The sequence below is a fragment of the Eleutherodactylus coqui genome, chromosome 4 (genome assembly GCF_035609145.1).
Source record: "Eleutherodactylus coqui strain aEleCoq1 chromosome 4, aEleCoq1.hap1, whole genome shotgun sequence".
In the NCBI taxonomy this organism is placed as follows: Eukaryota; Metazoa; Chordata; class Amphibia; order Anura; family Eleutherodactylidae; genus Eleutherodactylus; species Eleutherodactylus coqui.
This window is the reverse complement of record NC_089840.1, coordinates 161,460,245-161,521,192: the sequence shown is the minus strand read 5'-3', so window position 1 is coordinate 161,521,192 and position 60,948 is coordinate 161,460,245. Positions and strand designations below refer to the sequence as shown.

At 47.7% G+C, this 60,948-nt stretch overlaps 1 long non-coding RNA gene across 1 annotated transcript; it reads right to left on the bottom strand.

Annotated features, from left to right (window-relative positions):
• Positions 1–354: 354 nt before the first annotated feature.
• LOC136625819 (uncharacterized) lies at positions 355–38,370 on the bottom strand. Its single transcript, XR_010792584.1, has 3 exons — positions 38,276–38,370; positions 37,625–37,741; positions 355–1,458 (listed from the first exon to the last, which is right to left on the bottom strand). It is a non-coding gene; the product is annotated as an uncharacterized lncRNA (long non-coding RNA).
• Positions 38,371–60,948: the final 22,578 nt, after the last annotated feature.

Sequence of the window (60,948 nt, the reverse complement as noted above, 5' to 3'; positions counted from 1 at the left end):
AGATGGCAGCTGGGGAGATGCCAGTTTAGGGTGACACATGAGTTGTGCCGTGGACGCGGGAGGCCTCCATAAACTTGAAGATCCTCAACACACAGGTCAGTAGACCAAAAATATAGGTGGTCGTAGTAGATCGAGAGTCTGAGTTAATGTATGTCAACTATATGTTTAAAGTTTAGTTTGTTATGTTTTTTTTAGTAAGTGAAAGAAAAAGAAAAAAAAGCAGGTTAGGACTAACACATACATACAAAGAAAAAAAGGATTCTAACCAATTTATGACATAACTATTTGTGTAACCTGATCTGTGCAATAAAGACATTTATAAAAAAAAAAAAAAAAAATAGCATAGACCTCCCATGTTATTCGCGTCTGTTTCCAGTAAAATTTCTGGGGAAATTATTGTGGTAGCTGTTTCAGACTATCTATGTCTGAGTTATACTTCTCCTAAAGGCACGAACAGTCGGAAAAATAGATATATATATAGATTGGTTTCATGTTGGCTTCCCCATGTCAGCAGAGTTATAAAACAGATATTTTCATATGAGCGGAAGTACCTATTGCATAACTGTAAGAACATTATATTTGTAGCAAGACAGAAAGCAAATATGTATACAGAATGTTAAATTGACAACGGTCTACTGCCAAGGCCCACCGATCCATATAGATATATATTGGGTTTCCACTACAGACCCCCCTTGAAACTATCTGTTTCACTAAACTCGCCCTGCTCCGTCCCACCCCCACCGCTGACCCTAGACTCGCATTGTGTTGTACACTGGAGCCATTGCTGTCATGGGGGTATAGGATGGTTCGTCATCATCGTATTCTGGATCCATGATGATGACGTTTGCGCTGACAGTGGGCTTTTTGTTGGACATCGTAGTGAGACAGGTGGACCAGGCAGTCATCAGGGTCGGAATACACTGTATGCAATGACAAACAGAAATTAGGATGACTATAAAGGTGACAAATATAATTAATAACTTCCTTATCAGGATAAACTCTTGTGTAGAACGTTTTGAAAACTCAGTAGAGTGGCGGTCTTTCACAACTGTCGCCTAGGCTGCAAATGCCCCTCTGATACCTAGGTGTGGGTTCTAATTCAAAGTTTGTGGGTTCATGGACATATGGAGGTCTAGGCTATCACCTGGGATCTCGAGGCATTAGATTAGGAGAGGTGCGACTTTTACTATTTCAGGTAAACACTGCATAACTTGTGTAGAACCCGCCTTCTTAACGCTACCTCGATTCATCGACAAAGAGTGCAAAATCAGGACTATCTAATTACTGGTCAACATGACTGAACCTTTGTCTCATTAGTAAGTGCATGATCATATATATCAATCTGGAAGGAAAAAGCTACAAGGTGATTATTCCCACTTCCCTTTTCCAGAGGCCGCAAGGTAACAGGACCACGGGCGTTGTAACACCGGTATGTTGCGTGGACATGAGCAGAGTGCACTGCAGATAAAATAAAGCAAAATCTTAGTGAAAACCTATCACAGTGTTCTAAATACACAATGTTTTAAAACTTATTTTTTCTATATTTTTCCCTTCTCCTGATAGGTACCTTACTGAGGAAAACAGACTAAGGTTAGCTCTTTTCAGTCAGTGCGGTCAGCTTCTTAATGGCAACTGCGTCTTTACCTGCGGGTCACGTTTTGCCTGGAATGTAGGTACAAGTCTCCCCTATCATCTTACAGACACACCCCTTTTTTGGCTAAAATCGTACCTAGTGCCATTCTATCTTGAAAAGTCATAGTCAAGGTAGGTCCTATTGGTCGACTAGTCCCTATAAGGCGTTTCTAGTATAATTTATAAACTACTGCTAATTATAATAAACATAATTAATCCAGCCAACATTTTATTTACCATAATGATCAGGAAATTTTTTTTTAAAAACTTGTCAGGTACCTCCCTTGGCTGTCTTATGACGTCAATGTACACGTGTAGGTCCAAACTACCACCAGGGGTCTCTCTTCTCGCTCTAGTATAATGTTACAATACTAGTAGTATGCACAGGTACGCACGGCGTGGGACTCCCTGATCTTCACCCACGCCAATGTCCCTCCTGGAGATAGTCCGGATGGTGAACACGTCCAGGCCGCCTACCCTGACCCTACACTACCTAGTGACAAGACTGGAAAGAGCCGTCGTACCTATGCAGGAAACAAGGGTAGACCAACATGACAGGATAACTACAGAACACAGCAGAGTTGGATCGAGATAAAGTAACTATTGGGGGTAACCTCATTATCTTCAATGCTGTCTGACATTATTTTACCTATGAAGTGTGTACCTTCGTTTACCTCATTCACTTCCGGTACCCTGTATCTGCAGATTACCTCATTCATGAGCTTCTGTGTGGTTATCTGCTCATTTACTTTAGTATCAGGGTGGGCCTCCAACCTGAAAAAGACTGGAGCAACAACAAGCACATATTCATACTCCCCAACAGGTGTGAGCTGAATGTGGTCAAATTGGCAATCTCTGAAATGGGTAGAGTGGTCAAGGCAAGTGTTATATGGCCACCTTACTTCTGTCCTGACTCGCATATGGCAAAGATCATGCTAACTGGACAAATGATGCAGCAGCTACAGAGAACCTAGGTGTCACCCATTCTTGTTCAGTGTCGACGTAATCGCTGCTTTTGATTCTGAGTACCAGTTGGGCCATCTTGGGGGACAGGGACCTCTGTAGGCAAGTTCTGTTGATTGTTCGCCATACGCTGTCCCGTTCTGTTGCTCCCGTCTTTTAGCCCATTTTGCTTTCCTTCCTCATTGACTTGTAACTGTAAAGTCCTTGACATATCAAAGTCCAAAGTCTTTATCAAAGTCCAAAGTCTTTATCAAAGTCCAAAGTCTTTATCAAAGTCCAAAGTTTTTATCAAAGTCCAAAGTCTTTATCACTGACTCATGCTGTCAGTATCTATTCTTCTTTCTTCCACGGCTTGAAGGCCGCTGCCTTTGCTGTGTTGTCGGCGAGGGTGTCATCTCTCGCTTCTCCATTGTAGAAATCGGTGTGAATTCTCCATTGCCAGGTAGTAGTAGTAGGGTTTCCATGAGACTCTGCACCGCTGCACCATTCTTAATTGGCTGTCCTACTGAGATAACAAGCTGTCTGGCCTTCCATATTGGGCCATAATCATGAGCTATGCCAAATGCATTCCAGGAGTCAGTGTAAAGAGTTGCCGTCTTACCTTCTACCACTCCACACGCCTCAGTGAGGGCCTCCGGTTCCGCTTCTTGCCCTGAGACATGCGGAGGCAGAGCTTCTGCGTTTAGGACATCTTGTTGTGTGACCTCTGCATATCTGGTTCGGAGTCATCAATCCTCACCCTGGTACCATCTACAAAGGAAACCTCAAAATATGCATCATTAACAGTGTATTCTAATAACAGTTTTTGTCAGAATTTTGTTCCACAGAATCTTAAAAAATTTTAAAAAATAGCTGATCTGCCATACTCAGATCACCTATGCCTCACCTCCCCCGTTTGAACCGGAATACCTGATTAAAAGAAGAGTAGCCGGGTTCAAGGTAGTACAACATCGGAAAGAAATATTGGGGGAGGCATGGAAAGAGCACATTGTAGCCGGATCTAATAGGCCAGAGATAAGTGCTTGGGTTGCACTTGCATGAGTATGTTCTGGATGTCATTTGGGGTGTGGACCACTAGGGGGTAGTCCAATACCAACTTAGAAGATTTGTCAACCATTGCCTGTACTGCTGCCACCGCACAAGCAGATGAGTGAGCTCCTCGAGCCACTGGATCTAACCTCATGGAGTAGTATCTCAGTGGTCGTGGTTGTCCTCTGTGCTTTTGTGTCAATACTGTCGTATGGGCGGCAGTATGAAACAAGGCCAAAAAAGGTGCGGAATTTGGCAACGGGTGTATGTACAGGTATGGCCTGGCCAGGGGAACAACCTTTCTTGCAGAACTTGGTTAGTCTTTGGAGGCCTCCAAGCCTTCTGCAAGGGAAATTAACAGTGAAATTGTGGCCGGTCGGCAGTTTTTCCAAAGCATCAGCACACAGCACCTAACATGCGTGGCTGACCCTTCACCCCCTTTTTTTTTTTTAAACTAGGGGGATACTGTTTGACCCAGGGGTGTGTATCTGGGTCTCGTATATATTATCATGGTGGATATATTCAATTTCCCTATGCCTGTCTTGTGGGTGTCCCATAATTTGTCAGGAACCGTGGAAAGCTGAGTTTGGGACAGGAGAAAAAAACAAAACTTTTTCTTCTGACTATCTATGATTCTCACCCCCTCCTTGGATAAGAGACGTGTTCTTGCATCATCTAGCTCCACCCCTCTGAATTTGGCTAATCACTTACTTCCTTATTTTCTCATTCAACGTTAGCAGTCCTCGGATACACATCACAACCAAATAAAGATAAAGTCTTATGCATCACACAATTTACATTTTACAAATTACGGGTCAATCTACCCCGTTCCTCCTGTGGATACCTGGCCTTATTGTTACCTGCTTGTTTCCCATTCTTCGGCTTCTCTGCAGCAACTTACTTCCTTTACACCTTACTCCCTGTACTTTATTTTAACGTTTATTAAATTTAACTATTCAAACCAGTTTAAACTATCTAAATTTAACTTCCTTAGGACTGCAGAATCAGTAACTTCCTCTTTTTAAAATCTCTCGCTCCCGTGAAAGCCCAGAGATAGGATTACAAGGGAGAACGTGGCTAATTTTTACTTTTACAACAGTTTTTGTCCCAGACTTCCGGCGACCGGGCAGATGCAGTCTTAGATGCCGGGCATCTCCATCTGATTGGTAATGTACTGCAATTCACCCTATTTACTGAACTGTTATACAACTCAACTGTTATATCGAACGCTGGCGTCCTTGGCATGTGTTGATACAGACGCCATTTCAGCCCGCCTTCTCTTCCTCTGACTGACATTTAGGGAAATTCTAACGTCTAATGTATAACTAATGTGTTCACAGCGGTGACCACCTAACATTGTATGTGGTTACAATTGAATTGGGGACATGGCAAACATAGATGTATTTTCTTGTGGGCATGGTGGGCTATGCAGTTTGTTACAGTTTGCATTCTTAAGAGCCCCCTCAGGATGTGAGTGGCATATAACTTTTTACATTTGTATGACGGACGTATAACAAAGATTAGATTACATAACAAAACATACGAACAGTAGTTATTGTCACAGCACATGAATTTGCTTTGCTTCTATTAAGAGTTACAGCACTTCCTCTTTTTAAATGAAGTTAGCAGCTTTTCTTTTTTTTTTCTTTCCCTAAACAATTACGGGCACAAGCCTATACTTTTAACGTTTAACAATTCAACAGCAACACAGTTTAGTAGTCTGCCTTACTAGAAGGGATCCAATAATGAACATGCAACCTACAAAGTCCAAACCCACAGCGCGCCGCTGTGTACGGTGTATTAATCTTGGCTATAACCCAGCCAATGCGTTCTCACTGTCGACAATCCCTTCTTGCAGTTGAGCAGGACTGATACTAATTCTATATGATAGACAAACAAACTATTTGTATATAACAACTCAGCAGGATTAGCTCTACACAACAGACAAGCACACTAGCTTTATATAAAAGACAGGTGGGACACACAGAAAGATTGCTTGATTAATCAATGATAACCCCTTCCATACTTTTTCCTGGAGGGTGTAAGAATTGACCTTGGTACAATGTTTGTTGCCTTTCAATTTCAATCATGGCAGCCAGATTCATGATTATAGAAGTCTTCTCAGACGCTGGGCATAATATGCCCCGCCCTAGAGTCTCTAGCCTTTCTGTCGCTACACAGTTTAATAATCTACCCTCAGAGGGATCCACTCATGAACATTCAAACGATAAACAAATTTGTGGACACACACAAATAGACAGAGCACCAGTACGGCTGGTTTTAGTCTTACTGCCCCTCGGGATCCGGTCTGGCAGTTCACTTTCTCCCGAAGCCTTTACCGACTTTACCGAAGTAGCGATACCTGTCCAGACGTTTGACAGTTCCCTGACTCTTAGGTTTTGTAACCAAACCAGACCAGAGCAGGAACACCTTAGTCAAACTACCCTCACAGGTCCCTTACTTTTAGGTTTTGTAACCAAACCTGACCCAAGTAATAGGGACGCCTGTGCAGGGTCATTCCCTCCCCTTAGGGCAGCTTATTGACCTCGCCACTCGACCAGTACTCTCAAAACAACAGGCATGTAAACATTCCTTTATATCTTATGACAGGTTCTTATCACGTGATCGAGACTTAAAGAAATACCTGTCGTGCGGTTCCAAATCTATCGGCCTTGCACGGCACATAGGCAAGCTTGGAGTTAGCCACACAGGTATAGATAACTAATTTATCTTACCGTGTTCTGATGATTTGGTGGGCCCGCTAAGTCCAAGGTTGTTTATGTCCGTGCCTTGTGTCCGAGCTCTTTGGAGCCTATCGATCACGTCCCATCTGGGGTGCCAGCTGACGTGGAATTCCTTTGTGGAATCACGGCTTACTCAATTTGGAATGTTTACACCCTTCCATATTAAATTCTGAATTGATTATATGCGCATAAGAAGTTTTCACACTGACACAGGTTCAGCATGTATAGCTTCCTCAATTCTACTTTATTGTTGGGCGCGTAGCCTGTTTTAAAAGAGTTTAACATATCCGCCCATCTGGGCAGGTCAAAGATTACATAGATACAACGTATTGTTTAATTATTGGATAAGCATCTTGCAATTCTTCCATCCTCCGGTCATCTGTGATTGGCCATCAGGTGGTGGATTAGATGAGTGGGTTGTCTTAGACCCACGTGTGGTTCCTTCGATATGATTGGTTGTTACATCATGAGTTAAAAATAGCATAGACCTTTCATGTTATTCGCGTCTGTTTCCAGTAAAATTGCTGGGGAAATTATTGCGGTAGCTGTTTCAGACTGCGGTTATCTATGTCTGAGTTATACTTCTCCTAAAGGCACGAACAGTCGGAAAAATAGATATATATATAGATTGGTTTCATGTTGGCTTCCCCATGTCAGCAGAGTTATAAAACAGATATTTTCATATGAGCGGAAGTACCTATTGCATAACTGTAAGAACATTATATTTGTAGCAAGACAGAAAGCAAATATGTATACAGAATGTTAAATTGACAACGGTCTACTGCCAAGGCCCACCGATCCATATAAATATATATTGGGTTTCCACTACAGGATAGAAATTACGGATTCCGCATGCGTCTGATCCGCGGTAATACGCAGATCAATCGCATTGGATTACACAATTCCGCTCACATTAGTGGGTTGAAATTGCGTAATCCACTCGCAGAAAAGAGAACGCAGCAGGTTCTATTTTACCGTGGCTATCCGCAGCATAGAGCCTATTGTGCTCCATGGTCGCGGATATACCCGCTGCCCATACGCAACTACGTTGTATACGGGCTGCGGGTACCCGCGTCATCGCTAAGCGAGGGTTTGGGAAATGCAAACAACAAAAAAGGTGTACTGCACATGACCGCCTGTGTGAGTAGGCAGTTATGCGCAGTACATTACGCGGCCGTACACAGGGTCACAGCCGGGCTCACAGATGAGATCCGCTGCGTGAGCACGGCGTTATTCAGACCGCTACCTGTAATACGTATTTTACAAGAAGCCCCGGGAACGTTCGCCTTCATGCAGTTCCAGGAGCAGCTTGTTGAGCGCCTTCTGTGTGAGACCACCGCACCTCCGCAAGCTTACGGAGACTCACGGAACGCCACTTTTTACACCCCATACCCACCACTTAGGTCAAGAAATGACCCCCAAAAAGCATGAGAGGAGGGGGGATACATGGTTTTATTGCCCCATGGGCCCATTTCAACCAGCCTCCGTAATTACCCCTGTCTTCGGAAATACTACACAGTTCACATTATTACTTTTATCTAAGATTTGCGAACGCCGAAAAGGGCGCGGAGTGTATGTGTGTGTGTGTGGGGGGGGGGGGATTTTTAGGGAGTCAATTTTTATTCCATACAAATAAGCAATGGGGCCTGGAATTTATTCAGTTGTGCCCTGAAATCCAACGGGTGTTCCCTCCTTTATAGGCCTTGCCATGGGTCCTGTAAGTAGATGAGGGCCACAATGGATATGTTTCTGAACACGGAACAAACGGGGGTATCCATTTGGGGGTGAATGTCTTCATTCCTATGTACCCTGTACAAAAAAAACAGTTTTTAAATTTAAAAAATTGCCAAAAAAATTGAAAATCGTAACTTTTTCCTTCTGCTTTGCTTAGATTCATTCAAATACTGTGTAGTCAAAATACGCAGTACATGCCTAGATGAATTTGCTAAGGAGTCTAGTTTTCAAAATGGGGTCATTTGTGGGGGTTCTTTATAGTTTTGGCCGCTCAATGGCTCTATAAGTGGGCAATGGGGCCTGGAATTTATTCAGTTGTACCCTGAAATCCAACGGGTATTCCTTTCATTGTAGGCCTAGCCATGGGTCCTGTAAGTCTATTAGGGCCACAATGGGTATGTTTCTGAACACGGGACCAACAGGGGTATCCATTTTGGGGTGAAAGTCTTCATTTATATGTGTGCTGTACAAAAAAAAACAGTTTTTAAATTGACGCAATAGCCCAAAAAATGAAAATCGTAATTTTTCCTACAGCTTTGCCTAGATCTATTCAAAAATTGTAGGGTTAAAATACACAGTACACCCCTAGACAAATTCGTTAAGGGGTCTATTTTTCAAAATGGGGTCATTTCTGGGGGTTCTCTATGGTTTTGGCCGCTCAAGAACTCTACAAGTGGGCAATGGGGCCTAAAAAGACTTCAAGCAAAATCTATGTTCTGAAAGCCACCGATTCATTACTCCTTACTCATTACCCATACTCCTTTCATTTTGGGCCCCGTTGTGCATGCGAACATAAGATTAGGGCCACAATGGGTATATTTCTGAAAACAGCACAAACAGGGGTATCCATTTTGGGGTGCAAGTCTTCCTTCATATGTGTGCTGTACAAAAAAAGCTGTTTTTAAAATGACAGAATTGCCAAAAAAACAAAATACCTAATTTTTTCTGTTTGCTTTGCTTGAATTTATTCCAAAACTGTGGGGTAAAATATGCAGGACATCCCTAGATAAATTCGTTAAGGAGTCTAGTTTTCAAAATGGGGTCATTTGTGGGGGTTCTCTATGGTTTTGGGCGCTCAAGAACTCTACAAGTGGGCAATGGAGCCTAAATGGACTTCAAGCAAAATCTATGTTCTAAAAGCCACTGACTACTCCTTTCATTTTGGGCTCCGTTGTGCATCCAGACATAAGATTAGGGCCACAATGGGTATGTCTCTGAACACGGGACAAACAGGGGTATCCATTTTTGGTTGCAAGTCTTCATTCATATGTGTGCTGTACAAAAAAAGCGGTTTTTAAAATGACAGAATTGCCGAAAAAACGAAAATCACAATTTTTTCCTTTTGCTTGGCTTGAATTCATTCAAAAACTGTGGGGTAAAAATATGCAGTACACCCCTAGATAAATTCCTTAAGGGGTCTACTTTTCAAAATGGGGTCATTTGTGGGGGTTTTCTATGGTTTTGGGCGCTCAAGAACTCTACATGTGTGCTATGAGGCCTAAAAGGACTTCAAGCAAAATTTCTGTTTTGAAAGACACTGACTACTCCTTTCATTTTGGGGCCCTTTGTGGACTCAGATATAATATTAGGGCCACAATGGATATATTTCTGAACACGGGAGAAATAGGGGTATCCATTTTGCGGTATAAATCCTCATTTTCATGTAAACTATAGGAAAAAAAAAATATGTCTTTAAAATGACAGATTTGCAAAAATATGAAATTTTACTTTTTCGCCTCTAAATTGAATTAATTCCTGAAAAAAAACTGTGGGGTCAAAATACTCATGACACCCCTCAGTGAATACACTAAGGGGTGTAGTTTTTAAAATGGGGTCATTTGTGGGGGTATCTATTATTCTGACACTCATGAGCCTTTCCAATCTTGGCTTGGTGTAGGAAAACAAAGTGTTCCTCAAAATGCTAAAAAGTAATGTTAAATTTGTACGTCTCCTAAATGGTTAAAAAAAAAAGAAAGTTTTTTCAATGTGTGCCCAAAATAAAGTAAACTGGTGGAAATATAAATCTTAGCAAAAATTTCTATATTATGTTTGCACATATTTAAGATATTGCAGTTGGGAATGTGAAAAAATGAAGATTTTTTTCAAAATTTTCCCAATTTTGGCGCTTTTAATAAATAAACACAAATTCTATCGGTCTATTTTTTCCGCCTAAATGAAGTACAACATGTGGCAAAAAAACAATGTCAGAATCGCTAGGATATGCAAAGCCTTTCTGGTGTTTTTCCATGTTAAAGTGACACATGTCAGATTTGCAAAATTTGGCCTGGTCATTAAGGCGCAAACAGGCTTGGTCACTAAGCGGTTAATATTCTTCTCCCTACACTGCAGTGGAGGTTGAGGGAGAAGCCATAGCTCATGATTATCGCAGACTACACGGTCTGAGCACACTATTGAAGGGACTACTTTCTGGTCTTCTTCTGCAGCAGACAAATGCTGATTTTATGTGCAGCATCTAAAAGAGAAGTAAGCGACCTGCGACTCTGTCACTGGCCTGTACTCCTCTCAGATAGGTCAGCAGAAATATATTGACAGATTCTCTTAAAAGGGACTAGATCACCAAAGTTTTCTTGTGTTAATTAAAACCAGATAGAAAAACATTTTCCTAAACTGTTTTTATTTTCTGATTGTAGAATTTTTTATTGTTCTGTCTGTACATGACTATGAGAGCAGCCAATTTGTCCGTACATGAATATAAGGGTGGTCATCTTGTCTGTACATGACTATGGGAGTGGCCATCTTGTCTGTACGTGACTATGGAGGTGGGCATCTTGTCTGTACATGACTATGGGGGCTACCATCTTGTCTGTACATGACTATGGGGTTGGCCATCTTGTCTGTACATGACTATGAGAGCAACCATCTTGTCTGTACATAAATATGGGGGCGGCCATCTTGTCTGTACATGACTATGTGGGAGCTTCTTGTCTGTACATGACTATGGGGGGGGCATCTTGTCTGTGCATGACTATGGGGTTGGCCATCTTATCTGTACATGACTATGAGAGCAGCCATCTTGTCTGCACATAAATATGGGGTTCCTCACAAAAATATAGTGGCAGCAGCACTCAGCCAAATACACCTTAAGGTGTGAGGTTTGGATCAGGTGTGCAGGTTCAACTTGTCCCAGCTCCAAAATATCATAAATATTGCATAGTATTTAAGACATTCATGTGTTATTGCATTATGATGCAATAAGATTGATGACCAATTTTGATTGTCCCTATTTGTTGGTAATCTGCAGTATTGTACGAGGGTTTGGTTACTTTCCATGGCAACCGATGGCTGCAGTATATAGATCCCTTGCTAGTGGAAAGACATCAGGCAGATTATGCGATATGCGCACTATACACTCAAATGGTTGTGGATGACATCTATAAGGTATCGCGAGAGTTACCGTAGTCCCGCGCAAGCGCAGTGCAGGTGACCCCCGCATTGGACTGATATCTAATACCTTATGTGGTAGGAGACATGAGCATTACACGCTGGCCACGACGTAGTTGAGATCCATCTAACATCGTGAGATGTATCGCACTCTCGCATCTGCGCAGTATAGAGAAACTCTTCTGTGTGTGGAGTATGATCTACGCGGTAGCCGCTCTGGGTCTCATGTTTGCTACAGGGAACCAGTGACTGCACTGTGTTGCAGGTGAGTTCCTGTCATTTTAAGACTGGAGACAAAACAACTTGATTGTTTGCTTACCTTAACAAATAAAACCCTCTACATCTTCTTACTGTAAAACGTGGGGTAGGCCACAGCTTTATTTATATTTAACTTTAAATCACTTTATATAAAATTAAGAACCCTTCCCATGCCTAGCTGTACTAACACTTTAACTGCCCCAAGGAAGTTTGGAGGCCCAAATCTCAATAGGCCTGCAAACCTTCCTTTTCCGTCTCCAGCATGGGAAACTCCCGGCCTAACCTTAGCTGTGACAACTTCCTAACCTAACAAACCTCACTCCTCTCACTTATCCCCTCTTCCCTCCAGGGCGGGTGGGAGGGTGTCTTCCATTCCTCTTCCACTGCACGCTGCCTCCTTCTATCTCTCTTCCTCCTTCTCTCCTTCTACTCCCTGCTCACATCCTGTCTAAGCTCCACCCCCTAAGCTCACCGTTAACTCTTACTATACCCAACTCTCCCCCTTTGTCTCCAGTCACCTGCCACTTGATTAAACATTTTGTGGCATACTAGACTGGAGACAAAACAACTTGATTGTTCGCTTACCTTAACAAATAAAACCCTCTACAACTTCTTGCTGTAAAACGTGGGGTAGGCCACAGCTTTATTTATATTTAACTTTAAATCACTTTTTATAAAATTAAGAACCCTTCCCATGCCTAGCTGTACTAACACTTTAACTGCCCCAAGGAAGTTTGGAGGCCCAAATCTCCATAGGCCTGCAAACCTTCCTTTTCCGTCTCCGGCATGGGAAACTCCCGGCCACGCGGGATGTGCCGTATTGCCTACGGCACTTACCGCCCCACCTCACTAACCCTACATAGCGCAGACTCAACCCCGTCTTGCAAACCTGAAAGGAAAGTGTCCAAACCTACTTCATTGAGGTGAACCCCATCCTCCCTCAAAGCTCCTCTTTCCTTGTCCTCCAGCTCCCAATGGCGCACAGCGATGCCCCCCCATCGCCTTCATGAAATTTGACATTTTTTGGTTGACCAACTTCCAGACTTTTTCGATAGCCTCCATGTTTCTCGCACCTCTCCAACAGCGTCTAGCTATAATATCCGACCACACCAGTATAGAGTCTTGGAAACAGTCACGAAATCTTAGTAAATCCTGTTTCATCAGCACAATAAGCTCGTTCATTTTGACTTTTCCTAGGTCATTCCCCCCTGCGTGTACGACCAGAATTACCTTATGGGGGGTCCACCTGCTTATGCGCATAACCACTTGCAACAACCTGTGCCATTGTAGTCCCCAGATTCCCAGCCACCTTACTTCTGTTCCGGCCAGGCCTAGATTTTTTCCCAATGGCCGTACAGCTGCCCTCTTTTCCGCCCAGTACACAAACGAGTGTCCAATTATCCATACTTTCCATGGCTTCGGGGCTGAAACGAAACAGACAACAGGAAAAACCTACCCATTCTGACTACCATATAAACCAAACTCACCATTAATCTGAGCCTTAATGGCCTATAACGCAATTAGATCTGGCCTGACATATGACTTGTAGGCTTGCGACTTCCAACTGCCTAAGCGTTTTAAGCCTTCTTCGCTCATACCATGTGCTTCTGCCGTGGTCTTCGCTCCAATTCTAAAAGAATGGGTGCCGAACTCGTTTGGGACCAAACCCGAAAATTTTAACGCCGACCGTAAAACCGCTGTGAATTGAAAACGGGTTAAAGGGGGGCCCGATGAATGGGCCAGAAACTGGCCACTGGGTTCACGCGTTACCATATACCGGCGGACCATATCCACTGGGCACCATCTGGTGCCCAATCTACTGATCGTGATCCATTCCCCTCACCCATAAATGTCCGTTTTAGACTTTCTGACACGCACTCTTAGGCTGCCGCCATAGAATATAACGTCGCTTGTTAACAGGCCTCCTTGCTTGTTTTTACTGGCAGAGACTAACTCGCCAACGCGCAATACCGCAAAAAACGCTAAGGAAAAAGCCGTTTGAAATAACGTTTCCGAACCGTCCGAACAAATGGCCTCTAAGGCCTTTAAAAGTTTCACCAGCAGCTCAAACGTAATAGGCCGCCGGTTATCCTTGCTCGTACCATCTTTTTTCCAACCGCGGATGATTTGTCTAAACACAAAATCCTTGGTGATATCATGAATGTTATGCAACCTCAATAAAAAAAGCAACTCCCGATAAGTGCTTTTTCGCTAAACCGACCGATGCCCGTTTTGACCGCAAGCCAGTTAACATATCCAGCGTGGCTGAGCGAGCTCTGTCGCCTCCTACCACCCGATTATCCGCGAATGTCAGCCACGTCGCCCAAATCGCATTGTAACTCCTTCATGTCGTGCCAGCCACTGATTTTTCTACCAGCTTTAGCAACTCTCCTCTGCCAGACTCCACAAGAAACACAAGAAAGGAGGGCAGCGTACCCCCTCGACGTCCGCTCCCGGGTGCCGCTCCCTGAACAACTCCATCTGTGAACAAAAGAGTGCATCAGCTGCGCCATTTTTGTGACCTGGGACATGTCTCGCTCTCAAATAAATATTCCTTTGAAGGCATGTAGGCACTACATGCCTCACCAAGACTAACACTGGTTGTGAACTTGACGATTGTTTGTTGATCGTATTGACTACTGCCACGTTGTCCGACCAAAAGCACAACTTACAATCCCGTAACTCGGAGCCCCATAGCTCCAGAGCGACCACCAACGGAAAAAAACTCCAGTAACGTAATGTTCCGTGTCCATTGTTTTTCACACCATAACCTTGGCCAGGGTTCCCTGCACCAATGATTTTTAAAGATAACACCGAAACCTCCTGATCCCGCCGCATCCGCAAGCACACTGAGGTCCGTGCCCGCCCAATCATCCCTCGGGCACACGACCTGCCCGTTGAATGATTGTAAAAACACCCTCCATATATGTAGGTCTGCCTTGATTCCCCGCGTTATCCTGACGAAATGGTGAGGTTCACGCACTCCCGCCATCGCCAGGGACAGCCGTCTTGAGAAGGCTCACCCTATGGCGATGACTTTACACGCAAAGTTCAGTAGACCTAACAGCACTTGGATCTGGTGCAACGTGGCCTTTTTGCAAACCGCTATCTCGCTGACCGCTCGGTGCAGCCGGTCAACCTTGTCCGCCGGAAGCCTGAAAACCATGTCGACTGTGTCAATTTCGATACCGAGGAACGTCAAACATGTGACCGGGCCCAAGGTTTTTTCTTCTGACAACGGAACGCCTGCCCGGCGCATGAGTCTACGAAAAGTGTTAAGCAACAACGCGCAATCGCCGGATGTTTGGGAACCGATGAACAAGAAATCGTCCAGATAATGTATTACTGATGAGATGCCTGTCTCGTACCTGAGCATCCTTTCTCGGAATCAGCTGAAGAACTCGAAGAAGAAACAAGAGATTGAGCATCCCATGGGTAAACACATGTCTATGAAAAAACGGTTATTAACTCTGCACCCCAGCAAATGAAAGCAATCCGGGTGGACGGGCAACAGCCGGAAAGCAGACTCGATGTCCGCCTTAGCCAAATGCGCGTTCTTGCCCGCTGATCTGACTAGCCGAATAGCACAATCAAACGACGTTTATGCAACCGCAGCTTGCTCTTTTGATATTCCGTCGTTCACTCACAAACCGTCAGGAAAGGATAGATGGTGTATTAAGCGGAACTTGCCGGTTTCTTTCTTGGGTACGAGTCCCAATGGAGACACCCGCAAATTCGCAAATGGAGGCTCTTCAAACGGGCTGGCCATTCAGCCTAGTTCTACCTCTTTGAAGAGCTTTTCGAGTACTAACTTGATGTTGTCTGTAGCGGATTTTAAATTGGGGCAAAAAAAAAAAAAAATTGATGCTGGTTGGTGCGAGAATGGGATCACGAAACCTTCCGAAAAACCTAACTTAAGGATTTTTGCTTCCTGTTTCTTGTGGTATTTGCCTAGCTACAGATCCAGGTACTGACTTTTCACTGGTGTGCGCTGCTCCACTGGCACCGCCCACTGAGGTAGCAGGTCTCTGCTTGCGGAAGCAGCGGACTGCCGCATGTTGCCCTCCGCATATGGAGCATTCATGCCTAAATTTACAGGTAGCATAGAATCTACAATGCCCTTCATTGTAGAGCCAACATGATCCGTTTGGACGCTGGGAGGCCGCAGGCGGCTGTTGACTGCCACCCACGGCTCCCCCTGGAAAGGATGATTTAGCCGGACGTTGCGCCAGTATAAGTTGGATCCACACATCTGTGGCCTTGGTAGCCCAGCTTATGTGCTCCATTCCTGATACCCGACGCCGAAAGTCCTCATCGTATCTCCACCAAGCAGAACCGCCGTGTAACTTATACGCACTGAAAATGGTGTTCATATACACCATCAACTCCGGGCCCTTGTTGGGCTGATGTTGACACACCGCATGCGACAGCATTAGAAAAGCTTGCAACCAGTTGCCAAACGTTTTGGCAATTTTCGCCTTTTTATCAGGTCCGCGTTCCGTAACGCATTCCTTATCCACCGTCACATGATCGACCGACAACAAAGACCAGATATCAACGTAAATACTTTTCTTAATCTTTTCCAACAACTCTTCGGACAAACCGACCCCTAAAAGGGGCAACCCCACAAAACAGCGAATCAGCATATTTTAAACCTTCAATCGGGTCACTTTCCGCACTCGCTGTTGAGCCAACTCTACCGCTACCCGCAGGCAGGACCGAGCCCCCTTGCGAACAGGACACTAGAAGCCCTCCTTTAGGTTCGACTTTGTTCAACAGCGATTTCAAAACTGTGACTAAATCACATTTTTCCAAGCATCTATAAATGAGGACTCACCAGCTCGACCGACCTCCGGCTGCGCCAAGGTTGTGGTCCTTGCCGTGACCCTCTTGTTACGTCCGTCATGTCCGGGCAAGGGCTGCCGGCTGGTTGCTCGCGGAGCCTCGGGCGCCTTTCCTGTGTGTGAAGTTCCAGGGTAGTTCCTCTCCGAACTCTCCTGCAAATAGTTGTGCCTCCTGCGGCGTAACACCTCCCTGTCATGGCGTGCTGTATGCTGCGCCGACCAGTTTTGTTGGCATGCTGACTGCTGTAACTCTTCAGAGCTGCTGCTCCTGCTGCCTGCAGCCGTAGCGCGCTCTCTGATGCTGCTGTTGCTGCTGTACCCTGCAGGGCCCTGCTCTAAATCTACCGGCCTGCTACTGACCTGCTGCGCACGCCTCGCTCTCTCACGCTGCCTGCGCCTTGTACCCTGTCCTTGCCGTCTGCTGTTGGTGCGTTGGGACGGGGCTTGATACTGGGAGCCCTCCTACCCAACTTGGGCGTTGAGGTAGCGGGGATTTATATAGCAACCTCGTTGGGTGTGCGCTCCCGGCGGGGGAAGTTGGCATGGGGGCGCGCTGTTAGTACGTCTCTGAGCGCTCGTGGTACCCGAATATGGGGACAGAGGTGTCATTGGGCTTAAAATAGGGGCCCTTGAGGGCCTGCTAGCGCCGGCTGTGTATGTGCGGATATTCAAATTACCGCGGCGCTGTCTATGTGTGCTGCACTCCCTTTGATGGCTATCTGACCCTGATGCTGTTAGCTCCTTATGCAACTCCGCACCCCCTGAACTAGCCCCCATGCTGCTGGCCCTACTCTCCCCGCTAGTTTCAGTGCTATACTGATCCTTCCTCCCCTCTGTACCACTTCTGCTATCTGAGCTTGCCCCCCTACCTTGCTGCCTACTCCCCCTTCTCCCTCCTCCTCTACCCCACTGCCTAGTTTTATCCTGGCGTGTGTGGCCGCCATCTTGCGACCACGTGCGGCCGACATCTTGCGGGAGCATGCTGATGCCCGCCTGCTGGAGCGCCTGACCGCCATCTTGTTGGGGCGCGCGGCCGCCATCTTGTGGGAGCGCTCGGCTATCCCGCGTGTTCACCTCTCTCCTAAGGTGCCGCTGTCTCCTTGTGTCTTTATGCAAGCTCCTGCTTGCTCTCCCCTGCCGCTCGATTGAACCGGAGCCCGGAGGGGGTGCCGCGCGGCTGCTAGTTCCCGCCGTACCACCGGCTGGTGGTGACCGCTGTAATGTCACTTGCTCTCTTCCGGCGGCTTGCTTCCTTGCTGCCGCCCTGCTGTGTCTTTGTGTCTCCTCTGGTCCCCTGGCGTAAGTCATTTGGCTCGATCTTCTGCCCCCGTGCTTTGCGACCGGGCTTGGGCTCAAGCGCGCTGGGGGCTGCTTCCTCCTCTGCGGCCGTCCCCGCGGTGCCTCGCTCCTGATGCCGACCTCAGCTCCCCGCTGCTGCGCCTCTTGATCTTCGCTTCCTTGCGCTGCTGTGCCTTCTTTGCAGCTGGACAGGATCTCCTCCAGCCATCCTGTCCCGTCCTGGCGCACCGCTTGCTGGATACTTTCCCGCAGGGCTTCCATCTCTGCCGTCCTTTCTGTGCTCCGAATCTTCACCTGCTGTCTCCTGTTGTCTCTTCTTCACTCCCGATCTTCTTTTAACTTGCGTCCTTGCTCCTGTCACTTTATCCCAAAAACTTTTCTTTCACTTTCCTTGTCTTCTGCCGCTCCGTCCTTCTTCCACTGCACGCTGCCTCCTTCTATCTCTCTTCCTCCTTCTACTCCCTGCTCACATCCTGTCTAAGCTCCACCCCCTAAGCTCACTGTTAACTCTTACTATACCCAACTCCCCCCCCCCTCCCCCTTTGTCTCCAGTCCCCTGCCACTTCATTAAACATTTTGTGGCATACTATTACATGCTAATTACTAGAGATGAGCGAGCACACTCGTCCGAGCTTGATGCTCGTTCGAGCATTAGGGTACTCGAGATGCTCGTTATTCGAGACTAGCACCACGCGGTACTCGGGTCAATTCCACTTCCTTCCCCACATGTTTAGCGCCATTTTCTAGCCAATAGACATGCGGGGAAGCCATTAGCACTTCCTCCTGTGACGTGCCAGCCCTATCCCACCCCCCTGCAGTGAGTGGCTGGTGAGATCAAGTGACCGCCCAGTACTTAAAGTGTTCCCGCCCGCGGCTCTCCTCAGATACACACTGGCAGAGGTTAGGGAGAGTGCTGCTGCTGATATAGGAAAAGAGTTAGCGTAGGTCCTGTCTTCAAGAACCCTAACGGTCCTTCTTAGGGCTACATCTGACCATGTGCATTACTGTTGTGGCTGGCTGGGAGCAGTGGTGCACAATTTATTTTTTTTAATATCGGGCTGTGCAGGCCATTTCAGCTATAGCGTTCTCAGTCTGTAGTCTATTATACAGAGTATAGGGAAACTGCTGCTGCTGATATAGGGAAAGTGTTAGCAGATGTCATGTCTTCAAGAACCCCAACGGTCCTTCTTATGGCTACATATGACCGTGCGCATTTTACTTGGGGCCTGCTGGGAGTAGAAGTACTAGTAGTGCTTCAATTTTTGTATAACGCAGCTAGGCCTGTTTGCAGCCTTTCAGGAATACTTTTTTCTGGCTGCAGTACCGTACTATACCGCTCTCACCGTGAAAGTGCACTCAAATTATTCCTAGCCTGCTGTGAACTACCCCATTTATACAGTTCTCTGTCTGCAGAGAATTAGACGCAGTGTTTGGGGCACCAGCCACTTCTATAGGGAAAGTAATATACACTATACAGTCCGTATCCTCCGTGCAAAAACACCAAAGCTCCTTCTTAGGGCTGCATCTGACCGTGTGCATTTTACTTGGGGCCTGCTGGGAGTAGTAGTAATAGTAGTGCTTCCATTTTTGTATAACGCAGCTAGGCCTGTTTGCAGCCTTTCAGTAATACTTTTTTCTGGCTGCAGTGCCGTACTATACCGCTCTCACCGTGAAAGTGCACTCCAATTATTCCTAGTCTGCTGCGAACTACCTCATTTATACCATTTTCTGTCTACAGTGAATTAGACGCAGAGTGTTGGAGCAACAGACACTTCTATAGGGAAAGTAATATACACTATACAGTACATATCCTCCATGCAAAAACCCCAAAGCTCCTTCTTAGGGCTACATCTGACCGTGTGCATTTTACTTGGGACCTGCTGGGAGTAGTAGTAATGCTTCCATTTTTGTATAACGCAGCTAGGCCTGTTTGCAACCTTTCAGTTAGATTTTTTTCGGTCTGCAGTGCCGTACTATACCGCTCTCACCAGGAAACTGCACTCAAATAATTCCTAGCCTACTGAGAACCAACTCATTTATACCGTTCTCTGTCTGCAGTAAATTAGACGCAGAGTGTTGGGGCAACAGTCACTTCTACAGGGAAAGTAATATACACTATACAGTCCGTATCCTCCGTGCAAAAACACCAAAGCTCCTTCTTAGGGCTACATCTGACCGTGTGCATTTTACTTGGGGCCTGGCTGGGAGAAGTAGTAGTGCTTCCATTTTTTCATAATGCAGCTAGGCCTGTTTGCAGCCTTGCAGTAATACTTTTTTCTGTCTGCAGTGCCGTACTATACCGCTCTCACCGTGAAAGTGCATTCCAATTACTCCTAGTCTGCTGCGAACTACCTCATTTATACGGTTCTCTGTCTGCAGTGAATTAGACGCAGAGTGTTGGGGCAACAGACACTTCTATAGGGAAAGTAATATACACTATACAGTCCGTATACTCCTGGCAAAAACCCAAAAGCTCCTTCTTAGGGCTACATCTGACCGTGTGCATTTTACTTGGGACCTGCTGGGAGTAGTAGTAATGCTTCCATTTTGTATAACGCAGCTAGGCCTGTTTGCAGTCTTTCAGTTAGACTTTTTTCGGTCTGCAGTGCCGTACAATACCGCTCTCACCAGGAAAGTGCACTCAAATAATTCCTAGCCTGCTGCTAACTACCTCATTCATACCGTTCTCTGTCTGCAGTGATGTAGACAGCGGCCTCATCACCAAACAGTACTGTAATATTACCCGGGCCACTACAAAGTATTTCAGCTCAGCCACTGTGCAGAGCGTCTCACAATACCATTGCCGTTGGTGGGGTTGAGATAGCCGCACTTACCAGCACTATCCTCTGGCTTTAAAGTCTTCTCCCACTCTACACAGCCTCTATTATCTACAAGTCTCTGTGAGCAGTAAATTACCTTTAGGTATCAGCACAAGGCAGCGGGTTACTTTTTTCAAGTCACATCATAGAGCTTCCGCTATCTGCAAGTCTCTGTGTGCGGTGAATTAAGGCCCAGTTGTCAGTGCTGTACAGTGGGGTAATTTATTTGGGCCGTGCTCTATTCTTAATCTGCCATGATGAGGAGTAGGGGTAAGGGTCAAGGACGTGGACGCGGACGTTCAAATGAGGGTGTGGGCACAGGCCGCTTTCTTGGTCCTGGTGAATCACAGTTGGCTGCTGCGGGATTAGAAGAGAAGTTTCTGGGGTCCCCAGCTTAATATCACAATTTATGGGTCCACGTGGTAGACCTGTATTACAAACAGAGCAGTGTGAGCAGGTCCTGTCATGGATGGCAGAAAATGCATCCAGCAATGTATCGACCACCCAGTCTTCTATGCAGTGCACTACTCGCGGTTTAGGGACTGCAACTCTGAATCCTCTGGCTGCTGCTCCTCCTTCCTCTCAGCCTCCTCACTCCATGAAAATGACATTCTGAGCAGGCAGACTCCCAGGAACTGTTCTCTGGTCCCTGCCTTGAGTGGGAAAAACTGGTTCTTCTCTCACCTAAGGAGTTTGTCGTGACAGATGCCCAACCTTTGGAAAGTTCCCGGAGTCCGGGTGATGAGGCTGGGGACTTCCGGCAACTGTCTCAAGAGCTTTTTGTGGGTGAGGAGGATGATGATAATGAGACACAGTTGTCTGTCAGTGAGGTAGTAGTAAGGGCAGTAAGGCCGAGGGAGGAGCGCACAAAGGATTCGGAGGAAGAGCAGCTGGACGATGAGGTGACTGACCCCACCTGGTTTGCTAAGCCTACTGAGTACAGGGCTTCAGAGGGGGAGGCAAGTGCAGCAGCAGGACAGGTTGGAAGAGGCAGTGGAGTGGCCAGGGGTAGAGGCAGGGCCAGAGGGAAGAATCCCTCAACTGTTTCCCAAACCAACCCCTCGTGGCAAGCCTCCTTGCAGAGGGCTAGGTGCTCAAAGGTTTGGTTGTTTTTCAGTGAGAGCGCGGACGACCGACGAACCGGTGTTCAACCTGTGTCGCACCAAGATCAGCTGGGGAGCCACCACTACCAGCCTCACCACCACCAGCATGCGCAGGCATATGATGGCCAAGCACCCCACAAGGTGGGACGAAGGCTGTTCACTGCCTCCGGGTCACACTACTGCCTCTTCCCCTGTGCCCCAACCTGCCACACAGATGCAATACCCCTCTCAGGACACAGGCAAGAGTGCCTCCCGGCCTGCACCCACACCCTCACGTCCACTGTCCTCCACGCCATCCAGCAATGTCTCTCAGTGCAGCGTTCAGCTGTCGCTAACACAAGCGTTGGAACGAAAGCGCAAATACACCACCATGCACCCACACGCACAAGCTTTAAATGTGCACATTGCCAAATTAATCAGCCTGGAGATGCTGCCGTACAGGCTTGTGGAAATGGAGGCTTTCAAAAACATGATGGCTGCGCGGTCCCGCGCTACTCGGTCCGAAGTCGCCACTATTTTTCCCGGTGTGCCATCCCAGCCCTACACCAGCACGTCTCCTACAACACTATACATGCCCTCACCAACGCGGTTACTGGGAAGATCCACTTAACTACGGACACGTGGATAAGTACTGGCGGGCAGGGCCACTATATCTCCCTGACTGGACATTGGGTGAATTTGGTGGAGGCTGGGACAGAGTCAGAGCCTGGGACCGCTCACGTCCTACCCGCACCCAGAATAGCGGGTCCTACCTCGGTGCTGGTATCTGCGGCGGTTTAAGCCACCTCCTCTAAACCCTCCCCCTCCGCCACCTCTACCTCTCAATTAAGAAGTGTGAGCAGCACGTCGCCAGCAGTCGGTATCGCACGGCACGGCAGGACAGCGGTGGGCAAGCATCAGCAGGCCGTGCTGAAACTAATCAGCTTAGGTACGCTGCTCCCGAACTGTTGCAGGGTCTGACAGAGCAGACCGCCCTCTGGCTTTCGCCGCTGAGGCTCCAACCGGGCATGGCTGTGTGTGACAACGGCCGTAACCTGTTGGCGACTCTGCAGCTCGTCAACCTCACACACATGCCATGTCTGGTCCACGTCTTCAATCTGGTGGCGGTTTCTGAAAAACTACCTCCACTTGCCTGACCTGCTCGGCAAGGTGCGCTGCGTCTGCGCACATTTCCGCAAGTCCACCACGTACGCTGCCACCCTGAGGATCCTGCAACATCGGTTTAATCTGCCAGAGCACCGACTGCTGTGCGACGTGCCCACACAGTGGAATTCTATGCTGCACATGTTGGCCAGGCTGTATGAGCAGCATAGAGCAATAGTGGAATACCGACTCCAACATGGGCGGCGTAGTGGTAGTCAGCCTCCCCAATTCTTTACCGAGGAGTGGACCTGGATGGCAGATATCTGCCAGGTCCTTGGAAAGTTTGAGGAGTCTACCCAGATGGTGAGCGGTGATGCTGCAATCATTAGCGTTACCATCCCGCTGCTATGCTTGCAGAGAAGTTCGCTGCAAAGCATAAAGGCCAACGCTTTGCGGTTGGAACAGGAGACGGGGGATGAGAGTATGTGGCTTGATAGCCAGACCACCCTTATGTCTATATCTCAACGCATTTTGGAGGAGGAGGAGGGGGAGGAGCAGGAGCAGGAGGAAGAGGGGGAAGAGACAGCTGGGCACACTGCAGAGGGTACCCATGCTGCTTGCTTCTCATCTGTTCAGCGTGTATGGGCTGTGGAGGAGGAAGAGGAGGAGGATCCTGAAAGTCATCTTCCTAGTGAGGACAGCCATGTCTTGCATATTGGGACCGTGACACACATGGCTGACTTCATGTTAGGCTGCCTTTCTCTTGACCCTCGCATTAGACATATTCTGGCCAACACGGATTACTGGGTGTACACCCTTCTTGACCCACGGTATAAGGAGAACCTTTCCACTCTCATTCGCGAAGAGGAACGGGGTACGAGAGTGATGCAATACCACAGGACCCTGGTGGAAAAAGTGATGCTAAACTACCCATCTGACAGCGCTAGTGGCAGAAGGTGCAGTTCCGAGAGCCAAGTAGCAGAGGTGGCGCGGAGATCAGGCAGCATGTCCAGCGCAGGCTGGGGAACACTGTCCAAGCCCTTTGCCAGCTTTATGGCTCCCCAGCAAGACTGTGTCACCACTCCCCAGTCAAGGCTGAGTTGGAGGGAGCACTGTAAAAAATGGTGAGGGAGTACCACTGGCCTCCGAGATGCCTCTGCTCCATACAACTATTGGGTGTCAAACTATTGGGTGTCAAAGCTGGACACGTGGCACAAACTTGCGCTGTACGCCCTGGAGGTACTGGCTTGCCCTGCCACTAGCGTCTTGTCAGAGAGGGTGTTTAGTGCAGCTGGGGAAATCATCACGGATAAGCGTACCCGCCTGTCAACTGCCAGTGCCTACATGCTTACACTCAAAAAGATGAACAAAGCCTGGATTTGCCCAGACTTCTCTTCTCTACCGGCGGAGAGCAGCGGAACCTAAAGATTCTTTTTGCTGCAACCGGAGAAAAAAGCATTCTCATTCACTGGAAAAAAGGGGAAATTAGCTTTGTCATTCACTGTCGGATATTAGTCCTCCTTCTCCTACTCCTGTGTAATACCATCTTTGTGCACTGACAGCATAGGCGAGCCCAAGGAACTCAAAGACTTCCCCTTGCAGTGTTGAGCTATCTGTGTGGGGACACATGGATTTCCCATTGGTATGTAACTCAGGGCACCTTGGGTCACACAAGGTGGGTGCTGGGACCAAGCCTGACCTTGGGCCCGCTCACGTACTTCCCACACAGACTATAGCGGGTCCTGGTCATGGTTTCTTGGCCTTGTGATGCCACCTCCTCCTCCTGCTTGGGGTCAAGAGATCAGCACTGGGCAACATGTATTTTCTCCCATGTTATCACAGTTATCTGAGACACTGGTTTGGGCCAAACAAGAGGAGCATTACTGCATTAATAAGAAGTTCACAGCTGTACTAGCATTGCAGTCCGCTGTATGCCCGCGATTGCTCAGGGTGTGTGCAGAGGCCTATGTCCTCGGCGCAGTGAAAGTCTGCCATGTTTGGGCACTGTGATTTCTTCATGTTTAATTCTGTCTTTGGGTTCCTTTGGCTCGCCTATGCTGTGGGTGCACAAAGACTTCCCATAACGGTGTTTTACCTGTCTGGCACAAATACACTGACTGACTTGGGTAGGGTGCAGAGTGCAGATGGCTTTCCCCTTGCGTTGTCGATTGAGGTATCTGACACCTACACAGAATGAATAGTGTGTGGACTCATGGATTTCGCATTGCTGTGTAACTCGCGGCACCTTGGGTCAGACAAGGTGTTTGCTGGGACCGAGCCTGACCCTGGGTCCACTCACATACTTCCCACACAGACTATAGCGGGTCCTGGTCATGGTTTCTTGGCCTTGTAATGCCACCTCCTCCTCCTGCTTGGGGTCATGGGATCAGCACTGGGCAACATGTATTTTCTCTCGTGTTACCACAGGTATCCGCAGCACTGGCTTGGGCCAAACAAAAGGAGCGTTACTGCATTCATGAGACGTTCACAGCTGTACTAGCATTAGAGTTCGCTTTATGATTGCCGAGGGTGTGTCCTGGGGGAAATGCAACTGCGCCAGGTTGGGCCCGTGGAACTTGTTCCTGGTTAATCCCGTCTTTGGAGCGGTGAAAGCAACCGCAACTAATTAAATGAGACGTTCACTGCTGTACTAGCATTGGAGTCCGCTTTATGCCCACGATTGCTGAGGGTGTGTGCAGAGGCCGAGGTCCTCGGCGGAGTGAAAGTCTGCTATGTTTGGGCACTGTAATTGCTTCATGTTTAATACTTTCCTTGGGTTCCTTTGGCTTGCCTATGCTGTGAGTACACAAAGACTTCCGATAGCGGTCTTTTACCTGTCTGACACTAATACACTGACTGAGTAGGGCAGAAAAGTAGGCCGAGGCCCTTCGCAGGGTGAAACTCTGCCATGTTTGGGCACTCTGATTTCCTCATGTGTAATATCATGCTTGACACAGCCTATGCTGTGAGCGCAGAATGACTTCCCATTGCGTTGCCTAACCTGTCTGGCACAAATACACTGACTGACTAGGGTAGAAATGTGGGCCGAGGTCCTTGGCAGGGTGAAACTCTGCCATTTTTGGGCACTCTGATTTCTTCTTGTGTAATACCATCTTTGTGCACCGACAGCATAGGCAAGCCCAAGGAACTCAAAGACTTTCCATCACGGTGTTCAGCTATCTAACACCTACACAGAATGAATTGTGTAGGGACACATGGATTTCCCATTGCTATGTAACTCGCGGCACCTTGGGTCACACAAGATGGAGGCTGGGACCGAGCCTGATCCTGGGCCCGCTCACGTGCTTCCCACACAGAGTATTGCTGCATTGTGCAGATGTGTAGAAGTCCCCCTTATGCCCACGTTTGCGGCTCCTGACAATTTTGCAGCGGAGGTGCCACGGGATTGGAATGATGATTGTATGTCAATTTATCATCGATTCTCAACAGCATTGTGGGCTATCGCCCCCCCTTTCAAAGAGGGTCGCTGCCTGGCCCTGCCAACCCTCTGCAGTGTGTGCCTCCAGTTCCTCCTCATCGCAGACGCACTTAGAAATAAACATAAGGGTGGTGTAGCTATGAAGCGAGCGTGTGGCATGAGGGCAGCTGAAGGCTGCGCAGGGAAACTTTTGTGTGCACCATGTAACCCAGGAGAAGAGGCAGCGGTGTCACCCGCAGGCAGTGATTGCCCTTGGTTGCAGGTAGTGTGGTGCTTAGCTAAGGTGTGCCTTGCTAATGAGTGTTTGACCGAAGTAAAAATTGTTACGGGGGTGGCGCCAGACTCTTGCCCCCATTGTGGCTTAATAGTGGGACCTGTGAGCCTCAGATGCAGCCATGAATGCTGCCCCTGCCCTTACCTATCCGTTTCTGTGGTGTTTCCATGACTTTTGGATGTTTTCTGGTGTTTCACAAGTCATGACCTATGCGGAGCATCGGTCCCATACAAAAATGCTCGAGTCGCCCATTGACTTTAATGGGGTTCGTTATTCGAAATGAGCTCTCGAGCATCGCGAAAAGTTTGAATCGAGCAACGAGCGCCCGAGCATTTTGGTGCTCGCTCATCTCTACTAATTACATGCTGCCTGTGATTGGTGTTTCTTTTGTATAAAGTCTGTGATGTCTGTATTGGGAGTCAGCTTGAAAAAGACTCCATGCGGAGTTGAAACGGTGCTGTCCCACTTTTATGGATTGAATAAAACCAACAGTTTTTGGACCATTGGTGGTGCTGCTCTTCTATGCTATTTTTGGACCATAAATATGGGGGTGGCCATCTTGTCTGTACATGACAAATGGTTGGGGGGGGGGGGCATCTTGTCTGTACAGGACTATGGGTTGGCCATCTTCTCTGAACATGAATATGGGGTGCCCATCTTGTCTCTACATGACTATGAGGTTGGCCATCTTGTCTGTACATGACTATGGGGGCCATCTTGTCTGTACATGACTATGAGAGCAGCCATCTTGTCTGTACATGACTATTAGGGCCATCTTGTCTGTACATGACTATGGGGGTGGCCATTTTGTGTGTACATAAATATGGGGGTGGCCATCTTGTGTGTACAAGACTATGAGAGCAGCAAACTTGTCTGTACATAAATATGGGGGTGGCCATCTTGTCTGTACATGACTATGGGGGTGGCCATCTTATCTGTACATAAATATGGGGGCAGCCATCTTGTCTGTACATGACTATGGGGTTGGCCATCTTGTTTGTACATGACTATAAGGGCAGCCATCTTGTCTGTACATGACTAGAAGGGGGCCATCTTGTCTGTACATGACTAGAAGGAGGCCATCTTGTCTGTACATGATTATGGGGTTCGCCATCTTGTCTGTACATGACTATGGGGTTTGCCATCTTGTCTGTACATAAATATGGGGTTGGCTATCTTGTCTGTACATAAATATGGGGTTGGCCATCTTGTCTGTACATAAATATGGGGTTGGCCATCTTGTCTGTACATGACTATGGGGTTGGCCATCTTGTCTGTACATGACTATAGGGTTGGCCATTTTGTCTGTATATGACTATGAGAGCTGCCATCTTGTCTCTCCATAAATATGGGGTTCACTATCTTGTCTGTACATGACTATGTGGGCGGCTATCTTGTCTGTACATGACTAGGGGAGTGGCCATCTTGTCTTTATGACTATGAAAGCAGCCATCTTGTCTGTACATGACTATATGAGTGTCCATGTCTTCTGTACATAACTGTGAGAGCGGCCATCTTGTCTGTACATGACTATCGGGATGGGCATCTTTTTAGTACATGACTATGAGAGCCGCCATCTTGTCTGTACATAAATAGGGGGGCAGACATCTTGTCTGTACATAACTACGGGGGGGGGGGGGGGGGAGGGCATCTTGTCTGCACATGACCATGGGGGTGGCCACCTTTTTTTTTGTACATGACTATAAGAGCCACCATCTTGTCTAAACTTGACTATGAGAGCGGGCCATCTTGTCTGTAGATGACTATGGGGTTGGACATGACTATGGGGTTGAATGATGCAGTTATACAGCGCAGTTCGACAGAGCAGGAGACAGGTAACATGCATAACTGTCCAAAGCCTGTAGGGAAATATTCTCCTCTCTGCACTAATCTCCTTCACTATCCTCTTTTCAAGCCTTCACTCTTTCTTCCAACGCCCAGCCCCAACACACTCCATCCACATCAGCCCCTCCCTCCTCTCCTCACCTATGTATGGCTCCCATGCACTGTTCAACTTCATAAGACGCCTTCAACCCCCCAATACTGCAAAGAAACACCTTAGCCACCCACACAAATCCCCTAGCCATTTGCTTACCCTTGCTACTCTGCTACTCCTAGCTGCAGGGGACATCTCCCCCAACCCAGGCCCACCCCGTTCTGTTCTCTACCAAATTGCCCCCCCCTGCCCCATTCAAATGCGCCCTATGGAACTCCCAATCTGCGTGTAACAAACTCCCAACTATCCATGACCTTTTCACCAGTAAACGCTTGAACTTGCTCGCCCTCACGGAAACCTGGATACAGCAGTCCGATTCTACCTCCCCTGCTGCATTATCCTATGATGGCCTGCAGTTCTCCCACACCCCCAGATCAGATGACAGACGCGGTGGAGGAGTAGGCATCATCCTCTCCCAAAACTGTACCTTCCAGGTCATTCCCTCAGCTCCCTCGCTTACCTTCCACTCCTTCGAAGTCCACACCCTGCGACTCTTCCGCCCAATGCCTCTGCGTGTCGCAGTTATTTACCGCCCCCCAGGTCCTGCCCGCCTGTTCCTAGACCACTTTGCTGCCTGGCTCCCCCACTTCCTATCCTGTGAAATCCCAACCCTCATCCTTGGTGATTTCAACATTCCTACTAACAACTCTAGCTCCTCATCTGCCTCCCGGCTTTTAACACTTACCTCCTCCTTTGGCCTATCACTAATCTCTGACTCCCCCACTCATAGAGATGGTAACACTCTCGACTTAGTTTTCCTCCGTCTCTGCTCTGCTTCTCACTTTACTAACTCCCCCCTTCCACTCTCAGATCACAACCTTCTCTCTTTCTCCATCAGGCACCCTAGCATCTCTCCTGACCCTCCTATCTATCGCACCTCTAGGAACCTCCAGGCTATCCGCACTAAACAGTTTGCCGAAACTGTTCAGTCCTCCCTATCGCCTATCTCTCGCCTCCCGTGCCCTAACCTGGCAGCCGAATATTACCACACCACCCTCAGCCGTGCCTTGGATGAAGTGGCACCGCCTGTGACGCGAGCTGTCAAACGCAGACCACGGCAACCCTGGCTCACGTCCCAAACGCGCTTCATCCGGCGGTGTTCTAGGTGCGCCGAGCGGCTGTGGAGAAAGTCAAAGCTGCCGGCAGACTTCCTCCACTTCAAATTCATGCTTAAAACGTATAACCTAGCCCTTCACCATGCCAAACAAGTTTATTTCACCTCCCTTGTCTCCTCACTATCCCACAACTCTAAACAACTCTTTGAGACCTTTCACTCCCTCCTCAGCCCCAAGGAACAGGCCCCAGCGACAGACCTGACTGCCGGAGAACTAGCTGCCTATTTCAAAGAAAAGATCGACCACATTCGAAAAGAAATCTCTGAAAGCGGCATGGTTAGCCCTGATCCCAGTTTCATCAGCACTGCATCCAGCACCTACTCACTATCTACGCTAGAACCAACGACAGAGGAAGAAGTCTCCAGGCTCCTTTCCGCTGCCCGCCCCACCACCTGCGATAGCGACCCTCTCCCCTCTCACCTCCTCTGCTCCCTTTCCCCAGCTCTCATTACTCACCTTACCACAATCTGCAACCTCTCCCTAACCTCTGGCACTTTTCCCTCCTCATTCAAACACTCCATTATATCCCCTCTGTTTAAAAAACCAACCCTTGACCCGACTAATGCTGCCAACTACCGACCCGTCTCAAACCTCCCCTTTATCTCTAAATTACTGGAACGCCTGGTCTACTCCCGCCTTACTCGCTTTCTCTCTGACAACTCGCTCCTCGACCCCCTCCAGTCTGGTTTTCGCTCTCTACACTCGACCAAAACTGCCCTTACAAAAGTAACAAATGACCTGATGACTGCAAAGTCGAGAGGTGATTACTCCCTACTAATCCTCCTTGACCTGTCTGCTGCATTTGACACTGTCGACCATAATCTCCTTCTCACTATGCTCCGCTCTATTGGTCTAAAGGATACTGCTCTCTCCTGGTTCTCTTCCTACCTCTCTGACCGCTCTTTCAGTGTTTCCTTTGCTGGTTCTATCTCTGCTCCACTTCCTCTCGCTGTCGGGGTACCCCAGGGTTCGGTCCTTGGTCCCCTTCTTTTCTCTATCTATACTGCCCCAATTGGACAAACCATCCACAGATTTGGCCTCCAATACCATCTCTACGCTGACGACACCCAACTATACACCTCCTCTCGTGAGATCTCTGGACCATTCCTCCAAAATATCACCGACTGTCTGTCCGCTGTCTCTAACACTATGTCCTCCCTTTTTCTCAAACTAAACCTCTCTAAAACTGACCTCCTTGTCTTTCCACCTTCTAACCGACCTCCCCTCAACATCTCCATTCCAGTGTCTGGCACCATTATAACCCCCAGACAGCATGCCCGATGCCTTGGGGTCACACTGGACTCTGACCTCTCCTTTGCCCCCCATATCCAATCTCTGGCCCAAACATGCCACATGCACCTCAGAAATATTGCTAAAATACGTCCGTTCCTCACCACGGACACGCTAAAGACGCTAGTGGTTGCGCTCATCCACTCCCGGCTTGACTACTGCAACTCGCTACTCATTGGCCTCCCCCGCACTAGACTCTCTCCACTCCAATCCATATTAAATGCAGCAGCTAGACTCATTTTTCCATCCAGTCGTTATTCAGACGCCTCTGCATTATGCCAGTCGCTGCATCGGCTGCCCATCCACTGCAGAACTAAATTTAAACTGCTATACCTCACTCACAAAGCTCTGCATGGCCCTGCGCCACCATACATCGCCTCCCTATTGTCAGTATACCACCCAGCGCGCTTACTCCGATCAGATAACACACTCAGACTAAACACCCCTGTAATACGAACCTCTCATGCCCGCCTGCAGGACTTCACTAGAGCAGCACCCATCCTCTGGAATGCTCTACCCCAAGGCATCCGGACAATTCCCGATGCACGAAATTTCAGACGTGCCTTAAAAACGCACCTCTTCAGGGAAGCATACCAAATCCCCTGACCTAGTCCCTCGCCCCTCCCTATGGTGCTCCACCCTGTTTGCCTCCTGATAAATGATGTGTACATAAAATTTCCTACTGCCTGTTTCCCCACCCCCTGCACCTCCTGTACCACCCTCAACCCATTTGTGTCTAACCCAATGTAGCTCACATTGTAATTGTTGCAATTGTTGTATTGTTTTGCATTTATCCATGCCTGAAAGCGCTGCGGAATAAGTTGGCGCTATACAAATAAAGATTATTATTATTATCTTTTTTGTACATGACTATGAAAGTGGCCATCTTGTCTGTAGATAATTATGGGGGGCAGACATCTTGTCTGTACATAACTATGAGAGCTGACATCTTGTCTGTACATAAATATGAGGGTGGCCATCTTGTCTGTACATGACTATGGGGGGGCTTCTTGTCTGTGCATGACTATGGGGTTGGGCATCTTGTCTGTACATGACTATGAGAGCAGCCATCTTGTCTATACATAAATATGGGGCCGACCATCTTGTCTGTACATGACTAGAAGGGTGCCATCTTGTCTGTACATGACTAGAAGGGGGCCATCTTGTCTGTATATGACTATGGGGTTCTCCATCTTGTCTGTACATGACTAGGGGGTTCTCCATCTTGTCTGTACATGACTATGGGGTTGGGCCATCTTGTCTGTACATAAATATGGGGTTGGCCATCTTGTCTGTACATGCTTATGGGGTTAGCCATCTTGCCTGTACATGACTATGGGGTTGGCCATTTTGTCTGTACATGACTATGAGAGCGGCCATCTTGTCTCTCCATAATTATGGGGTTTACTATCTTGTCTGTACATGACTATGTGGGCGGCTATCTTGTCTGTACATGAATAGGGGAGTGCCCATCTTGTCTGTACATAACTACGGGGGGGGGGGGGGGCGTCTTGTCTGTACATGACCATGGGGGTGGCAACCTTTTTTTTGTACATAACTATGAGAGCGGCTATCGTGTCTAAGCTTGACTATGAGAGCGGGCCATCTTCTCTGTAGATGACCATGGGGGTTGACATCTTTTTTGTACATGACTATGAAAGTGGCCATCTTGTCTGTAGATAATTATTGGGGGAAGACATCTTGTCTGTACATAAATATGGGTGTGGCCATCTTGTCTGTACATAAATATGAGGGGTGCCATATTGTCTGTACATGACTATGGGGGGGGGGGGCTCTTGTCTGTGCATGACTATGGGGTTGGCCATCTTGTCTGTACATGACTATGAGAGCAGCTCTCTTGTCTGTATATAAATATGGGGGCGACCATCTTGTCTGTACATGACTAGAGTGGGGCCATTTTGTCTGTACATGACTATGGGGGTGCCATCTTGTCTGTACATGACTATGGGGGTGCCAGCTTGTCTGTACATGACTATGGGGTTGGCTATCTTGTCTGTACATGACTATGAGATCGGCCATCTTGTCTGTACATAAATCAGGGGGCAGCCATCTTGTCTGTACATAAATAAGGGGGCGGCCATCTTGTCTGTGCATAAATAGGGGAGTGACCATTTTGTCTGTACATGACTACGGCGGGGGGTATCTGGTATGTACATAACTATGGGGGTGGCCATCTTATCTGTACATGACCATAGGGGTGGGCATCTTTTTTGTACATGACTATGATAGCGGCCATCTTGTCTGTAAATAAATATGGGGGCGGCCATCTTGTCGGTACATAAATATGGGGGTGGCCATCTTGTCTGTACATAAATATGGGATGGCAATCTTGTCCGTACATAAATATGGGGGTGGCCATCTTGTCTGTACATGACTAGAGTGGGGCCATTTTGTCTGTACATGACTATGGTGGGGCCATCTTGTAGGTACATGACTAGAGGGGGGGTCATCTTGTCTGTACATGACTATGGGGGGGGGCATCTTGTATGTACATGACTAGAGAGGGGCCATCTTGTCTGTACATGACTATAGGGGTTGGCTATTTTGTCTGTACATGACTATGAGATCGGCCATCTTGTCTGTACATAAATCAGGGGGCGGCCATCTTGTCTGTACATAAATAAGGGGGCAGCCATCTTGTCTGTGCATAAATAGGGGGTGGCAATCTTGTCTGTACATGACTGTGGGGGGGCATCTTGTCTGTACATAACAATGGGGGTGGCCATCTTGTCTGTACATGACCATAGGGGTGGACATCTTCATCTTTTTTGTACATGACTATGGGGGGCCCTCTTGTCTGTACATGACTATGGAGTGGCCATCTTGTCTGTACATGACTATGGGCGCAACCATCTTGTCTGTGCATGACTATGGGAGCGGCCATCCTTTCTGTACATGACTATGAGAGCAGCCATCTTGTCTGTACATAAAAATGGGGGCGACCATCTTGTCTGTACATGACTAGAGGGGGGCCATCTTGTCTGTACATGACTATGTGGGCAGCCATTTTGTCTATACATGACTTAGAGAGCGGCCATCTTGTCTCTCCATGAATATGGGGTTCACCATCTTGTCTGTACATGACTTTGGGAGTGGCCATCTTGTCTGTATGACTATGAAAGCAACCATCTTTTCTCTACATGACTATAGGGTTGGCCATATTGTCTGTACATGACTATGGGGGCACCTTCTTGTCTGTACATGACTATGGAGTGGCCATCTTGTCTGTACATGACTATGGAGTGGCCATCTTGTCTGTACATGACTATGGGGCCGACCATCTTTTCTGTACATGACTATGAGAGCAGCCATCTTGTCTGTACATAACTATGGGGGCGACCATCTTGTCTGTACATGACTAGAGGGGAGGGGGGGGCCTTCTTGTCTGTTCATGACTATGGAGTGGCCATCTTGTCTGTACATGACTATGGGGGCAACCATCTTCTCTGTACATGACTAGAGTGGGGCCATTTTGTCTGTACATGACTATGGTGGGGCCATCTTGTAGGTACATGACTAGAGGGGGGTCATCCTGTCTGTACATGGCTATGGGGGGGCCATCTTGTATGTACATGACTAGAGAGGGGCCATCTTGTCTGTACATGACTATGGGGTTGGCTATCTTGTCTGTACATGACTACGAGATCGGCCATCTGGTCTGTACATAAATAAGGGGGCAGCCATCTTGTCTGTGCATAAATAGGGGGGCAATCTTGTCTGTACATGACTATGGGGGGGCATCTTGTCTGTACATAACAATGGGGGTGGCCATCTTGTCTGTACATGACCATAGGGGTGGACATCTTCATCTTTTTTGTACATGACTATGGGGGCCCCTCTTGTCTGTACATGACTATGGAGTGGCCATCTTGTCTGTACATGACTATGGGGGCAACCATCTTGTCTGTACATGACTATGGGGGCAGCATTCTTGTCTGTAGAAGACTATGAGAGTAGCCATCTTGTCTGTACATAAATATGGGGGTGACCATCTTGTCTGTACATAACTATGGGGTTGGCTATCTCGTCTGTACATGACTTTGAGAGCGGCCATCTTGTCTCTCCATAATTATGGGGTTCACCATCTTGTCAGTACATGACTAAGGGAGTGGCCATCTTGTCTGTATGACTATGAAAGCAACCATCCTGTCTGTACATGACTATGGGGTTGGCCATATTGTCTGTACATGACTATGTGGGTGTCCATTTCTTCGGTACATAACTATGAGAGCGGCCATCTTGGCTATACCTGACTTTTAGGGTGGACATCTTTTTTGTACATGACTATGAGAGTGTAGTAGACATGATGATTAGTTAGCGTAAAATGTCTATTGATTTGTATAAACTAGATGTATTACTCAGCTGTATTGATTTAACTATGTAGAGGCTAATGGCTGCATAATCTCATTATGGTAATTGCTGGACAATGGCATGGTGAAAGATGTGTTCTATAACTTTAGCCTAATATAAAGCTCTGCTGCAGCCTCTTAAAGGGTTAAAGTCACATTCCTATACTGAAGAAATGTATCCATTTTGGGCGTCTTCCCAGCCCTCCCCTACCCTCACCTTCTGAAACAAAGAAACTACTTTTGCCTAACCACATGTTGGAAGGACAAAGACTAGCTCATACACTGGACTTGAGAGAGGTGTGGGGAGGGGAGAGTTACTGATGTAATGTGTTATACGCCCATAAAGGGCAGGTATTATGTGTTTCAATAAACCTGAGGCTCTGAGCATTGTACGCCTAGATCCAGTTTAGACCTGAGACTTACAACTTGTGTCTGACTTCATTGTTATAAGGCATGCACATGCCATACTATACAATTAGGAAGCTACAGAATACCCTGAAACCTGCTGGAGAAAAATACAATCCAGTACAAGAGAGGCCATCTTGTCTGTATATGATTATGGGGTTCACCATCTTGTCTGTACATGACTATGGGAGTGGCCATCTTGTCTGTATGACTATGAAAGCAACCATCTTGTCTGTACATGACTATGGGGTTAGCCATATTGTCTGTACATGACTATGAGGTTGGCCATTTTGTCTGTATATGACTATGAGAGCGGCCATCTTGTCTCTCCATAATTATGGGATTAACTATCTTGTCTGTACATGACTATGAGAGTAGCCATCTTGTCTGTACATAAATATGGGGGTGCCCACCTTGTCTGTACATGACTACGGGGGGGGGTCTGTACATGACCATGAGAGTGGCCATCTTGTCTAAACTTGACTATGGGAGCGGGCCATCTTGTTTGAACATGACCATTGGGGTGGACATCTTTTTTTTACATGAATATGAGAGCAGCCATCATGTCTGTACATCACTACGGGGGGCAGCCATCTTGTCTGTACATAACTATGGGTGTGGCCATCTTGTCTGTACATGACTACAGGGGCGGCCATCTTGTGTGTACATGACCATGGGGGTGGCCATCTTTTTTGTACTTGACAATGAGAGCGGCCATCTTGTCTACATAACTACGGGGGGGGGGGGGGGGGAGGGCGGCCTTCTGGTCTGTACATGACTATGGGGGCAGCTATGTTTTCCTGAACTACATTTAATAGCATTTAGAAGATATGCTTTACGGCAGTCTCTTTGGCCATTGGCCATTGACTTTTATGGGAGACTGTACTAAGCATGCTCTGTGACCTGTGCATGGGTCATTTTTCATGAAGGGGGCATAGATAGTCACAGCTTATACCTATTGTAAATAGTCCTGTGTTACCTATATATAGGTGTAATCCTGCCTGTGATGTCAGTGAGATGACTGCTCTAAAGCTCTCTACAGTTAAGGAAGCGTTAGACTAGTATTAGTTCAAGGTTCTGTGGTCCCTGTGCAGTGAGGAGGAAGAGGGGGAGTGCTGTGCCATCACCTATTGTGAATGGTGGGTCCTGTGTTATCTACATATCGGTGTCATCTCTCAATGTAATCCTTTCTGATGTCAGTGAGATGACTTATGCCAAACTCTCTAAAAATCCGGAAGTGTCAGACTAGTATTAGGCTCTGTGGTCATTGTGCAGGGAGGGGGAGAAGGTGAGCTGTGACATCACCTATTGCGAATGGTCCTGTGTTACCTACATATAGATGTAATGCTGTTTATTATGTCAGTAAGATGACTGATGCAAAGCTCTAAACAGATCAGCAAGTGTTCGGCCAGTATTAGACTCTGTGGTTAGTGTGCAGGGAGGGGGAGGAGGTGAGCTGTGAAATCACCTATTTTGAATGGCGTATCACATGTCACCTACATATAGGTGTAATCCTGTTTGTGATGTCGGTGAGTTGACCGCTATAAAGCTCTCTACAGATCAGGAAGTGTCAGACTAGTATTATGCTCTATGATCAGTGTGCAGGGAGGAGGAGGAAGTAAGCTGTGAGGAGGAGGTGGTGAGGAATTGTAAATTATAGGTCCCGTGTTATCTACATATAGGTGTAATTCTGTCTGTGAAGTCAGTGAGATGACTGCTGTAAAGCTCTCTATAGATCAGGAAGTGTCACAGTAGTATTAGGCTCTGGTCAGGGTGAAAAATGCAGGGATGCAAGATTTAAAAAAGTACAGATTTTGACCTTTACCACAAACTCTCAGCTGTAGTTGGCATCACTGGGTCTACAGCTGCATGGAGTGGTCAGCAGACACCACTGGATCAGCAGTCTTCAGAGTTCCACCACTTGGTAATATACTGATCTATTCTGGAAGATAAAATACAAAGATGCAGTATTTTGGAGCCTCCAAAACAAATCTGGTCGACATGCTGGAAGCTGCTCAGTTAGATTCAAGGTGTGTACATGGGCAAGTAAGTTACGGGGGACAAAAGTATCTAATAAGTCTAGCAAGTTGCACAAAATGTATCATGCTGTGTGCAAAAAATGGTAGGATTCTTCCTACCTTGTTGACTTCTAAACACTGTACAAGCAAACAAAGATACCATTGATAAATTTACTGTAATGTCCCAGAAACTCTGCATTTTTATACACCACCCACAGAACACTTGTGAAAGCACCACATTCACCTTTAGAAGCTGTTTTAGGGGTTAAAATGTTATGCAAAAAAGTATCTGAAACCGAGAAATCACCCCATTCAGATTTATGGAAGAGATTTCAATTTGTGTGAATTTCTGCAATAGCTCTGCACCTGTAAGCATCTTTTCTTGACTGCAGCCCCCACATGTCAGGTCATTGCAGCTACATCACTATATTAATGAATTTTTTATATTCTTCTATTACCTGCTAGAAGGAAGGCTTGCAGCCCATGCAATGCTTTCTCTGGGCTCTGCTGCTCTGCAGACAAGTCTCCTTGGCGTTTCTTCTGCTCAGTTGCTAGAAACATTGTTGCTAAGAAGAATGTAAACAAACTTGCTCTAGAATCCCGAAGCCCAGTGAATTGCTGTGACAATCCTCATCCTTTCTTCCTGCCAGAGCTAAAGTAGACCACCACATGCTCAAAAACCCTCGCCACAGAACAACGAATTTGCGCACGAATGAGGAAAGAGCAGGTACATTTGCACATATTACTGCACTTTTGCGCATGCCGGACCAGTTTACGCACGCGTGCAACACACTTTTTCCGTGGTTTACATGTTAATTAGCCTAATGAGGTGCAGATCTGTACATTTCCTCGCATTTTGCGCAGTGTTTCATGCTTGCATATTTCCGTACCTCCCATAGACCTCTATCAGGGCCTTGGTGTGAAAATATGCAGAAAAAAAAAAGCATGTCCTACATTTTTTTGCGCACACAAAACTCCCCTCACAAAACATGCTCTACGGATGAACCTATTGTAGTCAATAAGCTCTGTTCTCTGTGTTTTGTGCGTGCAGATTTTGTACATGTAAAACCACTGCAAACACGGTCATGTGAAGAAGCCCTTATAGGGTGGTTTTACACATTGTATTTTGCAGCATTTTCTCCTGGCTTTTCCAGTGATTACTTGTTATCTTTTTTTAACATCTGCAGCCAAATTTTAGTTTTATGCCTGTGTGAAGAAAGAAAGAAAATTAATTTACATACTATGGGCTCAATCACATAGATATATGAGTACAACGCTGCGAGTCTCACAGCATTGTACTTATCGCAGGCCCTACTCTCTGCCGGCCGAGGAGCCGGCAGAGATTGCGTACGGGCTGCGGTAGGCACTGTGTATACCTAGGATTATGACATCATGGACATGCAAATGCTGGCCTCGGCTGAAAGGATAAACATCATCACATACTATTGTACAAATTATTTTTCAAATACAAAATTATCTACATAGGAAAATTAGTCTGATTAGGGGAGGTCTCACTACTGAGACCGCACTAGAGATGAGCAAGCACCGAAATGCTCAGGTGCTCAGTACTTGAGTCAAACTTTTCGTAATTCTCGAGGGCTCGTTTCGAGTAACAAACCCCATTGAAGTCAATGGGGGACTCGAGCATTTTTGTATGGGACCGATGCTCCGCATAGGGGATTATGTGTGAAACACCGGAAAACCTCAGAAAGTCATGGAAATCCCACAGAAATGGATAGGGAACGGCAGGTGCAGCATGCATTGCTGCATCTGAGGCTCCCAGGTCCCACTATTAAGTCAAAATGGGGGCAAGAGCCTGGCGGTCACCTCCCTAACAATTTACTTGGGACGGACCATAAGCAGCAAGGCATACGCGCTGTCACATCTTAGCTAAAGCACCACACTAGCTGCAACCAAGGACAATCACTGCCTGCGGGTGACCCTGCTGCCTCTTCTCCTGGGTTACATTCTCGCATTGCTGTCCAACCCCCCGCATGACCCTGCATCCACAGCACACACCAAATTTTCCCTGCACAGTGTTCAGCTGGCCTCATGCCACAAGCTCGCTTCATAGCCACACCACCCTCATGTCGATTTATAAGTGCGTCTGCGATGAGGAGGAACCAGAGAAACACACTGCAGAGGGTTGGCAGGGCCAGGCAGCAACCCTCTAGAAAGTGTGGGCGATAGCCCGCGATACTGATGAGAATTGATGATAAATTAACGTAAGATCATCATTCCAATCCCGTGCCACCTCGATCACAAAATTGTCAGGAGCCGCAAGCGTGGGCATAAAGGAGACTCAGGTGCTAGCACTTCTACACATCTCCACAATGCAGAAGCGCATACTATCACCAAAGATTGGTTTGAAGCAGGAGATGTTGCAAAAGTAGCCACCACAGGTATACAGTGACCCTGTGATGTAGTAGACATGATAATTAATTAGTATAAAATGTCTATCGATTTGCACTAGACGTATTATGTGTGTTTTGTGACTTCAGCCTAATGTGAAACTCTGCTGCATAAGGAAAGAGTTGAATCACAGTGTTATATGTTATTGCTTGAGTGTTTTCCCAGTCCTCCCCATCCCCCACACAGAATCTTCTTGAACAAAGAGATATGTACTTTCAGTTTCAGATTCGAGCACATGTTTGTGAGACAAAGACTTGCTTATACATTGGACTTGAGAGAAGGTGGGCAGGAAGGAGGGGGGATTCTATATGATCCGACAAATGAGAATCCTATATGTTACTGATGTAACCTGTTGCCCGCCCATGTTATGCTTTACAATAAAAGGTCCTGTCTGGCTGTTTCTGGGCAGAGAGCCATTTTGGATATGAGGCTGATAGCTTGTGTCTAATTTGCTCCACGATGTATGCACACGATACAATTCGGAAGCGACAAAATACCCCGAAGCCTGCTGGAGAAAACCGTAATCCAGATCAGTGTCGTCCTTGGGTGGGCGAGTGGATCTGTGAGGTCACAGCCTGGAACATACAGAGATCGGCAGATGGCACGCAGAACTCAGGGGCCCGAAAATCTACAGAACACGGTAAGATTGCTTTATGTAAATCTACCGATGTGATCTGGGTTCTGACTGCTAAATCTGCCTGTATCTGATCCAGACTGGACCTTCACTGAAAGACAGGTCTGTCCACTCGAAAAATCACCATGTTACCTATCTAGGGGTGTTTTGTATGCTGTGACTGTTGTGTCTGAGACGGTTAAACACTGTGTATACAAGACCAAGAGATAAATTCTGTGAGGGTTAATGTGTCAGGAGGGCGGACTCGGCTGTTTAAGTCTGAGGGAGCACGCTGGAGACACTTACTCCTAGGTAAACTAGTGTGAGGTTAGGAAGATTTATGATACGCATATTTACCTTATGATTGAGCGTGTTATGTTCTCATATGTGAAAAGGTATATACGCGGGAATATAGCCGTGCTTTGTGACGGCTGACTCCAGAAACTCTTGGTCATTGAAAATAATCGTCAGTCTCTGTGTATAGCTAAAATGTCCTGTCCAGACGGATTACTAGTAGAGGTTGGTTGTTATAAAGGTAGATGAGATATATACCTTGAGCCGTTGTGGTTATTCTCCAGTAATCCCCTCTGTTTGGTATTATAGAAAGAATGTGCAGTTGTTTATTATTGGGGGGAGGGCTGCTGATAAGAGAGTGAACTGAAAGCTTTTTCCAATTAACCCTTCCGTTCCTTTTGTCTTGTAGAATTAATGTGCATTGTAATCTGAGTGGGAAAGAGAGGTTATATTGGAAGGATTTGAAGAAAGCAGATTTTACAAGAGAAACACTACTGTGTCCAGAAACTTCGGATAGGATAGAATGAGAAGGTTAGGCATAGATGCAGGTTGTTTAGAGAATAGAGTTGAGCAGAGTGAGCAAGTACAAAGGTCATAGAGCTTGTGATTTGGTTGCTGAAGGGAAGGGAGCAGAATTTACTGAACAATGGGAAAGGACCAGGAAAAGTAGCAGAAAGAAATGTCAGGTCATGGACAGATAAGCAGAAATGAATATGGTAAGATAGACTGTAGAAAGTTTTCAGAAGATGAGCAGGAAGCCTAGCAGAAAGAAAGGTGTTTTTAGATTGCTAGGAGGAGGTATAACGTAGTTAAGAGATTGAAGAGGGGAAAGCATGTAGGGGGTATGTGTATTGCTTATGAACAATGTAATGTCTTTGTGTTGACTATAGCCCCTCCCTGTAATGGCGGCCGCGCTTGCAATGTTTACAACTCCACATAGTGTGACTCTGCAGCACTTCCCCCCATGTGCTCACTTTCAGGGTGTGTGATGTTACTTCCGGTCCCTCCCCATCCGGGACAGGACCTGGCCCCGCCCCTTCCTCCTCCAGCGGCCATTTTGCCTCACCTGGAAGTGCTGCTGCCCCTGGCCCCGCCCCTTCTTCCGGCAGCCATTTTGCCTCACCTGGGAGATTTGTAGCTCCGCCCCTTTCTGCCTCTGGTGGCCATTTTGCTGCACTTGGGAGGCCTATATTCCCCAATGCCACTGTATCCAGTGCTAACATCATGATTGTCTCTAGTAAGGTTTTGTTTGACCGGCCTTTGTTACACTCCAAGATGTGGCCACTTTGGATGTGTGATAAGTTCAGGGAAACAAACCTTTGTGAAGATGCAGCTTGGGACATAGTAGACGACTAAGCTGGTTTATAGCGCATGGAAGATTGGAGTTGATGCATGGGGGGCAGAGACCAGGAATACATGACAGGGGACGCTCTCTCATGTTCCCAGGGGCTCTGTTTTCCACTGCCCGCTTCTCCAATGGATGCTGAGACAGATGATGTTATGGAAGGCTCCTACAGATGGAATAATTTCCCTATAGTCACCCAGCAAACTTCTTCACGCAATTTGATGAAGTAATTTTACTTTTTATGTGAAGAAAGAGGGACTGAATTGCCCAGAGTAGGATGTTAATTCATCCGTATTCTTTAGTTTTTCCTTAAGTCTTTTGTATATTCTAGTGTCAGTCTACACTGAAGCTATAATTATATTCCGACAGGAGTGTAAAAGCTAAATGTTGGACGTTCCCTGAAATACTATTACACTGGGTGACGTAAAATTTTACTTGTGTTGCGCCCCCTTGTGTTAAAAAATGCTAACTGCGACCTGAAAGGAAAATAAATTTTTTTGTAAGGAGATTTTCGCTCAGACTTCGCTGCATACAATGTCACCTTGACCTACAAAGTGCTTGTTTTTGTGGCTCTTGGTTTACTAGTTTGAACGCAATTACTCTTTTTTCCATTGAGTATTCCGGTTCAAAAGGGGGGAGGCATAGGTGATCTGGGTCATAGATGATCTAGGTGTTGTAGATCAGCTATTGGGTTTAAAAAAAATAAATAAATGAAATAAGATAAAAAGGAAATAAATGATTTTGTGCTACAAGGTTCCGAGCCATGTGAAATAGAACATCAGCACGATTATCTAGTACTAATACAGTAAGAAACTGCAGGTATGCAAACAGTTACCAGAACCTCTGTTGATAATGCATATGTTGAGCTTTTTGCAGATGGTACCAGGGTGAGGATTGATGACTCTACATCGGATATGCAGTGGTCACACAACAAGATGTCCTAGAAGCAGAAGCTCTGCCTCCGCATGTCACAGTACAAGAAGCGGAATTGAAGGCCCTCACTGAGGCGTGTAGAGTGGCGAGAGGTAAGACGGCAACCCTTTTACACTGACTCCTGGTATGCATTTGGCATAGCTCATGATTACGGCCCAATATGGAAGGCCAGACAGTTTTTTACCTTAGCAGGGCAACCAATTGAGAATGGTGCAGCGGTACAGAGTCGCATGGAGGTCCTACTTCTACCTGACAAAGTTATGAGTTCGCACCGATTCCTACACTGGAGAGGCGAGAGACGACACCCTCGCTGACAGCATAGCAAAGGCAGCAGCCCTCAAGCCGTGGAAGAAAGAAGAAAAGATACTGACGGCATGAGTCAGTGGTAAAAACTTTGGACATTGACAAAAATTTGGACTTTGATATGCTAAAGACTTTTACAGTTACAAGACAGCAAGGAAGGAAAGAATAAATGGACTAATATGGGAGCAGCAGAAACAGGACAGCGTGTGGTGAACAGTCAACAGCACTTGCCCACCACAGTTCCTGTATCCCATGATGGCCCAGCTGATGGACGGAAAGACCCACCTAGTAAAGCAGTAATGACGACGACGCTTGAAAGAGGATGGGCGACTTCTAGGTTCTCTGTAGCTGCTGCATCATTTGTCCGGTTTAGCATGATCTATGCCATGGGTGAGACAGGGCAGAAGTAAATTTGCCACATCACACTTGCCTAGACCACTCTACCCATTTCAGGGATTGCAAATTGACTACGTTCAGTTCCCACTTGTTGGGAAGTATGAATACGTGCTTGTTGTTGTTGATGTCTTTGCAGGTTGGAGGCTGACCCTGTTACCAAGGCAAACAAGTAGGTAACCGCAAAGAAGCTCATGAACGAGGTAAACTGTGAATATGGGGTACCAGAAGTGATTCAGAGTCAGACAGAGGTATAAACTTCACAGGTGAATGTAACATGTCATGTCTATTCTGGTGTATCCCAGGCCTTTTACATACTCTACCATCTTTAGAGTAGTGGAAAGGTGGAGAGACGTAGTGGCACGCTAAAAAGTAAGATACTTAAAAATGACGCCACTTTGGAAAGGCTATCATCCAATAGCCTTATACAGTGTTAGATATGAACCCAGGGGGGATTATACATTATCTCCCTATGAGATTGTTTGGGCTAGCCCCAAGGCTAGGTCGTTACTATCCTCAGTGGTTACAATTACAATCTGATGTGTTGACTGAGTATGTGATTTCCGTTGTTAAAGAACTAACCAAAGCCTATGCACAGGTGTTCTCTTCCAGACTCAGAGGCAGACACTGGGACACATATCTTGCAGCCTGGGGATTGGGTGTGCGTCAAGAAGTTCCCCAGGAAGCACCCTCTTGAGCCCCAATTTGATGGCGCCTACCAGGTGATTCTGACTACTGCCACCGCTGTGAAACTAGCCAAAAGACTTACATGGATCCATGCTTCATACTGTAAGAAAGCTTCAGATCCGGGAGACCAGTCTTAGTTGTGCCGAGGACATTACTCTGGTTAGGGCTAGTGAGAGAGGAGGGTGGCAACTGGAATCCTTAGTCGGAAGAATATGAGGGTATGGTTACCTTCTAGTATAACCCGTCCAATGCTCAAGTAGCCGCATATTCCTTCGACTATTGTACTGTGGTCCCGTGTCTAGGCGCAAGATCCCACTGCAGGCCAGATTTAGCTCAGTCCAGCTGGTTATATGACTTACATACCCGGGGATACAATATGTTTGCGCCACTGATAACGTCTGGGGAGAAGACTGCCGTTATTGGGGATTAGTGGGATGTAACACAGGAATAGACTGGTCCTATAAACCGCGAAGTGCCTTAAATAAGAAAGATAAGAGCGGGAAATCCCTGATTAGTCGTATAACCCTCCTTGAAAATAATAAGCTCTCTCACGCTGCCTGCGCCTTGTACCCTGTCCTTGCCGTCTGCTGTTGGTGCGTTGGGACGGGGCTTGATACTGGGAGCCCTCCTACCCAACTTGGGCGTTGAGGTAGCGGGGGTTTATATAGCAACCTCGTTGGGTGCGCGCTCCCGGGGGGGGGGAGTTGGCATAGGGGCGCGCTGTTAGTACGTCTCTGAGCGCTCGTGGTACCCGAATATGGGGACAGAGGTGTCATTGGGCTTAAAATAGGGGCCCTTGAGGGCCTGCTAGCGCCGGCTGTGTATGTGCGGATATTCAAATTACTGCGGCGCCGTCTATGTGTGCTGCACTCCCTTTGATGGCTATCTGACCCTGATGCTGTTAGCTCCTTATGCAACTCCGCGCCCCCTGAACTAGCCCCCATGCTGCTGGCCCTACTCTCCCCGCTAGTTTCAGTGCTATACTGATCCTTCCTCCCCTCTGTACCACTTCTGCTATCTGAGCTTGCCCCCCTACCTTGCTGCCTACTTCCCCTTCTCCCTCCTCCTCTACCCCTCTGCCTAGTTTTATCCTGGCGTGTGTGGCCGCCATCTTGCGACCACGTGCGGCCGACATCTTGCGGGAGCATGCTGACGCCCGCCTGCTGGAGCGCCTGACCGCCATCTTGTTGGGGCGCGCGGCCGCCATCTTGTTGTGTTCCCCCGTACCTCTCTCCTAAGGTGCCGCTGTCTCCTTGTGTCTTTATGCAAGCTCCTGCTTGCTCTCCCCTGCCGCTCGATTGAACCGGAGCCCGGAGGGGCTGCCGCGCGGCTGCTAGTTCCCGCCGTACCACCGGCTGGTGGTGACCGCTGTAATGTCACTTGCTCTCTTCCGGCGGCTTGCTTCCTTGCTGCCGCCCTGCTGTGTCTTTGTGTCTCCTCTGGTCCCCTGGCGTAAGTCATTTGGCTCGATCTTCTGCCCCCGTGCTTTGCGACCGGGCTTGGGCTCAAGCGCGCTGGGGGCTGCTTCCTCCTCTGCGGCCGTCCCCGCGGTGCCTCGCTCCTGATGCCGACCTCAGCTCCCCGCTGCTGCGCCTCTTGATCTTCGCTTCCTTGCGCTGCTGTGCCTTCTTTGCAGCTGGACAGGATCTCCTCCAGCCATCCTGTCCCGTCCTGGCGCACCGCTTGCTGGATACTTTCCCGCAGGGCTTCCATCTCTGCCGTCCTTTCTGTGCTCCGAATCTTCACCTGCTGTCTCCTGTTGTCTCTTCTTCACTCCCGATCTTCTTTTAACTTGCGTCCTTGCTCCTGTCACTTTATCCCAAAAACTTTTCTTTCACTTTCCTTGTCTTCTGCCGCTCCGTCTTTCTTCCACTGCACGCTGCCTCCTTCTATCTCTCTTCCTCCTTCTACTCCCTGCTCACATCCTGTCTAAGCTCCACCCCCTAAGCTCACTGTTAACTCTTACTATACCCAACTCCCCCCCCCCTTTGTCTCCAGTCACCTGCCACTTCATTAAACATTTTGTGGCATACTATTACATGCTAATTACTAGAGATGAGCGAGCACACTCGTCCGAGCTTGATGCTCGTTCGAGCATTAGGGTACTCGAGATGCTCGTTATTCGAGACTAGCACCACGCAGTACTCGGGTCAATTCCACTTCCTTCCCCACATGTTTAGCGCCATTTTCTAGCCAATAGACATGCGGGGAAGCCATTAGCACTTCCTCCTGTGACGTGCAAGCCCTATCCCACCCCCCTGCAGTGAGTGGCTGGTGAGATCAAGTGACCGCCGAGTACTTAAAGCGTTCCCGCCCGCGGCTCTCCTCAGATACACACTGGCAGAGGTTAGGGAGAGTGCTGCTGCTGATATAGGAAAAGAGTTAGCGTAGGTCCTGTCTTCAAGAACCCTAACGGTCCTTCTTAGGGCTACATCTGACCATGTGCATTACTGTTGTGGCTGGCTGGGAGCAGTAGTGCACAATTTATTTTTTATAATATCGGGCTGTGCAGGCCATTTCAGCTATAGCGTTCTCAGTCTGCAGTCTATTATACAGAGTATAGGGAAACTGCTGCTGCTGATATAGGGAAAGTGTTAGCAGACATCCTGTCTTCAAGAACCCCAACGGTCCTTCTTATGGCTACATCTGACCGTGCGCATTTTACTTGGGGCCTGCTGGGAGTAGTAGTACTAGTAGTGCTTCCATTTTTGTATAACGCAGCTAGGCCTGTTTGCAGCCTTTCAGGAATACTTTTTTCTGGCTGCAGTACCGTACTATACCGCTCTCACCGTGAAAGTGCACTCAAATTATTCCTAGCCTGCTGTGAACTACCCCATTTATACAGTTCTCTGTCTGCAGAGAATTAGACGCAGTGTTTGGGGCACCAGCCACTTCTATAGGGAAAGTAATATACACTATACAGTCCGTATCCTCCGTGCAAAAACACCAAAGCTCCTTCTTAGGGCTGCATCTGACCGTGTGCATTTTACTTGGGGCCTGCTGGGAGTAGTAGTAATAGTAGTGCTTCCATTTTTGTATAACGCAGCTAGGCCTGTTTGCAGCCTTTCAGTAATACTTTTTTCTGGCTGCAGTGCCGTACTATACCGCTCTCACCGTGAAAGTGCACTCCAATTATTCCTAGTCTGCTGCGAACTACCTCATTTATATCATTTTCTGTCTACAGTGAATTAGACGCAGAGTGTTGGAGCAACAGACACTTCTATAGGGAAAGTAATATACACTATACAGTACATATCCTCCATGCAAAAACCCCAAAGCTCCTTCTTAGGGCTACATCTGACCGTGTGCATTTTACTTGGGACCTGCTGGGAGTAGTAGTAATGCTTCCATTTTTGTATAACGCAGCTAGGCCTGTTTGCAGCCTTTCAGTTAGATTTTTTTCTGGCTGCAGTGCCGTACTATACCGCTCTCACCAGGAAACTGCACTCAAATAATTCCTAGCCTACTGCGAACCAACTCATTTATACCGTTCTCTGTCTGCAGTAAATTAGACGCAGAGTGTTGGGGCAACAGTCACTTCTACAGGGAAAGTAATATACACTATACAGTCCGTATCTTCCGTGCAAAAACACCAAAGCTCCTTCTTAGGGCTACATCTGACCGTGTGCATTTTACTTGGGGCCTGGCTGGGAGAAGTAGTAGTGCTTCCATTTTTTCATAATGCAGCTAGGCCTGTTTGCAGCCTTGCAGTAATACTTTTTTCTGTCTGCAGTGCCGTACTATACCGCTCTCACCGTGAAAGTGCATTCCAATTACTCCTAGTCTGCTGCGAACTACCTCATTTATACGGTTCTCTGTCTGCAGTGAATTAGACGCAGAGTGTTGGGGCAACAGACACTGCTATAGGGAAAGTAATATACACTATACAGTCCGTATACTCCTGGCAAAAACCCAAAAGCTCCTTCTTAGGGCTACATCTGACCGTGTGCATTTTACTTGGGACCTGCTGGGAGTAGTAGTAATGCTTCCATTTTGTATAACGCAGCTAGGCCTGTTTGCAGTCTTTCAGTTAGACTTTTTTCGGTCTGCAGTGCCGTACAATACCGCTCTCACCAGGAAAGTGCACTCAAATAATTCCTAGCCTGCTGCTAACTACCTCATTCATACCGTTCTCTGTCTGCAGTGATGTAGACAGCGGCCTCATCACCAAACAGTACTGTAATATTACCCGGGCCACTACAAAGTATTTCAGCTCAGCCACTGTGCAGAGCGTCTCACAATACCATTGCCGTTGGTGGGGTTGAGATAGCCGCACTTACCAGCACTATCCTCTGGCTTTAAAGTCTTCTCCCACTCTACACAGCCTCTATTATCTACAAGTCTCTGTGAGCAGTAAATTACCCTTAGGTATCAGCACAAGGCAGCGGGTTACTTTTTTCAAGTCACATCATAGAGCTTCCGCTATCTGCAAGTCTCTGTGTGCGGTGAATTAAGGCCCAGTTGTCAGTGCTGTACAGTGGGGTAATTTATTTGGGCCGTGCTCTATTCTTAATCTGCCATGATGAGGAGTATGGGTAAGGGTCAAGGACGTGGACGCGGACGTTCAAATGAGGGTGTGGGCACAGGCCGATTTCTTGGTCCCGGTGAATCACAGTCGGCTGCTGCGGGATTAGGAGAGAAGTTTCTGGGGTCCCCAGCTTAATATCACAATTTATGGGTCCACGTGGTAGACCTGTATTACAAACAGAGCAGTGTGAGCAGGTCCTGTCATGGGTGGCAGAAAATGCATCCAGCAATGTATCGACCACCCAGTCTTCTATGCAGTGCACTACTCGCGGTTTAGGGACTGCAACTCTGAATCCTCTGGCTGCTGCTCCTCCTTCCTCCCAGCCTCCTCACTCCATGAAAATGACATTGTGAGCAGGCAGACTCCCAGGAACTGTTCTCGGGTCCCTGCCTTGAGTGGGAAAAACTGGTTCTTCTCTCACCTAAGGAGTTTGTCGTGACAGATGCCCAACCTTTGGAAAGTTCCCGGAGTCCGGGTGATGAGGCTGGGGACTTCCGGCAACTGTCTCAAGAGCTTTTTGTGGGTGAGGAGGATGATGATAATGAGACACAGTTGTCTGTCAGTGAGGTAGTATTAAGGGCAGTAAGGCCGGGGGAGGAGCGCACAAAGGATTCGGAGGAAGAGCAGCTGGACGATGAGGTGACTGACCCCACCTGGTTTGCTAAGCCTACTGAGTACAGGGCTTCAGAGGGGGAGGCAAGTGCAGCAGCAGGACAGGTTGGAAGAGGCAGTGGAGTGGCCAGGGGTAGAGGCAGGGCCAGAGGGAAGAATCCCCCAACTGTTTCCCAAACCAACCCCTCGTGGCAAGCCTCCTTGCAGAGGGCTAGGTGCTCAAAGGTGTGGTTGTTTTTCAGTGAGAGCGCGGACGACCGACGAACCGGTGTTCAACCTGTGTCGCACCAAGATCAGCTGGGGAGCCACCACTACCAGCCTCACCACCACCAGCATGCGCAGGCATATGATGGCCAAGCACCCCACAAGGTGGGACGAAGGCTGTTCACTGCCTCCGGGTCACAATACTGCCTCTTCCCCTGTGCCCCAACCTGCCACACAGATGCAATACCCCTCTCAGGACACAGGCAAGAGTGCCTCCCGGCCTGCACCCACACCCTCACGTCCACTGTCCTCCACGCCATCCAGCAATGTCTCTCAGCGCAGCGTTCAGCTGTCGCTAACACAAGCGTTGGAGCGAAAGCGCAAATACACCACCATGCACCCACACGCACAAGCTTTAAATGTGCACATTGCCAAATTAATCAGCCTGGAGATGCTGCCGTACAGGCTTGTGGAAATGGAGGCTTTCAAAAACATGATGGCTGCGCGGTCCCGCGCTACTCGGTCCGAAGTCGCCACTATTTTTCCCGGTGTGCCATCCCAGCCCTACACCAGCACGTCTCCTACAACACTATATATGCCCTCACCAACGCGGTTACTGGGAAGATCCACTTAACTACGGACACGTGGATAAGTACTGGCGGGCAGGGCCACTATATCTCCCTGACTGGACATTGGGTGAATTTGGTGGAGGCTGGGACAGAGTCAGAGCCTGGGACCGCTCACGTCCTACCCGCACCCAGAATAGCGGGTCCTACCTCGGTGCTGGTATCTGCGGCGGTTTAAGCCACCTCCTCTAAACCCTCCCCCTCCGCCACCTCTACCTCTCAATTAAGAAGTGTGAGCAGCACGTCGCCAGCAGTCGGTATCGCACGGCGCGGCAGGACAGCGGTGGGCAAGCATCAGCAGGCCGTGCTGAAACTAATCAGCTTAGGTACGCTGCTCCCGAACTGTTGCAGGGTCTGACAGAGCAGACCGCCCTCTGGCTTTCGCCGCTGAGGCTCCAACCGGGCATGGCTGTGTGTGACAACGGCCGTAACCTGTTGGCGACTCTGCAGCTCGGCAACCTCACACACGTGCCATGTCTGGTCCACGTCTTCAATCTGGTGGCTCAGCGGTTTCTGAAAAACTACCTCCACTTGCCTGACCTGCTCGGCAAGGTGCGCTGCGTCTGCGCACATTTCCGCAAGTCCACCACGTACGCTGCCACCCTGAGGATCCTGCAACATCGGTTTAATCTGCCAGAGCACCGACTGCTGTGCGACGTGCCCACACAGTGGAATTCTATGCTGCACATGTTGGCCAGGCTGTATGAGCAGCATAGAGCAATAGTGGAATACCGACTCCAACATGGGCGGCGTAGTGGTAGTCAGCCTCCCCAATTCTTTACCGAGGAGTGGACCTGGATGGCAGATATCTGCCAGGTCCTTGGAAAGTTTGAGGAGTCTACCCAGATGGTGAGCGGTGATGCTGCAATCATTAGCGTTACCATCCCGCTGCTATGCTTGCAGAGAAGTTCGCTGCAAAGCATAAAGGCCAACGCTTTGCGGTTGGAACAGGAGACGGGGGATGAGAGTATGTGGCTTGATAGCCAGACCACCCTTATGTCTATATCTCAACGCATTTTGGAGGAGGGGGAGGAGCAGGAGCAGGAGGAAGAGGGGGAAGAGACAGCTGGGCACACTGCAGAGGGTACCCATGCTGCTTGCTTCTCATCTGTTCAGCGTGTATGGGCTGTGGAGGAGGAAGAGGAGGAGGATCCTGAAAGTCATCTTCCTAGTGAGGACAGCCTTGTCTTGCATACTGGGACCCTGGCACACATGGCTGACTTCATGTTAGGCTGCCTTTCTCTTGACCCTCGCATTAGACATATTCTGGCCAACACAGATTACTGGGTGTACACCCTTCTTGACCCACGGTATAAGGAGAACCTTTCCACTCTCATTCGCGAAGAGGAACGGGGTACGAGAGTGATGCAATACCACAGGACCCTGGTGGAAAAAGTGATGCTAAACTACCCATCTGACAGCGCTAGTGGCAGAAGGTGCAGTTCCGAGAGCCAAGTAGCAGAGGAGGCGCGGAGATCAGGCAGCATGTCCAGCGCAGGCTGGGGAACACTGTCCAAGCCCTTTGCCAGCTTTATGGCTCCCCAGCAAGACTGTGTCACCACTCCCCAGTCAAGGCTGAGTTGGAGGGAGCACTGTAAAAAATGGTGAGGGAGTACGTAGCCGATCGTACCACTGGCCTCCGAGATGCCTCTGCTCCATACAACTATTGGGTGTCAAAGCTGGACACGTGGCACAAACTTGCGCTGTACGCCCTGGAGGTACTGGCTGGCCCTGCCACTAGCGTCTTGTCAGAGAGGGTGTTTAGTGCAGCTGGGGAAATCATCACGGATAAGCGTACCCGCCTGTCAACTGCCAGTGCCTACATGCTTACACTCAAAAAGATGAACAAAGCCTGGATTTGCCCAGACTTCTCTTCTCTACCGGCGGAGAGCAGCGGAACCTAAAGATTCTTTTTGCTGCAACCGGAGAAAAAAGCATTCTCATTCACTGGAAAAAAGGGGAAATTAGCTTTGTCATTCACTGTCGGATATTAGTCCTCCTTCTCCTACTCCTGTGTAATACCATCTTTGTGCACTGACAGCATAGGCGAGCCCAAGGAACTTAAAGACTTCCCCTTGCAGTGTTGAGCTATCTGTGTGGGGACACATGGATTTCCCATTGGTATGTAACTCAGGGCACCTTGGGTCACACAAGGTGGGTGCTGGGACCAAGCCTGACCTTGGGCCCGCTCACGTACTTCCCACACAGACTATAGCGGGTCCTGGACATGGTTTCTTGGCCTTGTGATGCCACCTCCTCCTCCTGCTTGGGGTCAAGAGATCAGCACTGGGCAACATGTATTTTCTCCCATGTTATCACAGTTATCTGAGACACTGGTTTGGGCCAAACAAGAGGAGCATTACTGCATTAATAAGAAGTTCACAGCTGTACTAGCATTGCAGTCCGCTGTATGCCCGCGATTGCTCAGGGTGTGTGCAGAGGCCTATGTCCTCGGCGCAGTGAAAGTCTGCCATGTTTGGGCACTGTGATTTCTTCATGTTTAATTCTGTCTTTGGGTTCCTTTGGCTCGCTTATGCTGTGGGTGCACAAAGACTTCCCATAACGGTGTTTTACCTGTCTTGCACAAATACACTGACTGACTTGGGTAGGGTGCAGAGTGCAGATGGCTTTCCCCTTGCGTTGTCGATTGAGGTATCCGACACCTACACAGAATGAATAGTGTGTGGACTCATGGATTTCGCATTGCTGTGTAACTCGCGGCACCTAGGGTCAGACAAGGTGTTTGCTGGGACCGAGACTGACCCTGGGTCCACTCACATACTTCCCACACAGACTATAGCGGGTCCTGGTCATGGTTTCTTGGCCTTGTAATGCCACCTCCTCCTCCTGCTTGGGGTCATGGGATCAGCACTGGGCAACATGTATTTTCTCTCGTGTTACCACAGGTATCCGCAGCACTGGCTTGGGCCAAACAAAAGGAGCGTTACTGCATTCATGAGACGTTCACAGCTGTACTAGCATTAGAGTTCGCTTTATGATTGCCGAGGGTGTGTCCTGGGGGAAATGCAACTGCGCCAGGTTGGGCCCGTGGAACTTGTTCCTGGTTAATCCCGTCTTTGGAGCGGTGAAAGCAACCGCAACTAATTAAATGAGACGTTCACTGCTGTACTAGCATTGGAGTCCGCTTTATGCCCACGATTGCTGAGGGTGTGTGCAGAGGCCGAGGTCCTCGGCGGAGTGAAAGTCTGCTATGTTTGGGCACTGTAATTGCTTCATGTTTAATACTTTCCTTGGGTTCCTTTGGCTTGCCTATGCTGTGAGTACACAAAGACTTCCGATAGCGGTCTTTTACCTGTCTGACACTAATACACTGACTGAGTAGGGCAGAAAAGTAGGCCGAGGCCCTTCGCAGGGTGAAACTCTGCCATGTTTGGGCACTCTGATTTCCTCATGTGTAATATCATGCTTGACTTTCTTGGGCTAGCCTATGCTGTGAGCGCAGAATGACTTCCCATTGCGTTGCCTAACCTGTCTGGCACAAATACACTGACTGACTAGGGTAGAAATGTGGGCCGAGGTCCTTGGCAGGGTGAAACTCTGCCATTTTTGGGCACTCTGATTTCTTCTTGTGTAATACCATCTTTGTGCACCGACAGCATAGGCAAGCCCAAGGAACTCAAAGACTTTCCATCACGGTGTTCAGCTATCTAACACCTACACAGAATGAATTGTGTAGGGACACATGGATTTCCCATTGCTATGTAACTCGCGGCACCTTGGGTCACACAAGATGGAGGCTGGGACCGAGCCTGATCCTGGGCCCGCTCACGTGCTTCCCACACAGAGTATTGCTGCATTGTGCAGATGTGTAGAAGTCCCCCTTATGCCCACGTTTGCGGCTCCTGACAATTTTGCAGCGGAGGTGCCACGGGATTGGAATGATGATTGTATGTCAATTTATCATCGATTCTCAACAGCATTGTGGGCTATCGCCCCCCCCTTTCAAAGAGGGTCGCTGCCTGGCCCTGCCAACCCTCTGCAGTGTGTGCCTCCAGTTCCTCCTTATCGCAGACGCACTTAGAAATAAACATAAGGGTGGTGTAGCTATGAAGTGAGCGTGTGGCATGAGGGCAGCTGAAGGCTGCGCAGGGAAACTTTTGTGTGCACCATGTAACCCAGGAGAAGAGGCAGCGGTGTCACCCGCAGGCAGTGATTGCCCTTGGTTGCAGGTAGTGTGGTGCTTAGCTAAGGTGTGCCTTGCTAATGAGTGACCGAAGTAAAAATTGTTACGGGGGTGACGCCAGACTCTTGCCCCCATTGTGGCTTAATAGTGGGACCTGTGAGCCTCAGATGCAGCCATGCATGCTGCCCCTGCCCTTACCTATCCGTTTCTGTGGTGTTTCCATGACTTTTGGATGTTTTCTGGTGTTTCACAAGTCATGACCTATGCGGAGCATCGGTCCCATACAAAAATGCTCGAGTCGCCCATTGACTTTAATGGGGTTCGTTATTCGAAATGAGCTCTCGAGCATCGCGAAAAGTTTGAATCGAGCAACGAGCGCCCGAGCATTTTGGTGCTCGCTCATCTCTACTAATTACATGCTGCCTGTGATTGGTGTTTCTTTTGTATAAAGTCTGTGATGTCTGTATTGGGAGTCAGCTTGAAAAAGACTCCATGCGGAGTTGAAACGGTGCTGTCCCACTTTTATGGATTGAATAAAATCAACAGTTTTTGGACCATTGGTGGTGCTGCTCTTCTATGCTATTTTTGGACCATAAATATGGGGGTGGCCATCTTGTCTGTACATGACAAATGGTTGGGGGGGGGGGCATCTTGTCTGTACAGGACTATGGGTTGGCCATCTTCTCTGAACATGAATATGGGGTGCCCATCTTGTCTCTACATGACTATGAGGTTGGCCATCTTGTCTGTACATGACTATGGGGGCCACCTTGTCTGTACATGACTATGAGAGCAGCCATCTTGTCTGTACATGACTATTAGGGCCATCTTGTCTGTACATGACTATTAGGGCCATCTTGTCTGTACATGACTATTAGGGCCATCTTGTCTGTACATGACTATGGGGGTGGCCATTTTGTGTGTACATAAATATGGGGGTGGCCATCTTGTGTGTACAAGACTATGAGAGCAGCAAACTTGTCTGTACATAAATATGGGGGTGGCCATCTTGTCTGTACATGACTATGGGGGTGGCCATCTTGTCTGTACATGACTATAAGGGCAGCCATCTTGTCTGTACATGACTAGAAGGGGGCCATCTTGTCTGTACATGACTAGAAGGAGGCCATCTTGTCTGTACATGACTATGGGGTTCGCCATCTTGTCTGTACATGACAATGGGGTTTGCCATCTTGTCTGTACATAAATATGGGGTTGGCCATCTTGTCTGTACATGACTATGGGGTTGGCCATTTTGTCTGTATATGACTATGAGAGCTGCCATCTTGTCTCTCCATAATTATGGGGTTAACTATCTTGTCTGTACATGACTATGTGGGCGGCTATCTTGTCTGTACATGACTAGGGGAGTGGCCATCTTGTCTTTATGACTATGAAAGCAACCATCTTGTCTGTACATGACTATATGAGTGTCCATGTCTTCTGTACATAACTGTGAGAGCGGCCATCTTGTCTGTACATGACTATCGGGATGGACATCTTTTTAGTACATGACTATGAGAGCCGCCATCTTGTCTGTACATAAATAGGGGGGCGGACATCTTGCCTGTACATAACTGCGGGGGGGGGGGGGGGGAGGCATCTTGTCTGCACATGACCATGGGGGTGGCCACCTTTTTTTTTGTACATGACTATGAGAGCCACCATCTTGTCTAAACTTGACTATGAGAGCGGGCCATCTCGTCTGTAGATAATTATGGGGGGCAGACATCTTGTCTGTACATAACTATGAGAGCTGACATCTTGTCTGTACATAAATATGAGGGTGGCCATCTTGTCTGTACATGACTATGGGGGGGCCTCATGTCTGTGCAAGACTATGGGGTTGGGCATCTTGTCTGTACATGACTATGAGAGCAGCCATCTTGTCTGTACATAAATATGGGGCCGACCATCTTGTCTGTACATGACTAGAAGGGGGCCATCTTGTCTGTATATGACTATGGGGTTCTCCATCTTGTCTGTATATGACTATGGGGTTCTCCATCTTGTCTGTACATGACTATGGGGTTCTCCATCTTGTCTGTACATGACTATGGGGTTGGGCCATCTTGTCTGTACATAAATATGGGGTTGGCCATCTTGTCTGTACATGACTATGGGGTTGGCCATCTTGTCTGTACATGACTATGAGGTTGGCCATTTTGTCTGTATATGACTATGAGAGCGGCCATCTTGTCTCTCCATAATTATGGGATTAACTATCTTGTCTGTACATGACTATGAGAGTAGCCATCTTGTCTGTACATAAATATGGGGGTGCCCACCTTGTCTGTACATGACTACGGGGGGGGGGGGGGTCTGTACATGACCATGAGAGCGGCCATCTTGTCTAAACTTGACTATGGGAGCGGGCCATCTTGTTTGAACATGACCATGGGGGTGGACATCTTTTTTTAACATGAATATGAGAGCAGCCATCATGTCTGTACATAACTACGGGGGGCAGCCATCTTGTCTGTACATAACTATGGGTGTGGCCATCCTGTCTGTACATGACTACAGGGGCGGCCATCTTGTGTGTACATGACCATGGGGGTGGCCATCTTTTTTGTACTTGACAATGAGAGCGGCCATCTTGTCTACATAACTACGGGGGGGGGGGGGGAGGGCGCCCTTCTTGTCTGTACATGACTATGGGGGCAGCTATGTTTTCCTGAACTACATTTAATAGCATTTAGAAGATATGCTTTATGGCAGTCTCTTTGGCCATTGGCCATTGACTTTTATGGGAGACTGTTCTAAGCATGCTCTGTGACCTGTGCATGGGTCATTTTTCATGAAGGGGGCATAGATAGTCACAGCTTATACCTATTGTAAATAGTCCTGTGTTACCTATATATAGGTGTAATCCTGCCTGTGATGTCAGTGAGATGACTGCTCTAAAGCTCTCTACAGTTAAGGAAGCGTTAGACTAGTATTAGTTCAAGGTTCTGTGGTCCCTGTGCAGTGAGGAGGAAGAGGGGGAGTGCTGTGCCATCACCTATTGTGAATGGTGGGTCCTGTGTTATCTACATATCGGTGTCATCTCTCAATGTAATCCTTTCTGATGTCAGTGAGATGACTTATGCCAAACTCTCTAAAAATCCGGAAGTGTCAGACTAGTATTAGGCTCTGTGGTCATTATGCAGGGAGGGGGAGAAGGTGAGCTGTGACATCACCTATTGCGAATGGTCCTGTGTTACCTACATATAGATGTAATCCTGTTTATTATGTCAGTAAGATGACTGATGCAAAGCTCTAAACAGATCAGCAAGTGTTCGGCCAGTATTAGACTCTGTGGTTAGTGTGCAGGGAGGGGGAGGAGGTGAGCTGTGAAATCACCTATTTTGAATGGCGTATCACATGTCACCTACATATAGGTGTAATCCTGTTTGTGATGTCGGTGAGTTGACCGCTATAAAGCTCTCTACAGATCAGGAAGTGTCAGACTAGTATTATGCTCTATGATCAGTGTGCAGGGAGGAGGAGGAGGTAAGCTGTGAGGAGGAGGTGGTGAGGAATTGTAAATTATAGGTCCCGTGTTATCTACATATAGGTGTAATTCTGTCTGTGAAGTCAGTGAGATTACTGCTGTAAAGCTCTCTATAGATCAGGAAGTGTCACAGTAGTATTAGGCTCTGGTCAGGGTGAAAAATGCAGGGATGCAAGATTTAAAAAAGTACAGATTGTGACCTTTACCACAAACTCTCAGCTGTAGTTGGCATCACTGGGTCTACAGCTGCATGGAGTGGTCAGCAGACACCACTGGATCAGCAGTCTCCAGAGTTCCACCACTTGGTAATATACTGATCTATTCTGGAGGATAAAATACAAAGATGCAGTATGTTGGAGCCTCCAAAACAAATCTGGTCGACATGCTGGAAGCTGCTCAGTTAGATTCAAGGTGTGTACATGGGCAAGTAGGTTACGGGGGACAAAAGCATCTAATAAGTCTAGCAAGTTGCACAAAATGTATCATGCTGTGTGCAAAAAATGGTAGGATTATTCCTATCTTGTTGACTTCTAAACACTGTACAAGCAAACAAAGATACCATTGATAAATTTACTGTAATGTCCCAGAAACTCTGCATTTTTATACACCACCCACAGAACACTTGTGAAAGCACCACATTCACCTTTAGAAGCTGTTTTAGGGGTTAAAATGTTATGCAAAAAAAGTATCTGAAAACCGAGAAATCACCCCATTCAGATTTATGGAAGAGATTTCAATTTGTGTGAATTTCTGCAATAGCTCTGCACCTGTAAGCATCTTTTCTTGACTGCAGCCCCCACATGTCAGGTCATTGCAGCTACATCACTATATTAATGAATTTTTTATATTCTTCTATTACCTGCTAGAAGGAAGGCTTGCAGCCCATGCAATGCTTTCTCTGGGCTCTGCTGCTCTGCAGACAAGTCTCCTTGGCGTTTCTTCTGCTCAGTTGCTAGAAACATTGTTGCTAAGAAGAATGTAAACAAACTTGCTCTAGAATCCCGAAGCCCAGTGAATTGCTGTGACAATCCTCATCCTTTCTTCCTGCCAGAGCTAAAGTAGACCACCACATGCTCAAAAACCCTCGCCACAGAACAACGAATTTGCGCACGAATGAGGAAAGAGCAGGTACATTTGCACATATTACTGTACTTTTGCACATGCCGGACCAGTTTACGCACACGTGCAACACACTTTTTCCGTGGTTTACATGTTAATTAGCCTAATGAGGTGCAGATCTGTACATTTCCTCGCATTTTGCGCAGTGTTTCATGCTTGCATATTTCCGTACCTCCCATAGACCTCTATCAGGGCCTTGGTGTGAAAATATGCAGAAAAAAAAGCATGTCCTACATTTTTTTGCGCACACAACTCCCCTCACAAAACATGCTCTACGGATGAACCTATTGTAGTCAATAGGCTCTGTTCTCTGTGTTTTGTGCGTGCAGATTTTGTACATGTAAAACCACTGCAAACACGGTCATGTGAAGAAGCCCTTATAGGGTGGTTTTACACATTGTATTTTGCAGCATTTTCTCCTGGCTTTTCCAGTGATTACTTGTTATCTTTTTTTAACATCTGCAGCCAAATTTTAGTTTTATGCCTGTGTGAAGAAAGAAAGAAAATTAATTTACATACTATGGGCTCAATCACATAGATATATGAGTACAACGCTGCGGGTCTCACAGCATTGTACTTATCGCAGGCCCTACTCTCTGCCGGCCGAGGAGCCGGCAGAGATTGCGCACGGGCTGCGGTAGGCACTGTGCATACCTAGGATTATGACATCATGGACATGCAAATGCTGGCCTCGGCTGAAAGGATAAACATCATCACATACTATTGTACAAATTATTTTTCAAATACAAAATTATCTACATAGGAAAATTAGTCTGATTAGGGGAGGTCTCACTACTGAGACCGCACTAGAGATGAGCGAGCACCGAAATGCTCAGGTGCTCAGTACTTGAGTCGAACTTTTCGTAATTCTCGAGAGCTCGTTTCGAGTAACAAACCGGGACTCGAGCATTTTTGTATGGGACCGATGCTCCGCATAGGGGATTATGTGTGAAACACCGGAAAGCCTCAGAAAGTCATGGAAACCCCACAGAAACGGATAGGGAACGGCAGGTGCAGCATGCATTGCTGCATCTGAGGCTCCCAGGTCCCACTATTAAGTCAAAATGGGGGCAAGAGCCTGGCGGTCACCTCCCTAACAATTTACTTGGGACGGACCATAAGCAGCAAGGCATACGCGCTGGCACATCTTAGCTAAAGCACCACACTAGCTGCAACCAAGGACAATCACTGCCTGCGGGTGACCCTGCTGCCTCTTCTCCTGGGTTACATTCTCGCATTGCTGTCCAACCCCCCGCATGACCCTGCATCCACAGCACACACCAAATTTTCCCTGCACAGTGTTCAGCTGGCCTCATGCCACAAGCTCGCTTCATAGCCACACCACCCTCATGTCGATTTATAAGTGCGTCTGCGATGAGGAGGAACCAGAGAAACACACTGCAGAGGGTTGGCAGGGCCAGG